The 72,089-nt window shown below is 45.0% G+C and overlaps 1 protein-coding gene across 1 annotated transcript; it reads right to left on the bottom strand.

Moving 5' to 3' along the window:
- Positions 1-31,107: 31,107 nt before the first annotated feature.
- Positions 31,108-38,634, bottom strand: LOC134398751 (interleukin-8-like). The gene is made up of 4 exons (XM_063126277.1): positions 38,409-38,634; positions 33,619-33,745; positions 33,428-33,517; positions 31,108-32,574 (listed from the first exon to the last, which is right to left on the bottom strand). Exons 1-4 carry the CDS (start codon positions 38,632-38,634, stop codon positions 32,556-32,558), a joined length of 462 nt encoding a protein of 153 aa, XP_062982347.1. The 3' UTR covers positions 31,108-32,555.
- Between the last annotated feature and the right edge of the window lie 33,455 nt (positions 38,635-72,089).

The raw sequence follows: 72,089 nt of genomic DNA, 5'->3' as shown, positions 1-72,089 counted from the left end.
TGTTTTAGTAAGTTTGGATTAGGTCATTATCTGATTAAATTTAAAGATGGTGAAAATTGACTATATCTTTATATATGCCTGGTTATCACTACAGCAAAAAACAGTATTCAGAGTCTCCATTTTAAAATGTGTATTTTTAAAGTACAGATTACTTGTTAATTAAAAAAAATACAGTTTACTTCAGTTTTCGTTTATTTTGTTTGTTTGATGAATGGAAAAAAGTCCTTTATTACTATATATTTAATCAATGTTTACCTTAAAAAAACCAACCCCTGGCTGAACCCCCTAATGAAATGTGCTGCGCACGCCTATGCCTTCTTCCTTAGATGAAGCCTATGCAACTTGTGACCCACTAAGCTTAATGAACCCCATTTGCCCTGTATGGTGGCCCATGATGAGCTTGAGAAATCTCCTGAACTTGCTGCCTGCCTAGGACTGCAAGCAGGGAGGCTGCCAAGGTCCTGATGCGGTACAATACATGGATGGTGGGGTTCCATTAGCTTGATAGATCCAAAGTTGTGAGGCCTGCCTTAGATGGTTCCCAAAAGGGTATGCCGATCTCTCTTTGTGCTGTAGGATCTTCAGAATCTGTACAACGACGCAGCTGGAGCCATCGTCGAAGCTCTCTGGAGCTACATCCCAGCAGAAGTCCTGACCAAGCTGCTGGAGACTTTCCAGGGCCAGCTGTTATCAGATCGCAGCTCCTGGAAAGTGCTCAGGACACTTGCCTCCAAAGGTAGAAGAGGGTCTCCCACCATGTCACTTTGATGTTTGCAGGAGCACAGATTTCATATTACCATAACAGCAGCAGTGAATCTCTTCATATGTGTGCAGCTCACTGAGGCCTAGGCCTAATTTACCCCAAGCAGGATATTGCACTATGGAAGTGGTATGAAAGCGGTATATAAAAGGCAGGAGCCACACCGAACAGGATATAGCACTGTGAAAGCAGTATGTGGTTTGTGTCAATGGGCCCCAACAGTTGTCAGTGCAGTTCAATACCACTATAAAGCAGGAGTGTGGCTCCTGGCTTTTATATACCGTGTTTATTTATTTATTTATTACATTTTTATACCGCCCAATAGCCAAAGCTCTCTGGGCTGTTCACAAAAATTAAAACCATAATAAAACAACCAACAGGTTAAAAGCACAAATACAAAATACAGTATAAAAAGCACAACCAGGATAAAAACCTCGCAGCAAAATTGATATAAAATTAAAATACAGAGTTAAAACAGTAAAATTTAAATTTAAGTTAAAATTAAGTGTTAAAATACTGAGAGAATAAAAAGGTCTTCAGCTGGCGACGAAAGGAGTACAGTGAAGGCGCCAGGCGGACCTCTCTGGGGAGCTCATTCCACAACTGGGGTGCCACAGCAGAGAAAGCCCTCCTCCTAGTAGCCACCTGCCTCACTTCCTTTGGCAGGGGCTCACGGACAAGGGCCCCTGTAGATGATCTTAAGGTCCGGGCTACATATGGGAGGAGGCGTTCCTTCAAATAACCTGCCCCCAAACCGTTTAGGGCTTTAAATGTCAATACCAGCACTTTGAATTGGGCCCGGACCTGGACTGGCAACCAATGAAGTTGTAAAAGGAATGGCATAATGAGATCTCGCCGGCCAGCCCCTGTTATTTATTTATTTATTATGTTTTTATACCGCCCAATAGCCAAAGCTCTCTGGGTGGTTCACAAAAATTAAAACCACAATAAAACAACCAACAGGTTAAAAGCACAATTACAAAATACAGTACAAAAAGCTACAGCTTAGCTATAGCTTCTGTTAGTAAACGGACTGCCCTGTTCTGTACCAGCTGAAGCTTCCGGACCGTTTTCAAAGGCAGCCCCACTTATAACACATTGCAGTAATCCAAACGAGAGGTTATCAGAGAATGGATAACTGTAGCTAGGCTATCTCTGTCTAGATAAGGGCGTAGTTGGTATATCAGCCTAAGCTGATAAAAGGTGCTCTTTGCCACTGAGTTCACCTGTGACAGTTCTGGATCCAAGAGCACCCCCAAACTACGGACCCGATCCTTTAGGGAGAGTGCAACCTCGTCCAGGACAGGGCAAACATCACCTCGCTAATACCACTTTCATAGTGCAATATCCTGCTTGTTTTCTAACGTCTTAGCTATAGCTTCAGTGGACACAAACAAACCTTTCACAATGTTTTTATTTTTTAAAACACACACAATAAAACAACCCTTCTACCATAGGAATTATGGGAGGAAGAAAGGCTAGATGGGTTGGGAAGGAATATAGAATACAGAATATGTGGGCAAATAGGATGCGGTAAGCAATTATTACTATTAGTAGTAGTAGTAGTAGTAGTAGTAGTAGTATTTGCGTTTTTATACCGCCCAATAGCTGAAGCTCCCTGGGGGGTTCCCCAAAACTAAAAGAATTCAAAATATAAAACAAACAGTATAAAAACATGATATAAAATACACATTAAAACGGATTAAAACATACCATACATGATTAAAACATCTTTAAAACATCCTGAAAACATTCTAAAATTTCACTGAATAGGCCTGCCACAATAGATCAGTCTTTATTGCTTTTTTAAATTCTAAAAGACTGTCAAGTTGACGAATCTCCTCCGGCAGGCCATTCCACAGTCTGGGAGCAGCAGAAGAAAAGGTCCTCTGGGTAACCGTTGTTAATCTAGTTTTTGCTAGCTGAAGGGGATTCTTCCCAGAGGACCTGAGTGTGTGGGGTGGATTGAACGGGAGAAGGCGATCCCACAGGTAGTCTGGACCCAAACCATGTAGGGCTTTAAAGGGAATAACCAACACTTTGTACTTTGCCCGGAAACTAATCGTCAGCCAGTGAAGAGATTTTAAAACTGGTGTAATGCGGTCACCCCTAGGTGTACCAGTGACCAGCCTGGCTGCCATATTTTGGACTAATTGAAGTTTCCGGACTAGGCACAGAGGTAGCCCCATGTAGAGCGCATTGCAGAAGTTGAGCAAATAGAAGGAAGAATCAGTGGGTAATGCGAAGAAGCCTTTGCCATCTTCAATTGGATCTTCCATGACCCAACTTTTAAAAGGAACTAAGCTTCTAGTTCTTATTGTTAAGTATCTTAGTTGGATAAAATGAAATCAGTGTGGGAGAAAATGACAGAAAGCTGGCAAAGAGAAGCTAATTCATGCAAATTCCTGCCACGGGTATCTAGATTAGATAGATGTAATACGCTCAATGTGGGCCTGCCTTTAGAATGTATTTGGAACGAGCAGCTGGTTCAAAAGTAGCTGCTAGATTGTACTGGGGCTGGCCATGTGGAGCATACAAATGCTGGTTTTACATGTTCTTTGGCTTCTACTTGGTTTGCAAGCCCATTCAGTTGCTCTAAACATGCTGGGTCCAAGATACTTCAAGGACTGTCTTCTCCCATAGGAACCTGCCTGCCCATTAATATCTCCCACAGCAGCCTGCTCTGTGTTTCCCTCACTGTCTGAGGGTCAAGGAGGATTTTTTTTTTACTGCTGCTAACTGCCACATGGGGGTGTTTTCATCGGAGGGCCCAGCTGGGGAGAGAAGAATTAAACCTCCCCACACACTGCAGTTCCAATCCAGTTGGCAGGGAGTGTGTTTACTCTGAAATAAATAAATAATAGAAGGGGGGAGCAGCACACTAGTTAGTTAATGTAACGTGTAGTTTAACCCTGCAGTATAGCGAGTACTAACATGGGACCCCATTTTTTCACAGCCTATCACATTGTTTTGGGTCAGTTAAAGCTCCCAGACATATTGTAAATGGGAGGTTTCATGCAGAGCTCATTTTAGTTATTTTACAAGTCAGGCATGTTAGTTATTTGATTTGCCAGGTCTGATTTAGAAAGAAAACCTCACAGCCATCTTGTCCAATAGAACAATATTCCTAACCAATGCATTTCTTCTTCTTCTTCTTCTTCTTCTTCTTCTTCTTCTTCTTCTTCTTCTTCTTCTTCTTCTTCTTCTTCTTCTTCCACAGAACTTTTAGAGGAGGATTCCTCAAAAGCAGAGGAATGGAGGAGCAAACTGAAGAGGGTAAGGAAGGATCTCCACCTCTTGCATCTGGGTTGCTTTCGGTTGGGTTTAACGTTGACATCAGAGAACAAAGCATAGAATTGGGAACTTCGTGGTTCTCTCTACATGATGGTCGATTTAATAAATTATTCTGGAAGTTATGCCCAGGATGGGGCCCATTAATGGCAGGGAAGCCATATTGATGTTACACCCAGGGCAGATAAAATGTTTGCTTGTCTTATGAGGCAAAACACATGGCAGGTGAAACTTCTGCCTTGCAAAACTATCCATCTTCATCAGTGGCAGCTCTGCTTTGATGGACTCCTGCATCTCCCCAGCACTGTTATCTGAGGGGTTCCCCCCTTTGTGCCAGCATGGCATGGCCAAGGACGGCTGATCAGAATGTGGAGCTCTGAACTAGGCTTGCTGGGTAACAAGACCTGAGATGATAGAGAAGTGTCCCTGTGTAACTCATGCCCTCCTGGAGGCCTACTCTGACTAGAACCTGTGAAGTAGACTGTGGCATAGCCAGAACCTGTCAGCCTAAGCATGGTGGTAGTCGGGAATGACTATTTCAGTGTCAGGGATACAATGGCCATCCTAAGAGCACCTTGACCTGAGATTGGAATCCAAAATAAAAGAGAGGAACAGAAGATGACAGGGCGCAATGGAAAGGCATGCTGGATCAAGCCTGTTCGGACAGTGGGAGGGTTAGACATCCATGAATGGTGAAAGGCTTGATTTCTTTTCCAACAGCTTGGCGCCAGATCCCTTCACTACCACCAGGAGAAGGAATTATCCGGAATCCTCCACCAAGTATTCAGGGAGGAGGGAAAGACCTCAAGGGATTCCGCCCTGCCAAAGGTCAGTGGAAGCTGTCTAAAGTTTATGGTGACCAAGCTCACCGTAAAGCAAGGTGGAATAGTCCAGTTTGGAGATGTCTTTCTAGATGCAGAGCCAGTATCTGCTTCTGTATTTTCTTTTTGATAATGAGGTTTGGTCCAGAGTGGCAGGGAGGTGTCTCTCTTTTTGTCTTTTTCTCTTCACAAATGAACAGGGGTACAGACTAGTGCTAATACAGCATGTTTAGACTATGACTAAGTTTAAGTGTGTGACATTGACATGACACGGAAGTCTTGCTCATTCATTCCTGCCTCCCCGTCCCTCCCCTCCCCTCCCCTCCTTCTGTTATCTCCCCTATGTCAAAATAAAGATTGTATATTGACCAAAACCTGCACTTTGTAAACTACCATGAAGATGTAATGGTGGTACAATAATAGTAATATCCAACTTTCTTTAGGGCAAGATGAAATCATGAGATAATGGAGTCTATCTACATTTGCTGTCCCAATAAATGCAATCTTTGCCACTCCTTCTTGCAGCTCTTCCTGTACCAATATTATGGGGCCATTCTCCATGCCTCAGGAGATCATGCCCTCGTGGAGGAATCTCTGAACAACCTCCTGCAGTCATTGCTGACGAAACCATCAGATAAGGAGGTGAGAGGAATACAGCTGTCAGGCTTGGAACCGTGATATTTATTTTGAGCTCTATTTAGCATAATCATGATTATTAAAGTGTTACATTGATACATGCATTGATACATAACGTTGATCCATGCATTGTATTAATATTTTACAACGTGAAACCATCCTGCACTTTTAGCTTCTTGCCTTCCATCCTGGTATGATTTGAAAAGGCCCTCAAAGTGTTGCTACAGTGACCCTCTCGGATTGTGACTGTGTTTGCAGCAAGCGGGAATTTACATCCTTTGAGATCCCTCCCCCTTCGGCATCCAGGCACCTGATAAGAGGGAACTTACTTCACTGCCAATTAAATACTCCTCCTGCTTCCCCATGTGTGCACGTTAGCAGTCCGCCCCTTAATCAGACCTGGGTATTTAATGCACTTCCCTACCTGCGCTACAAAGGAATATGTCTCTGAGCAGATCATAGGCTGAACAGAGCTTGGAAAGGAAACCAACTTCCCTCATACTTTGGAGAAGAGAATTTCTTGTTAGAATATGGGGAAGCATAGCAGGGGAGATCCACAGGCTTCTAGAGTGTTCTGTTTTCTCAGCCTTTGTGGGATGCACGATGAAATTATGAATGTGCGATGTCTCGAAGATATCGCGCATTGAACAGGGATCTGTGACCCCCATTCACAATGGAGCTATAAATGGAGCCCCGTGTCCCTTTTCATTCTGTATTTCTTGCCCTGGAGTTGGAGAGCAGAAAGGAAGCACACCCTGGCTTCCAAAATCCGCCAGGCGACTGAGGGACACTGGGAGGCTGCCTCTCCTGCTTCCCAGGAATAACACCATGCCAAGGGGGAGACCAACCTGACCCATCCTTCAGCCAGACAAGGAGCGGTTGCAGGGAATTCTCTCCTCCCTCCTTGCCAGAAAGACCACTCAGCTCCTACTGCCTGTAGCTCTGCAACTACAGTATCAACAGAGAGAATGCTCTGGTCCCATCCATTGGCCAAATAGCCACCAAATAGTATTTGAGCAAGAACCCCAGGGAGAGAACACCCGCTTGGCCCAATGTCCATTTAAATGCCACTGCTATAGCTCAGTGCTTTGTTCTGGCCTTGAAAAACAATCTCCCTCCTCTTTACATTTTCCCTTTACTCCTTGTCTCTATTGTCTCTTTACTTTGCAACCTAATGGCAAGAACTGTCTCTCTTTTCAATTGTTGTGGACCACTTTGGGAGACAATAATTTGAAAATACATCAGATAAATGTTTTTCAGACTCTCAAGGAAATAGGAATCAACTGAATAACCCCTGATTCTTCCTAGGGCATTCTTTCTGCCATCGGGCTTATTGCATCTAGCCATATCGAGTCCGTTTTCAAAGTCCTGAAGAAGTACTCTTCAGAGGAGGTCCTTTCATCAGAACCTCATCAGGTATCATGTCAGAAAGATAATGCATTTGGGAAGAACTGTGAGCCAGCACACTAAGCATGTGCGAGAAGTTATGGTCTCTCCTCACTCACTGAACTGGGGCTCTGTACATCAGGGGTGGCCAGAAGATAGATCTCCAGATGTTTTTGACTTCAGTGTTTCATGGAGATCCATGTTCTGCTCACCCACCCCCAGCATAAATCAGGAGCTTCCAGGACAAACCTGACGACTAATCATGTATCATGATGGCCTGCCTGATGCTTGTTTACGTGGTCGTAGCCAGGCAGGCAAACCAGCCAGCCTTTGGAGGGCTTTTTAGCAGGATGACTTGAAGGAGCTTCAAAGTGTGCAGGCACTGGGAAGTTCATTTGTGAATTGATGTAACATAGGGATATCCTGTTCGTGGGATTTGATCCCTGATGGCTTCTTCATACTTGCACATAATTGTCGATTAACATCACTATACAATTTGATTAGCTAGGGAAGTTCTAAGTAAAAAGTCACTTTTACCAGTTAAGGCTGAAATCCTATACTAGGGATGTATGAGAACTTCCTTCACCTGTGAAAATGTGAGGAAAGCACCCTGAATGCAAACTTGTGCATTCTTGAGCTTGCCATCACATTTGGAAGGGTGTATCCGTTTTGAAAAATGCACACTCTAACATGAGCATTTTTCAAAAAAGGACACATTTTTACACCATGGTTAATGTGGTGTGGGGGCATTTGCATTCTTGCTTGAATAAGTGTACATTTTCCCTGTTCGGAGATGTGCACACATTTACGTGAAAATAACTTCCCTGAGGCTTACTTCCGAGTAGTCATGCATATCTGCACCGTAAGCTTTTCACATCTTCACATTACAAAATTCTGACAAGTTTCTTAATAGCACTAGAGGGACTTAAAAGATATTCTCTGTCTATTCCACTTAGGATAACATCCAGAACATACTGGTGGAGTCTATTGAAAAGATTGCTTCAACAGTAAGTGTCAATTTGAAGGGATGGTTGCCTGTTTGACTCAGCTTTTACGGTACCAAACGTATTTCGATAATCCTTATATTTTAAAGTTTGGGATACCATGAATTGCCATTCAATGTAACTAGAGGGGATGGCTTCTTAAGAGGAAGCCAAGGACTGGGGAGTGATATGAACTGTACAATAAGCGGGCAGTGCTGTGAATTCGTTTTTCAAAACAGGCTCTTGGATTTGCACACCAAAAATCATTCCGACTCATTTCTGTACTAATCTGCAGGATACAAATCCATGGCTTGTTTTGTGTGTGGATTATCCAAAGGTGCACATGTATGCATTTGCTCTCCCCATCAGATAAAGCGACTGTGCACGTATTTGCCCACATGACGTGCCTTTTGAAACATGCACAATTTGGGGACAGATTTTTTTTAATTGATGGAACTTTAGCCCAGCTACCCAAGAAAGTGCAGATTTCCAGTTACAACTGCATTCTGGAATGCGTTTTGGTCTGAGGGGTGTGCCAACTGGATAGGTCTGCAGTAAAATGGAGACCCAATTAAATTCTCATCTAGCCCTAATGGCCAGTGCAGTTGAACCCACATGAGAACTAATGCTTTTTCCTTCATAACTCTTTCTCCAGGAAAGATACGGAAGCCTTTTCCAAGTTCAGCCCTTTAAGAACATGAATGAAGAACACCAGTCTTGAAGAGGGATTGATGACCTGCAATTATTTAGGCTGTCAATTCAACTGGGGCGTCTCTCTCTTTCTTTCTCTCTCTCTCTCTCTCTCTCTCTCTCTCTCTCTCTCTCTCTCTCTCTCTCCTTTGCTAGACTTACCGTTAAATCTGCAACTGAGGAGGGGAAAGCCCACGATGCAACTATCCAGACATCACGTGTGGTGAGCTCAAGAAGAGAGCAGTCACGTCTGCCATTTTTTTTGTTTTCATGCGCACAGGTATTGGTTTTTTAAAAAAATTTAATTGATTTTCCTGCTCCCCCCACCCTGCCCCCGATGGGCGCAGCACTCCTGGGGAGCGCTGCACCCCGTGCGCGGCTCCCAGCTACCTGCGAGTAACTGTGTGGGGCCGGGGTCAATCCACAGAAACGGGCCACACCTTCCGCGGTCCTGGGCTCAGCTTGGGACTGTGGAGAAATCGGGCCCACAGGCCTTTGCTAGACCAGGCTATATCCCTGGCGTATAACCGGGATCACCCCTGTGTGTCCAGATGATGCACAGGGGATCTCAGGCTCCGGCAAGGATCAACCCTGCCTGGCCTCGGGATATAGCCCTACACTTTGGGACTGCTTTTTCCACGGTGCCGGGCTGAGCCCGGGACCGCAGAAGGTGTGGCCCGTTTCCGTGGCTTGACCCTGGCTCCATGTGGTTACTCGTGCGAGGCTGGGAGCCGCGCACAGGGTGCAACACTCTCCAGGAGTGCTGCGCCTATCGGGGGCAGGGTGGGGGAGTGGGAAAATCAATTTAATTTCTAAAAATAAATTACCTGTGTGCACGAGCGTTCATGCGCATCATCCCTTTAAGAAAACAAAAAAATGGCGGATGTGACGGCTCTCTTCTTGAGCTCGTCACGCGTGTCTGGACTAGTGCAACAGCCCACGATAGTTGCATCGTGGTCAATCCCCTCCTCCGTCGCAGATTTAATGGTAGGTCTAGCAAAGGCCTCTGTCTCTCTCTCTCTCTCTCTCTCTCTCTCTCTCTCTCTCTCTCTCTCTCTGACACACGCCTGACTCCAAGCAGTAGCACAGCCTGTTTTTTGAAGTGATGACACAATGTACTGCATGTATGAAAAAAAATATTAACATATTGTACATTAAAAAATATAAAGGTTTTATTGACTTCAGCTTCATTCTGTTTCATTATTACTGTTGGATCCTGGATTGGATCTGGTTTTTCTTTTTCCACTATTTTTCCAATTACCTGGAGACCTGAAGAAAATGAGGAGTCAGCAGAACATGCAATTCCCTCAAATGTCAAGGTGTCAGCTGGACAGTTATTGAATTGAACACCACAGGAGTTAACAGAGGCCGGATCAGAGTTAGAAACGCAGCCAGAACAGAAAGAGGAGGCGGCATTTATCCCCCCTCGCTCTCAGAGAGCAAATAAAGGAGTCCCGCCAAAGCGGTTTGCCTCTGAAGCCTTTAATATAAGCTTTGAGCCGAATTCTTATGCAGATGTACAAAGATTCGGTTCTTTAGAAAGGCAGAAATGGCTAGAAGCCATGGAAAGTGAGTTGAAAAGCCTAAAAGACAATGAAGTTTTTCAAGAAACAGTTTTGCCTCCAGGGCAGAAGTCTGTAATGTGTCAATGGGTTTTTAAGCGCAAACAGTTAGAGACAGGGGAAGAAAAATTCAAAGCCCGACTTGTCGCAAGTTAATCAAGTTAAGGAGGTAGACTATACCTCAACTGTAAAAGCAGAAACTTTAAGATTATTTTTAACTATTGCAGCAAAAGAAAAGTTAAAAATTAGGCAATATGATTTCCAAACTGCATACCTGAACGCCCCAATTCAGGAAAAAATATACATGAGAAAACCTGAAGGTTTTGAGTCAGATGACAACAAAGTTTGGTTCCTGAAGAAAGCAATTTATGGCCTTAGACAGAGTGCCAGGTGTTGGAATTCTGTCCAAAACACCACTTTGGTAAGTGAGATGGGATTTGAAAGGAGCTGTGTCTGTACACAAAGGGGAGTGGTCAGAATTATAAAGCTCTCATGGTTTTTGTTGATGATGTTTTGATTGCTTGTCCTAGTGATGCAGAGGTCCAGAAAGTTGCAAATCAGCTTGGAAGCAGGTATAATTTGAAATCCTTAGGTCCAGTGAAGAATTACCTAGGAGTAGAAGTTAAACTAGCAGAAGACAGAGGTTTTTTGCTCAGTCAGAAGCAAAAAATTCTAAAGCTGCTAGAGGATTTTGGAATGCAGGATTGCAAAGGGGTCAAAAGCCCCATGGAATTGGATATCCAGAAAAACCTGCAAGGAGAAAGTTTCAGTGACCCAAGCCTGTATCACTCTGTGGTGGGTATGCTATTGTATTTGGTAAGCTGGTCAAGGCCAGATCTGTCTGCTGCGGTTGCTATCTTAAGCAGGGGGGGATCTGCACGTCACTCCCAGAGCGCTTCTATGGGACCCCAGTGCACCCCGAAAACGATAGTCTGACTTCCCTGTAAAAGAAACGAGGAAGAGCCGTCCATGCCGCCGCCGCAGAGAGCTCTCCGCCGGCGAGGAGAGCTCGGCAAAAGAGCTCTCCTCTCGGCAAAAGCTCGGTGAGGAGAGCCCGCCTTCTTTTGCCGAGCTCTCCTCGTCAGCGGAGAGCTCTCCTCCTCCTCTTCGTCTTCGGCGGCATGGACGGCTCTTCCTCGTTTCTTTTACAGGGAAGTCAGACTATCGTTTTCGGGGTGCACTGGGGTCCCATAGAAGCGCTCTGGGAGCGACGTGCGGATCCCCCCCGGTTCATTGCCAAGCCAACAGTGGCTGCTTGGCATGCAACCAAGAGAGTGTTAAGTACCTCAAAGGCACCTTAAATTACAGTTTGAAGTTATCTGCTGAGCCAGATAAAAAGCTCTTGAGTTATGTGGATTCGGATTGGGCAGGCTGTATAGAAGACCGGAAGTCAACGTCTGGAATTGTGCTAATGTTGGGAAAAGGACTAATCTCTTAGAAGTCCAGAAAGCAGGCTTTTGTCTCCAGATCTTCCTGCGAAGCAGAGTATGGGGCACTGTCAGAGTTGTGTGGAGAAATCACTTGGCTAGTGCAATTAATAAAGGATTTCAAAATCCAAATTGAAACGCCAATCACAGTGTTCTGTGACTCCCAGGCATGTATTGCGTTGGCAAACGCAGACATGTTCAAGTCAAAATCCAAACACATTGCTATTAAGTACCAAAATGTGAAAGAACACATAAGTAGTGGAACTCTGAAGTTGTGTTATTGTGAGTCACAAGAAAACTTTGCTGACATATTCACAAAACCTTTAGGAGCTACAAAACACAGGGAGATTTGGGAAACACTAGGTTTCAGGCAGGATGAAATGTAAACGTCTGTACAAGTGTTGTGTTGTAAAAACTGTGGCGTAAAAATCAAAAGAACGGGTGTTGGATCTTGAAGAAAATGAGGAGTCAGCAGAACGCGCAATTCCCTTAAATGTCAAAGTCTCAGCTGGACAGTTATTGAAGTATTGTATGGAAGCATTTTCATCAATTAATCAATTAGTGATTGCATGTTTTCATGTTTCTTATTCTTCATCTTACCCCATCTTGATGTATGCTGATGTGTATTGATCATCTGTGAGTATTTGTATATATGCTGCCATAACTAAATTATTTCAACTGTCAGTAAAGGGTTTGCTTTTAACTTACAAAGAATCCTTTGCCTCATCGAGTCTTTGCTGCGTCCTAAACTGAGAGCTGCTGCTACTTCTGCTCAACTCTGGTTCAGAGTGTGATTTCCCAACAATTACGTATATTGGTTTTGGTATTTTCTTGTTTTGGTTTGCTATGCCTATTGGTTTTATATCTTTTAGGAATTATTATTATTTTTGCTCTGAACCACCTTGACAACTAAAGAATGAATGAAGGGATGCATACATTATATTTGCCCAGGAATGAATTGAAACAGCAACTACAGTTGCTTTAATTTGCTTAACAGCCCACTTCACATGCATATGGAAGAGGGATCCTTCCCATTTAACATAAAAAATAATTTAATTATTGCGGCTGATTTTCCATTTTAATTCTGTGTTCTCCTAAACTCTTAAGTTACTTTGAAGCTGTTGCTTTTATTTCAGCTGGGCTGAATATCACACCCTTCCCTTCCACAGGACCATTTGTCCCCTGCAGAAGGGGGGAAATGCCCTTAACTTGGGAGGGCAGGAGGGAATTAAATCAAATCACTTTCTGCACTGCTTCCCATATAACTTTAGACACCATACTATTTCATTATCAAAACACGTGTTGGTTTAAGACCAGGGTTAAGGCTACCTCATGTTGCTCGAGTTTTGCTAGAGAAATCCTGGAAGGTGACCTCTTCCTGTTTGTTACTTCCCTCAGTAGCTGCAGGATGGGTTACTACCTCTGTTCTAGTCTGGACTAGAGTGTTACCTGTACCTTTAAGATACAGGTAGATAAAGACTAAACTAACACACCTGTCTGCAGAACTGGCCACCATTGAATCTGTTCAATAGAGTTGCTTGGGATTGAGGGTTGAGCTCCTTAATTAACATTTGGCTGTTAATTTTATCATGTTTCTGAAACTTTGTATTTGTTTTGCAGCCAAACTTCCTGGGGTGGGGAATTAATAAGTTTCTGGGACAGAAAGATTACTTAAGGTGTTTCAACTTTCCCTTACTCCCACCACATTGCTTGTGAATTGCAGCGAGTCCTAACAGAAAAGTCTCTGAGCCTTATCTGTTGCTATTTGCCAATAACTTTGTCTTATGTATGTTTTTTGGTTTTCACAGATTTAAAGATTCAGTTTGAAATTTGGCTTTCTGAAGAAGCCAAAACATGGCAAAACAGGACTGAAATGGGTGCATGTTATACTTTGCCTATCTTGTAGAAAACCTGTGTTCAATGCACGCTCTCATGTTCTCTCCGTTGCCCAGCTGTTAAACCTCATTGCTTTTTGCACTTTATTTACGTCTTCATTTCATACTGAGTGTCTAGCATGTTTTGTGTAGACTCGTTCAATTAACTATTTTCTGTTTAATTGCATCGTTCCTATGTTATGGTTTGTCACGCATTATAATATTGTTTGTAGAGTTGTGTGCTCTTTAGCATTTATTTTTAATTGCAAATTCAACTGGTGCCCCCCTTTTATTGGACTGATGATTGGTTCTCAAGCCAGAAACGGGTGGGGGAGGAGGACACTGGAAACTCTGTGCTCCCTCCTTGGCGTGAGGATTACCAAGCGCAACCCTGCAGGAGGAAAACTGCGGGCTTTAGGGGCAACATGGTGTCAATGTGGTGCCGTCAAAGCAGCCCTCTTTTCTAGGAAGGAACTTTATTAGTAGTCTCTCCCAGGCAAGCTTTTTCATGTTACTGGGGCGGGGTTGGAAATGACCATGTGGGAGAAGGGACGGTGTAAAAGCCGGAACGGAACGGAACAGGCCGGAACAGCCCCATTATATTAAAAAACCATACCAAAAACAGTGGCATGTGTTAGCAACACTTGAGAACAATATTTTAGGATTAAAACCATACCAATATTATATCACTATTAACCCCAAAACTCCCAAAACGACGTCCGGAACAGAATGGGATGGCCGGAACGGCCACTACCGAACGAGCGATAACAACCAAACTCACCAGTCATGCATAACTAAATGGCAGGGATGCAATAAGCCACAAAAGTTGCCCTGAAACCACGTTCAGATACCCGTTCCGGGCAAAAACGTGTATTGCGCAAAACGGGCCGTAACGGCAGCTTCCCAATGAGGTAAGTGAACCAAACTCACCAGATGCACTTGACAAGGTGGGGCAAATATAGAAAGCTCCAAAAGTTGCCCCGAAACCACATTCAGATACCCGTTCCGGGCAAAAACACATATTGCGCAAAACCGGCCGTAACGGCAGCTTCCGAATGAGGTAAGTGAACCAAACTCACCAGATGCACATGACAAGGTGGGACAAATATAGAAAGCTCCAAAAGTTGCCCCGAAACCACGTTCTGATACCCGTTCCGGGCAAAAACGCATATTGCGCAAAAACGGCTGTAACGGCAGCTTCCCAATGAGATAAGTGAACCAAACTCACCAGATGCACATGACAAGGTGGGACAAATATAGAAAGCTCCAAAAGTTGCCCCGAAACCACGTTCAGATACCCGTTCTGAGCAAAAACACATATTGCGCAAAACGGGCCGTAACGGCAGCTTCCCAATGAGGTAAGTGAACCAAACTCACCAGAGGCACATGACAAGGTGGGACAAATATAGAACGCTCCAAAAGTTGCCTCAAAACCACGTTCAGATACCCGTTCCGGGCAAAAACGTGTATTGCGCAAAATGGGCCGTAACGGCAGCTTCCCTATGAGATAAGTGAGCCAAACTCACCAGATGCACATAACTAGGTGGGGCAAATATAGAAAGCTCCAAAAGTTGCCCCGAAACCACGTTCAGATACCCGTTCCGGGCAAAAAAGCGTATTCCGCAAAATGGGCCGTAACGGCAGCTTCCCTATGAGATAAGTGAGCCAAACTCACCAGATGCACATAACTAGGTGGGGCAAATATGGAAAGCTCCAAAAGTTGCCCCGAAACCACGTTCAGATACCCGTTCCGGGCAAAAACGTGTATTGCGCAAAATGGGCCTTAACGGCAGCTTCCCAATGAGATAAGTGAGCCAAACTCACCAGATGCACATAACTAGGTGGGGCAAATATAGAAAGCTCCAAAAGTTGCCCCGAAACCACGTTCAGATACCCGTTCCGGGCAAAAACACGTATTGCGCAAAACGGGCCTTAACGGCAGCTTCCCAATGAGATAAGTGAGCCAAACTCACCAGATGCACATAACTAGGTGGGGCAAATATAGAAAGCTCCAAAAGTTGCCCCGAAACCACGTTCAGATACCCGTTCCGGGCAAAAACACGTATTGCGCAAAACGGGCCTTAACGGCAGCTTCCCAATGAGATAAGTGAGCCAAACTCACCAGATGCACATAACTAGGTGGGGCAAATATAGAAAGCTCCAAAAGTTGCCCCGAAACCACGTTCAGATACCCGTTCCGGGCAAAAACACGTATTGCGCAAAACGGGCCGTAACGGCAGCTTCCCAATGAGGTAAGTGAACCAAACTCACCAGATGCACTTGACAAGGTGGGGCAAATATAGAAAGCTCCAAAAGTTGCCCCGAAACCACGTTCAGATACCCGTTCCGGGCAAAAACACGTATTCCGCAAAATGGGCCGTAACGGCAGCTTCCCTATGAGATAAGTGAGCCAAACTCACCAGATGCACATAACTAGGTGGGGCAAATATGGAAAGCTCCAAAAGTTGCCCCGAAACCACGTTCAGATACCCGTTCCGGGCAAAAACGTGTATTGCGCAAAATGGGCCTTAATGGCAGCTTCCCAATGAGATAAGTGAGCCAAACTCACCAGATGCACATAACTAGGTGGGGCAAATATAGAAAGCTCCAAAAGTTGCCCCGAAACCACGTTCAGATACCCGTTCCGGGCAAAAACACGTATTGCGCAAAACGGGCCGTAACGGCAGCTTCCCAATGAGGTAAGTGAACCAAACTCACCAGATGCACTTGACAAGGTGGGGCAAATATAGAAAGCTCCAAAAGTTGCCCCGAAACCACGTTCAGATACCCGTTCCGGGCAAAAACACGTATTGCGCAAAATGGGCCGTAACGGCAGCTTCCCAATGAGATAAGTGAGCCAAACTCATCAGATGCACATAACTAGGTGGGGAAAATATGGAAAGCTCCAAAAGTTGCCCCGAAACCACGTTCAGATACCCGTTCCGGGCAAAAAAGCGTATTCCGCAAAATGGGCCGTAACGGCAGCTTCCCTATGAGATAAGTGAGCCAAACTCACCAGATCCACATGACAAGGTGGGACAAATATAGAAAGCACTTTTTTTGCCCGGAACGGGTATCTGAACGTGGTTTTGAGGCAACTTTTGGAGCGTTCTATATTTGTCCCACCTTGTCATGTGCATCTGGTGAGTTTGGTTCACTTACCTCATTGGGAAGCTGCCGTTACGGCCGGTTTTGCGCAATACGTGTTTTTGCCCGGAACGGGTATCTGAACGTGGTTTCGGGACAACTTTTAGAGCTTTCTATATTTGTCCCACCTTGTCATGTGCATCTGGTGAGTTTGGTTCACTTATCTCATTGGAAAGCTGCCGTTACGGCCGTTTTCGCGCAATACGCGTTTTTGCCCGGAACGGGTATCTGAACGTGGTTTCGGGGCAACTTTTGGAGCTTTCTATATTTGCCCCACCTTGTCAAGTGCATCTGGTGAGTTTGGTTCACTTACCTCATAGGGAAGCTGCCGTTACGGCCCGTTTTGCGCAATACACGTTTTTGCCCGGAACGGGTATCTGAACGTGGTTTCGGGGCAACTTTTGGAGCTTTCTATATTTGTCCCACCTAGTTATGTGCATCTGGTGAGTTTGGTTCACTTATCTCATTGGGAAGCTGCCGTTACGGCCCGTTTTGCGCAATACGTTTTTTTGCCCGGAACGGGTATCTGAACGTGGTTTCGGGGCAACTTTTGTGGCTTATTGCATCCCTGCCATTTAGTTATGCATGACTGGTGAGTTTGGTTGGTATCGCTCGTTCCCTAGTGGCCGTTCCGGCCATCCCATTCTGTTCCGGATGTCGTTTTGGGAGTTTTGGGGTTAATAGTGATATAATATTGGTATGGTTTTAGTCCTAAAATATTGTTCTCAAGTGTTGCTAACACATGCCACTGTTTTTGGTAGGGTTTTTTAATATAATGGGGCTGTTCCGGCCTGTTCCGTTCCGTTCCGGCTTTTACACCGTCCCCGTAAAACGTGAGTGTTGTTGAATCACCTTGAAACAGTGACCACAATGTAATCAAATTTAGAACTAAGTGGGAAATTGATATGGAAGTCCAAGACAACCACATTTGACTTCAAAGTAGGACACTCTCAAATATGAGGCCATTTGTAAAGAGGAAGGTGAAAGGGAAAATCAAGAGAGTAAATTTATCCAGAATATAAATGCAGGGAGACAGTAATAGCTTCTCTATACTAAGGGAAAATCCCACTGCCTTACCAGGGCTTCGTCTTTCCGGGTTCACAATGAGGACAATACATGTGCTTCCTCTCCCGCCCTCCCTTTGTTTCCCCCAGTTCTTTTGTGGGCAAGTTCCATGTGTTCCATTTATATGGACAGCAGATGGGACTGCAGGATTGCTACACTATCGCGGGATTCTTGAATTACATGGTCTTTCATTGTGAGTTTTGGCACTTTTTTATCAATTAATTTTCATCCATTTATAAAATTGTGGAATAAACCTAAAATACAATGAGAGAGGCACCAGAGATTGTGAAAAGGACAATAAATACCTAATGTAAAAAGCCTTTCAGGGATTCAAAAATGGATTTTGAGCACCATATTATTAATAACTTTAAGATCAAAGGGGGAAAAATGTTCATAATATATCTGCAGCAGGAAACTAGTAAACATGACCATCAAGTCAAAGAAAATATATGAGGACATTTCAGAGAAGCTGTATGAATTCTTTTTGTCTGCCTTTACTGCAAAGGATGTAGGACAGATACTCATGCCCAAACTGATATTTTTTAGGAAAGATGAGCAAAGGCACTCCTGGCCAAAGCAGCCATATCGCCATCCAGGAGCAAATCTGGGACCAAAAGTATCCCAAGCTGCAAACTTGGGCCGGATCTACACTAGTCTTATACCGTTGCTAGTGTCCCTTTCTAACGTGGTTCTCTGTATCGTTTCTCTGTATCACGGGACACACTAGCGTGACTTACGTTTCGCTGCAACGGAACTTCAGGGCACATTGTTCAATTGTTTCCGTTGTTCTCCCTCTTCTGTGAGAGCTGCTGGGTTTGCTCCACCCACTGCCTGCCTCATTCCTACCTGGAAGGGTAATAGTCATAAGCACACACAAACCTACTCCCAAAACATGTTAACACAAGTCCCAGGGAATTGCCTGAACACATAGAAGCCAGTCACTTTGCTGAAGCTAAGCAGGGCTGGGTCTGGTCAGAGTTTGGATGGGAGACCAAATTGAAAAGTTTTAGCAACAGCCCCATTTAAGCCCCGCTGGTCATGAGTTTTGGACTTTGGACCCTTGTTAATTTTCCTTCAGGGAGCTGCATCGATCCTTTGAGCACTCCTCAGCTCCTTTGCAAAGAGGGGGGAAATGTTAAAAAAAAAAAAGTCATAAAAAATCAACCGATGACCCAATTTGATTCAAATTTGGTATTTGAATTACTGTGCCAATTTTGGTGTCTTTATCTATAAAGCTTACGCAGATGTAAGCATTTGTTTAAAATCCTGCTCCTGCACCCACAGCAGCGGCTGGGCGAATCTTTTGCAAAAGGAGCACAATTAACGCTGGATACATGGGAGTACTTCACAATAAAAGCAGATTCTAAGGTGGAAAACTTCTGAGTCCTTTGCATGCAATTGTCAGTGACTGCACAGTATAACGCTGGGGTGATTTATCTGCTGTAGCAGATAAGATAGCAAACGGGGCGAAGGAAGGAGAACAGGAAGTGGGCGGAGCAAACCCAGCAGCTCTGAGAAAGGGAGAGGAAAATTACCGGTAGAACGAGGCACATGAATCTGTAGCCACGCTGGAACTAAGAAATAGAACCTGTAAGTACAACTCATTTGCAACGTTGGAGACCCAGGGTCACGTGACGCAGTGCGTCACAGTAACCCATTCAAAACGTTAGAATAACATCAGTGTAGATTCCCACTTGGTCCTTCCAATGGAGAGGAATCCCATCCAGAACAGGTTGTAGTCCCCATCCTGGGATGGTTTGTCTTCTGACCAACAGAACCTCTGTCTTGTCTGGATTGAATTCCTGTTTGTTCGACAACATCTAGTCCCTCATTGTACACAGACAATGGTTCAAGACTTCATTTTCATGTATTACTTCCACAGCCTCCTCAGTCGTAGTTGAAAAAGAGAGACAGAGCTGAGGGATATGATGTGACATGTAGGTACTCTATTTTGACTACTGACATCACAATCCAGAAGGAGGTTCTGTTGTGCAAGCCACATGGAAATAAATTGAATCATTTATTTAAAAAAACAAAAAAGATAAGCTCCATTTAAAAATAAAATAAAACAATCTTGCTAGGTAACTTCCTGACTGTTAGAGCAGTACGACAATGGAATCAGTTACCTAGGGAGGTTGTGGGCTCTCCCACCCTAGAGGCATTCAAGAGGCAGCTGGACAACCACCTGTCAGGGATGCTTTAGGGTGGATTTCTGCATTGACTCGATGGCCTTGTAGGCCCCTTCCAACTCTGCTATTCTATGATTCTATAGTTGGCTATGTTTCTTTTTTCATTTTATACACTTGAGCCTTAATACCGCTATAACAATACATTACTAGTTATACTTAACAACTAACAGCCCTGGATAGGGATGTACAACTTCACCTTGAATGGACGTCACGGTGCAGCCAGATGCACATCAGCAAAACATCAAGAAAGCTGGTACATGCATCCAGATCTCCCTTGCTGTACTCAGTGGCAAAGAGCACCTTTTATCAGCTTAGGCTGATATTCCAACTGTGCCCTTATCTGGACAGGGATAGCCTAGATACAGTTATCCATGCTCTGATAACCTCTCGTTTGGATTACTGCAATATGTTATACCTGGGGCTGCCTTTGAAAACGGTCCGGAAACTTCAACTGGTACAAAACAGGGCAGCACGGTTACTAACAGGGACTGGCCGACGAGACCACATCACGCCAGTCCTTTTCCAGCTTCATTGGCTGCCAGTCCAGGTCCGGGCCCGATTCAAAGTGCTGGTATTAACATTTAAAGCCCTAAATGGCTTGGGGCCAGGCTATCTGAAGGAACGCCTCCTCCCGTATGTACCTGCCTGGACCCTAAGGTCATCCTCAGGGGTCCTTCTCCACGAGCCCCTGCCAAAGGAAGTAAGGCAGGTGGCTCCCAGGAGGAGCAGAGCCTTCTCTGCTGTGGCACCCCAGCTGTGGAATGAGCTCCAGTCTATAAATAAATTTTAACTCTGTGTTTTAAATTTGTAATTTTGCATCGCTGCTGTTTTTATCTGGTTGAGCTTTTATATTGTATTTTATATTATGGTTTTATACTGTTGTTTTATACTTTGAATGTTTTTAATTTTTGTGAACTGCCCAGAGACCTCCGGCTATTGGGCGGTATAGAAATGTAATAAATAAATAAATAAATAAATAAATAAATTGCTGGCTACAGCAAATGTACTTAATCCAGATTGTGTCTTTTTACCCAGAAGATACATCATGTGGCTTGCAAAAATCCACATGATGCACAGGGGATACTGGGAACAGGGAGGGATGATCCCTCCATTCCCCTGGGATATTGCCATACCCTTTTTTCTCAGTTTTTTCCCGTGGTCTCGGGATTGTCCAGAGACCACGAGAGGTGTGGGCAGCCATCCCGCTTTCGTCCCGGCTCCTTGTGAGTAAATGCGAGGAGCTGGGAACCAGGCACAGGGCACGGAGCTCTTCAAGCGCTCCGTGGCCATTGGGGTCAGGGCTTTTTTAAAAAAAAAAAACTTGGAAAATAAGTGCAAAATTTGGTTTGGTCCTGTCTTTTTTTCCCACGTGCGCCGCATGTGAACGCAGGGGGAGGCTCTCACGATCAGCATATTGCGAAATCCTCCCCCGCCCTCCCGGTACGCCCGGGAGGTGTAAACATGCCCAGGGACACAATCCTCGCCCTCTCAGGCTTACAATCTAAAAGGCATGACACACACACAAAAAAAAAAGGAAAGGAAGAGGGGGGAAACAGAGCTCAGGCACCAGTTCTTAGTTTCAAAGGCCTTATAGGTGTTCTTTCTGGCAGTGAAGGGTGAAATAAATTCCTTGCAGTTTTTCTTCTGTGGATGATGTATGGGGCTCGATTCATCTCCCCATTGATTTGTTGTTCTTCCTGGGAGGCAGGGAGCTGCAGCCTCCCTATAGCTCATGGGTTTCTGGCCGATAGATGAGGGCCAGATTCTGCAGTCCTAGGCCAAATAGTAATTTGGAAATGCTCACATTATCTTTTAGGAGAGATTACACAGAAAACCACCAGATGGAATTTTTTGTTGACAGATCTGGTTTCAACATAAACTGCTGCTATTTGTCCATGCTGTTTCAGGGAAATACAGCGTGTCCTCCAGTAATTATCTTCTGATAAGAAGATACAAAATCCCACTGTTGCACAACCCATAAATGTCAGAATCTAGATAAAAACAAGCTGAAACAATATGCATATAACCCAGCAAGGGGGGGAGGAACATTTTGATTTTAAATGCAATATTGTTGTTTTTCCAGTTTCTATGAAATATGGATCCAGGTGTGTACCAATTTACCTGATACGTTCATCCTCCAAAGAGATCAGGGTAAATGTGTCCAACTGCATTTCCTTTCTGTGTAGCTCTTTCTACCTTATTTTCTTTCCATACTGTTCTTTTAGATAATGTTTGTTCAGGGTGCAATCCTACACACGTTTAGACAGAAAAAGGCCCTATATCTCCCAGCATTCCACAGCCAGCTGGCTGGGCAAATGTTGGGAGTTGTAGATTATTTTTTTCTGTCTAAATGTACATAAAGTTGTGTCTTTCTACACATTCTCTTTTGAAATAATGTTTGATTCCCCGGCACATTTATTTATCATTATTTTATGTTTTTACCAAAAAGGAAAGGGTAAACCAGAGCTATAACATTTTCAAGCAAAGTAAAACAGATATGAATTAAACTTTGCATTATTCAGAAGTAGGAACTAACTGATACTACTGATATAAATGGACTCGATGGCCTTATAGGCCTCTTCCAACTCTACTATTCTATGGTTCTATGAAATGATAATTTTTTGATGGTGATGTTTCCTCATAAGATGCCCCAGAGAAGATATGGCTACATTACATCTTGAACTCTTTAATTCCAGTACATAATGCATTCAATTTCTCCATGAAACAGTTTTGCTGTTTTCTTCCTTCTCTTGATCTATGTTTGTCAATTGATCCATATGTACACTGTCCTATATGCAGCTTCGCCAGTCATCAAACAAGGGAGGGTTATTTTTTTCCTATTCAGTGTCAATAGCTAATCACAGAACAATCTGCAGGTAATACATCATTTCTGTATTCCCCAGTAACACTGCATCTTTGACATAACACAAAAATATTACTATTGGATCTAAAGATAATGTAGATCCCATCATCTTTTCAATTTCATTTAAGATAGAAATCCAATATGTACTAATCTTGACACAAGTCTAAGTATAATTGAAGTGCACTGACAATGGTTGGGGCCCATGACACATACCATATACTGCTTTCATACCACTTCCAGTGTTATATCCTGCTTGGTGTAGAAGTGTCATGGGCCCCAACAGTTGTCAGTGCACTTCAGTACCACTATAAAGCAGATCCTGCAGTGCACTTTTATATATCCTGCTTTCATGCAGCCTTCATAGTGGAATATCCTGTTTGGTGTAGATGAGCCCTGAGCTGATGACAAATGAAGATACACAATCCACAGCAAACGAGAGTTCAAGTCTTTGAAAAGCCTCACAGTACTTTTCATAGCAAGTCCTTAGCCATGCAAAGTTCCAGTTAGGAGAGACCACGTGCAGAGTGTTCCCATAGGCCACAGCTAGACCTAAGGTTTATTCTGGGATCATCCAGGGTTCGCCCCTGCCTGAGCACTGGATCCCCTGTGTGTCACCTAGATGAACAGGTTTGACCCCTGGACGATCCAGGGATAAACTTTAGGTCTAGCTATGGCCATGGTCTCAGAAGATGATGGATCCAAACAGGGAGGGGTTTCGGGCATTGCAGATGAGATGTTCCTAGCAAAGGCTCCTCGCCTCTGCACCAGCTTAAAAAGGGAGATGTAGGCCTCTTTCAGTCTGCTTGACAGACAGGGGCTTTGGCCTTCCACAAATGCCCCTGTCCAACCAGGGCGGCACTGCTCAGCCCACCAGGATGACACTTCAATGTGGGCGATCCTTCTGTAAACCCCCACTCTTTCTCTGTCGGGTTCTCTCAGAGATCTTCTTCTTTCCAAGGCTGAAGCCAGCAGGCAGATGGGGAGTAGGGTAAATTCCCCAGCTCTGCTCTGAGAACACCAACAGAGATAAGCTCACACAGATTCTGACATTCCAGAGGCTGAATAGGCCCAAACGCTTCCAAACTGTTTCTAATTAAACCTTAGCTAATAACTACAAAGCTCCACAGCAGTGCCAAAACTATCCTGACAGTGACACAATAGCTACAAGCTGATAGATTTCAAATTGTCATCTGAATTCTGTCACAGTCATCCTAGCACAGTACCTAGCCTTTGTTGAAAGAGCACAATCCGAAAGGACAGGACAGATGGAGGGTACCATTCTGGAAGCTCTCCCACCTACCCAAAGCCCTGCTGGGAAGACCCAGGCTCTCTGATCTCTGGTTTAGCATTGTTAGCTAGTTGGGCCTCTCAGTCCAACTGGCTTGCTTACCAGCACAAACCCTTTCCTCCCTCCCTGTCCTCTTCCAAGGCTACAACAGCTACCTCAAGTAAGGAAGCCAATGCAGAGCTTTCCAGTATTACTAGGGTGAACCATATGAAAAGGAGGACAGGGCTCCTATATCTTTAACAGTTGTACTGAAAGGGGAATTTCAGCAGGTGTCATTTGTATATATGGGGAATCTGGGGGAATTTCCTCTTCATCACAGCAGTTAAAGCTGCAGGTGCCCTGCCCGCTTTTAAATCTGGTCACTCTAGTATAGCTCCTGCACCTTTAACTGCTGTGATGAAGAGGGAATTTCACCAGGTTCTCCATATATACAAATGATATCCACTGAAATTCCGTTTTCTATGCAACTATTAAAGATACAGGAGCCCTGTCCTCCTTTTCATATGGTCACCCTATCCAGTATGGCTAGGGCTTGGGAAAGAATTCTCACCTGGACTCCCCCTGTTCCCCCCGTTCATAGCTCTGTCTACCTTGGGCGTAGGGGGAAGGGGGAATCCCCAGCATCCTAAGATTTCTCTCTTAAAGGACACATTCCAAGAGATTTTAAAATAATTCATTGTACATATATCCCTACACCTAATCTGAGTACTCACACCCTTTCCAGAATTTCAGGTTATGGGATGTGCCTATTTGGGGATGGGGAGACTGTTCAGCATTTCTCCCCTATGCCTCAGATCTGTCTCACTTGGATGACATACGGACAGAAAATATTCAGAAAATATTTATCTATAGAGCCTGGAATTTCCAACACTGTAAAAGACATGTGACTAGGCCAAACAGCTTATGGTGATTCAGTACATCTGTCCTGCGTCTTGTGAATGCACAGTGTCAGCAGTCGTGTCAGCAGTGTCATTTGTATATATGGAGAACCTGGTGAAATTTCCTCTTTATCACAACAGTTAAAGCTGCAGGTGCCCTACCCTCTTTTAAAATGGTCACTCTAGTATAGCTCCTGCAGCTTTAACTGTGGTGATGAAGAGGGAATTTCACCAGGTTCTCCATATATACAAATGACACCTGCTGAAATTCCCTTTTCTATGCAACTGTTAAAGATACAGGAGCCCTGTCCTCCTTTTCATAGGGTCACCCTAACTTAGCAGGCTGAAGGAAATCTCAAAGTTTGCAGAAATACAAAGAACTTTGAGCAGGGAAGCCCTAAGGTAGGGTGACCATATGGAAAGGAGGACAGGACTCCTGTACCTTTAACAGTAGTATTGAAAAGGGGATTCCAGCAGGTGTCATTTGTATGCATGCAGCACCTGATGAAATTCCCTCTTCATCACAACAGTTAAAGCTGCAGGAGCCCTGCCCTCTTTTGTATCTCGTCAGTACTTGGGCTGGCCTAGGCATGCGATGGGTCCACAAAGCTGACAGTACTCTCCACAGCATCCTTATTTTAATTTTTTTTAAAAACATTTTATAGTCGTGGTGTGGAAGCTGGACACATACATGGTTACAGATGTTTTTGCTTTAAAAATATATAATCATTTTCTTTTCTATAACAAAATGGTGTTTATTCCCAAGTAAATGTGTTTTACATTTTATTCCTGTAGTCATGATAGTACTATTATTTAAGTGAGTTTAAAATGCAAAAGTATTTCCTTTTTTTTAAATCATGGCTGGCAAACATATCAGGAGTGTAGCAGGAGTTGTAAAGCATGGGATGGTGAGGGAGAAATGTAAGTTTTGTGCTTTGCAACTGAAGTAATGCATGTGTCCCTGCCCCCGGAAAACCATTATGTCCAGGGCAAAAAATTACCTAGCTGCACCACTGATAACGTCAAAGGTTTTGTTTTGTTAGGGTGACCCTATGAAAAGGAGGACAGGGCTCCTGTATCTTTAACAGTTGCATAGAAAAGGGAATTTCAGCAGGTGTCATTTGTATATACGGGGAACCTGGTGAAATTCCCTCTTCATCACAATAGTTAAAGTGCAGGAGCTATACTAGAGTGACCAGATTTAAAAGAGGGCAGGGCACCTGCAGCTTTAACTGATGTGATGAAGAGGGAATTTCATCAGGTTCTCCATATATACAAATGGGCACCTGCTGAAATTTCCTTTTCAATACAACTGTTAAAGATACAGGAGCCCTGCCCTCCTTTTCATAGGGTCACCCTAGTTTTGTGCTTCCTTATTTCAAACGGAATGTAGTTGAAGACACAGCAGTTTCATCAAAATCTACTCTGAAATGAGCCAATGTCAAGGGTAGGTGTGGTCAGGTGTCCTGGATTTTAGAAAATAGCTGATTTTGCTTTATTGAACTTATTTATTTATTATTTATTTTATTTATTTATTTGCATTTATATCCTGCCTTTTTCTTCCAAGGAACCCAAGGCGGCGTACATAATCCTCCTCCTCTCCATTTTACCCTCACAACAACCTTGTGAGGTGGGTTGGGCTGAGAGTGTGTGACTGGCCAAAGTCAGACAGTGGGTTTCCATGGCTGAGTGGGGACTAGAACCCGGATCTCCCGACTCCCAGTCCAACACTTTAGCCACTACACCACACTGGCTGAGAGGACCATTGAAAAAAGACTTACAACAATATAAGATCTCTAATTTGAAATGCAAACACTAAATATTAATATTGAATAATTAAGAATTAGAAAATGCATATCAATAAGAAGTATTGTATTAAAGAGAAGACAACAAAGAAAAGAAAATACAAATACATAAGCAGGTTTACAATGAATTCTGAGTAACTGCATAAAAACTGGAATAAAAATAATGGTCAAGATCACATGGATAGTATCCAAAGAGAAAATGTTGATTTGGATAGAGTGCCCAAATGACAGGAAAAATCCAGATTCACTAGAAATTTTGCTAACAAAGCCAAAACAGGGGAAATTTGTGAAATTTGAAGGAAAATTCAGATTTTTTCAATCTTTTCCACCCAAAGGGCCTATGAAGTTGTTATGGCAACGCTCAATTTTTCCTATATCTATGGCTGCAAACTACAGTGGCTTACAGTGGCCATTAATCTTAACTTCATAGGCCTGGGGAAAGTCCTTATGATGAGGACTTTCTGTAAGGCCAAGGGGTGAGTGTGTGGGTTCTGGGGGTGGGGAAGGAGGAGGAAGAGGAGTCTGATGCCCGATGCATTTTGATACCGGGATGGCCTAGCTATGCTTAGCAAAAAGAGGAAGGGAATCCAAGGAGCATGGAAAATGGTAGGAAACAGACCTGGGCCGAGGGAGGGGGGCAGCGGAGTATATTTGTTCAAAAGTAATTCGTACCCAGGGCCGGTGCCAGACTATTCAGCGCCCTAGGCTGTGAGCGGCTTCCAGCTGGGCGTGCCCTTCCAAAGCCGCTGCCCCGCCCCCCAATCCCAGCGTCCTGGGACGCTGGGGTTGGGGGGTGGGGCAGCGGCTTCAGAATGGCGTGCCAAGAAGCCACTTCCGGGAGTGCCGTTCTGGAGCTGCTGCCCCGCCCCCCAACCCCAGCGTCCTGGCTTTGCTGGCTTCGAAGCCGGGACGCTGGGGTTGGGGGGCGGGGCGGGAGCTTCAGAATGGCGCACCCGGAAGCGCTCTAGGAGAGCAGCTTCCGGGCGCGCCGTTCAGCGCTTTCCTTTGGTTGGCGCTCTAGGCCGCTGCCTTAGCTGCCTCTATGGCAGCACCGGCCCTGGTCCCACCTATGTTCAAGTGAGGCTTACTCCCAGGAAAGTGTAACTGGATTGCAGCCCAACTGTCCTATTGAAATGTTACCCTCTGCCAACTCATCCTTTTTCATTTTTAGCCTCACATGTCAGGAATCTTCTGCCTGGAATGGGAGTCATTAATATTCTTTTGCAAATGGAAACTGAGGGTGAGTGGTGATAAGAATAAGTGGCAGCAATCTTATGTACGCATAGTTGGAACCCTTGGAGTAAATCCCATTGAACTCTGTGGGACTTAATTCTGAGTAAATATGCATGGCCCGGGCTGCACAACCTCACTCCAGGGTCTTTGAAGTGGGGGTGTGGAGCTTTACAACTGCCTTGCCACAGTATCTCACTGGCAAGTCTCCCATTAAGGTATTTCCATTGGAGTTCTACTGATGAAAAGTCTGACCAGCAAAATATTTCAACCTTTGCCAATATGAGCAAAATTTCTTAAAACCTTTACTGGGTCATCATACTTGGGATGAGGAATTTTGAGTCATGAAGGACATTCGTTCCCAACATAGATAGTTGTTTTTAGCCATCCTCTGTGGTATGTGGTTTGGCTTACTTGCTTGAGTTATTTGCGCCTAGTTTCTCCATATTGCAAAGGAACAAGTGGGTCTCTAGCTGGTGCTAGAAGATAGTAATTCATTTTTTAATAATGCATTTTGACCCATAGACCTTCCTCTCCAATTTGCTTTGATATAATTGGCATGACATACATTGTGTAACAATTGCTGATAATTGCTCATACTTCTTGAAAAATCTTTTTAAAAATTAACAGGGTTGCTATTGTTATCGTCATCGTCATCATCATCATCATCTCTCTTTTCTTGCTTGTGGTGGTTTTTCTAGATGAACATGATGGGTTTGCTAATTCATGCTGTCTTTTAATGAATCAGAAATTTTCTGACTATTGAACATGTTTTAAGTATGACTGCTTTCAGGATATTGGTGTGGATGTATTTTGGAAGGCCTAGTTTCTCAAGGCTTTCTGATAATAATAATAATAATAATAATAATAATAATAATAATAATAATAATTAATAATTATGATGTGATGCTGGTGACTGATGTGACTAAAGGAATAATTGTAATAAGGTGGGAGATGTAATGAGCTGCAAAAGTTCTTCCAAAACTGTTCTGGGCCATAGTCCATATTGTGCAACGTGGGCCAGAACGGCAGCTTCCAAGTGAGGTAAGTCATCCCAACGCATCAGACACACAGTACTAGCTTATAATAATCTCCAAAACCATATTCTAATACCTGTTCTGGGCCATAGTCCATATTCAACAAATTGCCCAGAATGGCAACTTCCAAGTGAACCAGATCAGCTGGCCTTTCTTTGAATTGCTATTGGATATGGTCTTGTTTACATGGCTAATGAACCAGGGATATAACAGCACATTTTTTGGGTTAGTTTCTCATTGATAAACCAGAAGTTGAAACAAGCTAAGAGGTACTAGTGAGAAGTGACTGCAACAAGCCTTTAGTCCATTTTGTTCCATGGCTAATGTTTGCAGGGTAATAGCATTTTATACTCTTTCTGAATGCTAGGTTGCTCATTTGTTGTACTAGACTTTTCTGCTCCGGTCAACTGCTTCATTTGTTCAGTGGTAGCAGTATGCTGAATGTGTGAGTATGGATATGAGAAAGGTGAAGGGGAAAGAGTGTTAAATGTTAGGAAAGATGAGACTATGGTCATGCAGTGAAGGATTTGCAGTAAGAAAAGATATTTGAGAGAAGGGGAGACTGTATCACATAGAATATAGCAAAAGCTTCAAAGTACAGCAAAAGCTACAAAAGTAGGAGTGAGTGAAGTTAATTTCAGATACATTGAATGTCTCACTTGTTCTTTATTTCAGTGATTTTAACATTAAGATGTCATGTAGAACAGGTTTGTCTTAATTATGTGCTGTGAAATCAGGCATGTGACCAAGGCCACGGATGGGCACACCCCTTGGGGCTGGACATGTTGCCCTCCTTTTTGGTTTCCAAAATATGGTCACGCTATGTAAGGTATGCACATCAAAAAGTCTGATATACAGGTGGCTAGAAAAAAATTAGGGTGCGATCCTATTGGGCTAGTCGTAACTCGGAGCTAAGGATTATCCAGTGCAGGGGAGATGAAGGATGGCGGCGATCTTCGTCTCTGTCTTTCCAGTGCCCTGCATTTCTGGCTAGATAGCTGAAATCAGCTGTGTAGGAAGGGTGCTTTGGAGCAGGGTGGGGGAGAGGCCAGGGTGCACATAGGAAGCTGTGCAGAGCAGTTACATCCCCTCCACCCTCCATTTGCGATCACAGAGGAATAGCCGGCACCACCAGAACTGCACCAGCTATGAGGGGGTGGGGAGTGCAGCTTCTGAGAACAAGCTCAGAGCACTGGTTTCCAGAAACTGAAAAATCCTATGGCCATCTAGATAGGGTCTAGTGGCGATAGGACTGATCTCTTACAAACTGAGGAGGACTGCAACCCGCAAAACAATCTTAGGTGTATACTTTGTTTAGAAGTGTTTTTATCTGCTTTAGCGAGAAAACAGGCAGCTTAAAGCTACAAAGGTAATGAACTATAGACAGATGGCTCAAACAAAGTAGAACTGTAACAAGGGCACCTGCTGATGGCCCACATCCTAGTAGGGGCCCACTGACAAGAGTCCTCTGGAATTCCTCTTCCTCTTCACTACTGCAACCTTCTTTTTTACCTGTCTCTCACTTGGCCCAGAAAACAGTGATGGCAGGGAGAAGCAATAGATGCCACTTTCTACTTGTTCCCTGGGGGATTGTCTTGACGAGGGATTTGCCCTGGGGTGGATCCAGAGTGGCAGCAGGTCATGACGCAGCCACCATCCCAAAGCCATCCAGGGGCACTTACCCTGACTTTTTTTTCTCTTGGAGCTACTTTGGAGGCATGTCTGGGCAGATGGCGAACCCTGATTGGTTGCCATCTGCCCAGACAGGCGGGAGGGGGTGGGCCAGTGGGCTGAATGGCCACTGGCCCACCCCCACGCTTTAAGGTGTCTTCTGAACATAGCCTGGCTTTCTGGCTTAACCAGCATGGTTAAAGCCATGGTTTAAGGTGTCTTCTGAATGGGGCATTGTTTTATATAGGCTGCAGTTTCTGTTTAAAATTCATTTTAACTTGTCTTTGATATAATCAAACACTACCTTGAGGGTCCACTTGGGCCCAAAGGCAGCATATTAATTGAACAATAAAAGCATGTTCATATTCAGCATTTTTAGTTAGTCACCAGAAATCAACCCCTGCCCTCCCAAAGACAGCCATAGTTCAGTGTACTAAGGTTAGAAAAATATTTTATTTTTGTTTATGCTGTGCAACACTCCACTGTTAAACAGATGAGATTTTTTTGTAATCCAAAAGCATCAGCAAAACTGCTTGTTCTGTAAAAACAACATGATAGTATGCCATACAACGAAGATAAAAATATATACCTGAGTAGATTTAGAGCATTGCTCTTCTTAAGGTTTGACTATATATAGCAGTTAAGTAAACTTTCCAATTTAATACATCCATCAAGCAGTCTATGTTCATTCTATAAACTTGCGCCAGGTTTTCAACAATGACATCAGTGAATTCTAAATGGCAGTGCTCTTGTGCAGCTCCCATTCATTTGAATGAGACTTGCACAGGAGAACTCTCCCAAATGCAGCAGATATCTGAATTGCAGCCTCACCACTGGACACTTCTGCTCAGGCAATACACAGAAGTATGAGTATAGCCTTCTACCTATTCCTAGTCAATGGGGCCTTTTACCTACTGCATTCCAGCCTCTAGTTGCTCACTTCATGGGCCTTTCCTGGCCCTAACCGTTGACTCAATCCTTTTATCTACTTGGATCTTGACAAGAGGCTTTCTTGGGCATAATCGATCAAGAAGTTCTCCTGCACAAGCCCCAGCGAAGAGAACAGGACCCACCCAACCTCTTCTATTTGTTTCAGTTAGGACTGCACAGGAGAACTTCTTGTTGAATTGCATTTATTTACTAAGCATTTAGTAAATAAATCCTTGGCGTTTATTTACTAAGGACGCAATTCCCCTTTAAAAGGAAGCCTCTGAACTTGGGAGGCTTCAAAATATTCAACGCAGGGCAATAGGAGTGACAGAAATATTTTTTGCCTCTCAATCCTTTTCTTTCTTTTTCCTTTAGATGTATTTCTGAGCCCGTCTAGAGGAGGCGCACTGCTGAGGATCGGGCTGGAGGAGCGATAGGATTTCTTATAACTTGGCCTCTCCCCTCCCCTCCCCTGGGAATGCCCTCCCCCTTTCTAATCTCTCCAAGGCCCTCCAAGGCTGCTTTTGCAACCTCTTTCCACAACTCCTGTGAGTAGACGGGGGGAAAGTCAGATTTTGGAGTCTCCCTCCTGAAATCGTAGCAGTGTCTAAGTCTTCAGAGGTGGGCATAAGGACTCTGAAAAATACTATGGTCCCTGGAACGCTCTCCTCAAGTAAATACTCTCCTCAAGTATTTATATCTTACTCTTCCACTGTAAAAATAATGCTCAGAACGGTTCACAATATATTAACAATAACACACACACACGGCATCCCATTGTACATCTATGAGGAATATAAATGCAACAACAATAATAATAATTAATTTCACAGAGCACATAACAGTGGCATTTAGCATACTGAATTGATCATATACAGAGGTAGTGAACTTCAGTAATAAATATGAGTGAAAAGGAGCAGGTCATTAATTGAAGAGTTGTTTTTAAGATCCTCAAAAGCAGAATTCACTTCTAGAACATAGTTTCTTCTGCTACAGCTCCACACCCATTTCCAAAGCTTCCTTCACAGCCTTCTGGTGTTTCTGGAAAGGGCAGATGAGAACACATATACAAAGGAAAGCATGAGAAACTGCAATGCATGAAGCTGCAAATGGTTATTTATTGTCTTATCTACATCTGAGTTTCTCTCCCATGCGTTTCATGCTCCCAACCATAGGTGTACTCCATGAGCTGCATGTTGTCTACCCCTAATTAAAAGGACTAATGCATTAATTGTGAATTGATCTCTTGGGATCCATAGAAGCTTTTTTGCTATTAATTCCTGCCAACTAACATTGTATTTATTGACTTACATCTATTGATATTGGGGCTCTTGACACAAGCAAAATAAGGCATGCTTGTGACTCATGGATGCTATGGGTCCTTTTGATGGTGACATCAACCTCCTGTACATCTCCTGTGCTTTCCCCCAGTAATCCTGTTCTAAAAAAACCCAGGTTATCTCAATTCCTCTGAAATATCATGGGGTTTCCTACCATGTGCAACCAAAGTTACACTACAAAGCACCCACTAGAGGAGAGGAAGTTTTCAATTATAGACCACATGGTCGCCCCTCTCTGCCCATGTAATACAGCCCATTACAACTGCACAAGAGAAGCAGGAAGCAAAGCCCGGGTAAGACAACGTGATTTCCATTAATCTAAAGAAGCCCATTAATAAAATAATTAAGTGTTATTAATGGGCATATATCACCCATAGTGCAATAGAATAAGACCATACACATTATTTGCAATAGAAAACAAAGCTACAATGCTATATCTGCTTAAAACTTATTTACGTTAGTAAGATTTAACTGTGCACAGAACTACAGCCCATGTGATATTAGAAACTGCTCTTCTTATGCAGCACCTCTCAAAACAGTTTTTAAAGAAGTACCTGCTTTTCAGAAGCTCGTTTTTAAGAAACATGTTGAGCCATTTTGTTGTGGGATCCAAGCAGACCACGCTCTTATTTTTCAAGGTGCCTCTGTATAAGAGCAGGAAGAGCAAAGAAAGTAGCTGGATGAGTGCAGCTTTCACATAACTCATGGTGGCAAGAAAGGAGCCGGACAGGTTCAAGACACTTACATAACTTCAGAAACAGCACAGTGAGGTCCCTCATAGATGAATTTTACCGATGCAACGAGCTTTTGTGGGATTTTCACAAACTTCTTTTTGATGCACTGGCAGCGCAGCTCCCCAGTCAAGGGGACACCTGTGCAGGAGAAAATAGGGACTTGCAGTGCAATCCTATGGATATTTATTCAGAAGTAAGCCTCACTGTGTTAAATAAGGCATACTCCCAAGTAAACATGCATGGGTCAACCACAATGAATATTTAATCCCACCCACCCCTCTCCCAAGACATAAATGCTTTTTATTTCATTATAAAAAACACAAAACATTGCCTCATAGCTTAAGAGGGTGAATTATTTCACAACACAATGCATACTTCTATGAAATCAGTCGCAGTGCAGCACTGTCATGGTTTCCAACTGCTTGTCTCCCTTGGGATGTCTGATGTTCCAATACATGACAACCTTCTCCCAATGTTTAACCACTACTTAGGCCTTCTCCGGTCTCTTGAGTGTCGTTAATTTAAAAATAATTACAAACCAAACATTGTGACAACACTCCCCTCTTGCAGGGATTCTTCAGCTCTTCACTGTTGCCTTATTGGCATCTAAGCTCCATGTGGCTAACCAAACATTTCTTTTCGTTCCTAATTGACCTTCCAAAAGAATTTTGTAAAAATGTTTGGAGTGTCAGAAAGACACTCATTGCATGAATCATTTCTTTTGATTTGATGCAGAAATTCTTAATCATTTTACTTCCCCACCAAATATGAAGACATTCTTCATTAATAACAATACATGACACAATAAGCCATGATAGGTTAATTAAGCCAAAATGGCTTAAGTAACTGATCATGTGTTATTGTGTTGTCCAAACCCAGTCAGTGCCTAAATTGGTGGGGCTTGAAGCTGTAGGATACATTTCCCCAACAGCTGATTGATTGACTGCATTTATAACCCACCTTTTTTCCTCCAAGGAACTCAAGGCGGCATACACAATCCTCCTCCATTTCTATCCTCACAACAATAACCCTGTGGGGTAGGTTGGGCTGAGAATCTGTGACTGGTCCAAAGTCACCCCGTGAGCTTCCATGGCTGAGTGGGGTTTAGAACCTGGATCTCCCAACTCCCAGTCCAACTCTAGCCACTACACCACACTGGCTAATAAGTTTGGTGACATCTTACTCTCAACAAAACTAAGAGTGTACCAGTTTGAGTATTTTTAAGCCTATATTTAGCCTTTTCTCAAAGGCTACAGTTCCACTCCTACGGTTGAAGCTAACCCAGGTCTCTCTGCCCAGGAACATATTTCTATACCAGGACTCATCTCTAAACCAAACAAAAATGCATTGCTAAGCATGTACAAAGTGAATTTCTTACATTCTCATATTACCTCTTATATGAGAATTTAAATAATCTTATAATGATTTAAGAGAGAATCATTATAAAATAGTTCATCAACAGTATTTAACACCAGCAGGGTTCTATGGGTTCTGTAAACTATGAATAGACATTTGTTGCAGGGGTTCTCCATTAAATGCAGGTTTTTATCAGATCTGGTGAAATTGGCTGTGATATTTTGGAAAAAGGTTGATTATATGGCTGAATGGGGTTTTGACTACACAATACTTTTAGCCCTCTTAAAATGCTATTAGGTTACAGTAAAGACCAGACATTATTAATGGGTCTGGAATCTTTAAACTGTGGCAAAAATTACTGTAGCTACTTCATGGAGAGAAAAAATTAGGCACCTCCATTGAAATTATGGTTATTTAAAATATGGAATATTGCAAACTTGATAAAGATTACTGAATAAAATGTTACCTTGAAAGATGGGAACAAAAAGCTAAGATTTTTTAAATATTAATTTGGTATCATTTATACGAATTATGAAAGGTAAATGTGGATATCAATACGTAATGAGCTTGGGTCTGTTTTTTGGCTCATGGTTTTTAAAGTCGTTACGGTGGTTTTAAATGTATGTGTATATTGCATGATTTTGTGGTTTTTAATTTTTGTATATTGTTTTTAAGTGTTTTTATCTTATGTGAACTGCCCAGAGAGCTTTGGTTATGGGGTGGTATACAAATGCAATAAATAAATAAATAAATAAAGTATAAATCAATACAAATTATTTGAGATGGACTAATTTAGTTAAAATAAGGATACTTTTAAAAACAGTATGTGGGTTTGTGATTAAGAATACAGATAGGATTCCTAAGAAGATATGATTTTATTATTCACTTTAACATGTTACATATATGTTTAATGTTTAATATTAAATATTGTATTATATTGGTGTAGGCTCAAATTGTATATTAAATCTCTTTTCTTTAAAAGTAATTTTTTTTCACTGCTGCACAACCTCAGCCAGTCTATACAGAGTTGAAAGTAGAAGGTAGAATTTTCTTGTTTCCATTAAGGCATGAAATTAGGTATTAATTTAATTGAAATTTTAGGCATTAGCTTCTGCCCTACTCCCTGCACTCAGCACACAAATAGCAGTACATAATGTATTTGTTTTATTTAGTATCCAGGAGCGTGCTACGTTCTGTAGATGTTCTGCAAAAAGCACCAGAAAGATAAATGCACAACTATAGAAACTGAGCACCACACAGAAGGGCTCCATCAAGCTCAACACACACGTATGTTTTTGTTGATGTAATTGCTCCTGAGGAGCGTGCTGAGGGAGTGGCCACTTCTACACCTACTCAGGTAATTTTATTCCTGGCAGTTACCAGGTTTACCATCGGATAACATGAACCTCAGAGTGGAGTTCAAAATTAAATGTGCTAAATATTATAATCACCCTCCAGCCAAAGTTAGGCAGTTATAAAGTTCAGCTGCTATTGATCTTAAGTAGCAGGTGAAGACCTTTTTATTCTCCCAGCATTTTAACAGTCTATAAATATATTTTAACTTGGTGTTTTAAATTTGCATTGCTGCTCTTTTTATCTGGTTGAGCTTTTATATTGTATTTTATATTATGGTTTTATACTGTTGTTTTATACTTTGAATGGTTTTAATTTTTGTGAACCACCCAGAGACCTCCGGCTATTGGGCAGTATAGAAATGTAATAAATAAATAAATAAATAAATAAATAATACTTATTATAGCCTGGTGGCTCCGATTACAGTGGGGCTGTGAATTCATCCTAGGTTTCGATCAGTGCCAGTCAGAATGCTAAAGGAGCTATCCAGGGTGCTGAATCCTTTCTCCAAAATAGCCACCACCTACAGCTAGATCAAGCCCCATATTAAGATCTTAGGTGCTTAATTCTTAGTAATTTTGGAGATTCCCACCTATCCGTGATTTTGCCCAGCTTTGATCACAAGGAATGAAAACTGAAAGCTGTTCGGAATCTCCCCATCATTTATTTATTTATTTATTGCATTTCTATACCGTACCAATAGCCGAAGCTCTCTGGGCGGTTTACAAAATTAAGACAATTCAAGTATAAAACAACAGTATAAAACCATAATATAAAATACAATATAAAAGCACAACCAAGATTAAAAACAGCAGCAATGCAAAAATACAAATTTAAAATACAAATTTAAAACAGCAAGTTCAAATTAATTTATAGACTGTTAAAATACTGGGAGAATAAAAAGGTCCTCACCTGCTACTTAAGATCAATAGCAGCTGAACTTTATAACTGCCTAACTTTGGCTGGAGGGTGATTATAATATTTAGCTCATTTCATTTTGCAAAGATTACTGCAGACGCTGACTGCAGCCAGGAAATCAGAAGACACTTACTTCTTGGGAGGAGAGCAATGACAAATCTTGATAAAATAGTTAAGAGCAGAGACACCACACTGACAACAAAGGTCCGCATAGTTAAAGCAATGGTATTCCCCGTAGTAACCTATGGCTGCGAGAGCTGGACCATAAGGAAAGCTGAGCGAAGGAAGATAGATGCTTTTGAACTGTGGCGTTGGAGGAAAATTCTGAGACTGCAAGAAGATCAAACCAGTCCATACTCCAGGAAATAAAGCCAGACTGCTCACTTGAGGGAATGGTATTAAAGGCAAGACTGAAGTACTTTGGCCACATAATGAGAAGACAGGATACCCTGGAGAAGAGGCTGATGCTAGGGAAAGTGGAAGGCAAAAGGAAGAGGGGCTGACCAAGGGCAAGATGGATGGATGATATTCTGGAGGGGACAGACTTGACCTTGGGGGAGCTAGGGGTGGCGACAGCCGACAGAAAGCTCTGGTGTGGGCTGGTCCATGAAGTCACGAAGAGTCGGAAGCGACTGAACGAATAAACAACGTTTTTTTTTAACGGTTTTTAATGCTTTATGTGTGTATGTTCTATGTTTTAGAATTTTAAATTTTGTATACTTGTTTTTATCTCAATTTCTGTAAACTGCCCAGAGAGCCCTGGCTATGGGAGCGGTATATAAGCGCAATAAATAAATAAATACCGGGAGAATAAAAAGGTCTTCACCTGGCGTCTAAGAGAATATAATGTAGGTGCCAAGTGAACCTCCTTAGAGAGCACATTCCACAGCCGGGGGTGTCACAGCAGAGAAGGCCCTGCTCCCGTTCAAGTGAGTCCATGTGCGCGGGGAGGGGGGGGCACAAGAATCCTGCCGCCCCGAGCCTCCCTGCATACAAAGCATGTGTGAACGGCCTCGGCACCCCTCCTTAGCAGCCCCGCATACAAACCCACCCACCCCCGACGGACGGGAGCAGGGGAGGCTGCTTTCCTCCGCCGCCTCCTGCGGAGCGGAGCGGGGCGAGGGCGCAGCCGCCCCTCCTTCCAGCCCTCCGCCGCCCACCTCGGGGCGCTTACCTTGACTGAGCAAAGCGCTGCCGGCGAGCAGCAGGGCGAGCAGGGCGACCACGCGGCGCGGGCTCATGTTGCGAGCGTCGGCCCGGGCGCGCTCTGAGCGCCTCGCTGCCTCCGAGAGCGTTTTATCCGGCCCAAGGGCGTGGGCGGCGCGGCGGGCCAAGCCACCCCGCGGAAGAGCCGCGGCGCGCGGGGAGGTGGCGGAAGCCCAGGAAAGGACGCCGCCCATGCCCTTGGCCGACACCCTGGGGCGGGGTCCCTGCGCAAGGAGGCGGCGGGCAACTCGCGAGGCCTTTTCGGCCGCGACGCTGCTGCTGCTGCTGCAGCTGCTGCCCCCCCCCCCTCCTCCGCCGCCTCTTTGCCCCGCGCCTAGCATCCGTCCATGATGCCAGCCGGTAAGTCCGCGGCTGCTTTGGCAGCTAGATGGCGCCTTGCGATCAGTGGAGGCTGGTGACTCCGTTTTCGATGGGGGCTATGAATCCGTTCTGGGTTTCAGCCGCACAAGTATTGCCTTCCTTTCTCAGACAGAATTGCCAATTGCTGCTACTAGGAATATAAAAACGTTTGAATGAGAGGTGACAGGATACAAAGGAGTTACAAATGGTTTGAGTTCAGATTTATATAAGTGAATACTGACTCTGGAAATTGGTACAAAGGATCCACTTAGGATGGTCTGGGAAACTGATCTAGGAATCCAAATTGAGGGAAAAGATTAGAATGCTTTGTGGGTTAGATGTCCATTTAATACAGTATCATGTAGAAACAGGGAACTAATGTTAAAATTGATATATAGATTGTGTCTGACACCAAGAAAAATATCAATGATGAGCCCAGGGACAGCCCCAGAATGTTGGAGGGGTTGCTGAGGAGTCGGGACATATATACATATGTGGTGGTCATTCCCAAAGGTGAATATTTTCTGGAATAAAGTATTCCAGGAGATTAGTTCAATAACTGGAAAATGGGTTCACCCATCCTCTCACCTAACACTGTTAAACTTATATAAAGGATTGGATATTAAGCCACCTACTACTGATGCCAAGATGGCTGATTGCCATGCACTGGGAGGATGGCAAAGGGCTTCATTTTGATAATTGGTATCAAAGGGTTTGGAAGATTGCTCTTTTAGAAAAAATGACAGGAAAAAATGCGGAAAGTGCAAGGACAATTAAGCAAAGATAAATTTGAGAGGGTATGGAGGAAGTTTATTGACGGTGAACAAAGAAGAGGGGAGAACACCCCCATTGATATATACAAACATTTGGAGTGGATAGGAGGATGGTAATACTAGAAAATTAACTTCCAATCCAGGCAGAAACTTGTAATTTGTATCTGAATTGATATAGAATTTCATATAAATGATGTAACACTTGATTTATATAACTAGAACTACCATAAATAAAACACTTTTAAAAAACCCAACAACAACAAAAAGCAAAGTTCTCACCAACAAAGGAACACATGGGGGAGATTGTCCATTCATTGTTCTTCCCGGGGACTCTGGAACGCTGGTCTCCCCTCCTCATCTTAATATTTGTACATTGTCCTTGCCTTTGATGAATTGGAATGAATTTGGAATTCTTGCAACATCCACGACCATCTCTGCAACACAGTGAATCTTCTTCTCTACATGTAAGGTCTCAGTTTGTTCAGTGCCCAAACAATTGCCAAACATTATTTTTGGATAGATGAATAATTTCTCTCTCTGCTGGTCAGCTTTCTGCTCAAAAAGGCAATAGGATGTTTAGTCCCATTCCTCTCTTGTAGTATCACAGCTCCAACTCCAGTCTCAGACATGTCAGCTGCCACAAAGAAGAGCTGGTTGAAGTCAGGAGCAATTAAAATTGGACTTTTGCATAAAGCCTCCTTTAGCCCTTCAAATGCCTTCTGACACTTATTACTCCGTTTGATGGTATTAGGCTCTTTCTTTTTGGTCAGTTCATGTAGTGGGGATGCCAAATTACACCATTTTTTTTTGTTTAGAAATCTTCTACAATAGCTAATTATTCCTAAGAATGCTCAGACTTGTTTTTCAGTTCTTGGAATAGGCCAGTTATTTATAGCCCCCACTTTGTCTCATAGGGGAGCTATTTTTCCACTTCCTACTGTACGACCTTATTATGTAACTTCTGGTAGTCCAAACTGGCATTTGTTTGCATTAATAGTTAAGTCTGCATTTTCAATTGCTTTCAATACTTTAGTAAGATGCTCTGTTCTGGCACAGTTACTAAAAATAGCAATGTTGTTGATGTAAGCAATGACAAAATCAAACATTCTTGCTATCACTGAATTTACAAGTCTTGATAAAGAAGAATTTCTCAATCTAAAAGGTAGAACAGTAAATTTGTAAAGTCCATCTCAGGTGATGAAAGCGGTCTTGCATCACAATGATTCCTCTAACTCCATTTGCAAAAACCGTTTGGGTAAGTCTATGGTTGAAATGATGGTAGATATTGTCCACTCTTGGCATAGGGAATGCATCTGGCACAGTAATTTTATTTATGGGTCTGTAGTCCACACAGAAACATATAATCTCATCCTTTTTCAGCACTAGCACCACTGTGGATGACCATGGGCTGAATGATTCTTGGATGACTTTCAGCTCCAGGATCTCCTGCACTTTCTTCCTTACGGTCTACAGCATTTTGCCATTCACTCTATATGAAGTGTGAATGGTTCCCAGTATCATAGTATCCATTTGTTCAAATCTTAGAAATATAAAGGCTTTCCACTATTCCATTTTCATGGGATACTGGCAAATCTTTCTCATTTTGTACTAGCTAACCATTTCGCTGTTCCTGAAGATGTAAGAGCAGTTATATTGGTTCGCATTCCTACATCAAACACGCTTTGAGCTCATCTACACCAAGCAGGATATAACACTATGAAAGTGGTATGAAACGGTATATGGTATGTGTCAGTGGGCCCAACAGTTGTCAGTGCGTTTCTATACCGCTATAAAGCAGTAGTGTGGCTCTTGCCTTTTATATACTGCTTTCAAAGTGGAATATCTTGCATGGTGTAGATGAGCCCTTTGTTTAAAAATAATGCTGTTAGTATTCAGCTTTGGATTAAGTGCTTGGTCAGAAAAACTAAAAGTTGGAAGAAGTTTAAAAAGTTTTTGCAGCCAAACATTTACTTGCACAATTGACCTCTGTTCCTCTGATCTTAGGAAGTCTCTCTTCTGTTAAGTTAGTTATTCTGCACCAATAATTTACTATCCTTACATATATCAATCCAGAGATCTTTTCCATGCCCAATTCAGCTCTAGTTAAATATGCTGGGGTAGATGTAGAAATTCCCAAAATCAGACACAAAAAAGATTTTGAACACTTTCAATTTTTGTAAGGTCTGCAAAGCCCCAATTTTCTGCACCAAAAGTTAGCATAGATATCACTTTTGCTTTATAGATTTTAAAATTCCTGGATACCTGTAATTTAACAATCTATTTAAAGTTTGTAAACAGGCAACTGTTTTCAGTTCATTTTTTATTTATTATTTTATTTGTGATGCCCAGGATCCTCATGCTGAGAAGTTAAGACCAAGGTAACAGTAGTGTTTTACCTGCTCTAACGCCTTAGAATTAATAGACCATCTATGAGATTTTCTCTTTTTGCCAAATACTTCCACTTCTGAATTATTATTATTATTATTATTATTATTATTATTATTAATGAGTAGTTTGTTTTCTTTACAATATATGCTAAGCTGTTTGAGGAGTCTTCTTAAGCCCACTTGAGTTGAAAGTAAAATCATAACATTCTTGGTGAGCCCCTGCCAAAGGAAGTGAGGCAGGTGGCTACTAGGAGGAGGGCCTTCTCCGCTGTGGCACCCCAGCTGTGGAATGTGCTCCCCAGAGAGGTCTGCCTGGCGCCTACACTGTGTTCTTTTCATCACCAGCTGAAGACCTTTTTATTTTCTCAGTATTTTAACAACTACATTTAAACTTTGCTGTTTTAATTCTGTATTTTAATCCTATATCAATTTCTGTTGTGTGGTTTTATCCTGGTTGTGCTTTTTATATTGTATTTTGTATTTGGGTTTTTAGATTGTTGGATTTTTATTATGTTCTTCATGGTTTTAATTTTTGTGAACCGCCCAGAGAGCTTCGGCTATTGGGCGGTATAAAAATGTAATAAATAAATAAATAAATAAATAAATCATCTGCATACAATAATATATTTATTGCTCTATTTGAAATTTTGGGCATTTGATAACTCTGATTATGTACAAATGCTACCACATCATTAATATAAAAATTAAAGAGAAATGGTGCTAGAATACAACTTTGAAGGATATCTTTACGTGAATGGAATATGATCAGTGAGGGCAAAATTTGAGCCTATTCTCACCTTCGGATAAGTTTCTGAATGAAGTGATTTTATTAATAATAGCCTCAAGTCTATATTTGTATTTGCCAACTTTTCCCAGAGGCAGCATCTATTATGGAAACAAAAGCTATGCTTAGGTCTACAAATGCTGTGAAAAGCCGTTCACCCTTGGCAGAATACTTAGTGATAAGTTGGTGTAAAATAAAAGAATTGTCCAGAGTATATTGTCCTTTCCAGAAATCACACTGCTCTTCTGTGAAAATGGCATTGGGGCCTTAGCTAGACCTAAGGTTTATCCCGGGATCGTCCCGGGGTCATCCCTGTTCATGTAAATGACACACAGGGGATCCCCAGAGCAGGCAGGGACGACCCCAGGACGATCCCAGGATAAACCTTAGGTCTAGCTAAGGCCTTTCTTCCACCCAGTCCTCTAGTTTTTGCAAGAGGTATTTCGCATAATTTTTTTCTTACCGACTGTGGAATGCCTTCCCCTTGGAGGCCAAACTGGAGCCAATGTTGACTTTTATTCTAGCGCCAAGTAAAAACATGGCTTTTTAACAAAGCCTTTAATGGTTAAATTCACCAAGCTTGCACATTGTTTTACTTGTTTTTATTGCTTTTAAATTCTATACTGGTTTTAGCTTGATTTAATGGTTTAATTTGTCTTTAGCTTTATATATATATAATTTTATCTGTACACCGCCCTGAGATCCTAGTGATATAGGGTGAGATACAAGTGTTTTAATAAATTAATAATAATAAATAATAATAATTCATTTTTATCTAAATATCCAATATTTTGGCACTGCAAGAAATGTGAACAAGTTAGTAGTTCCAGGATGTAACACATGGGTTAACTCCGCATGGAAACAAAATGAGAAGGGACCAACTATAGGCAGTCTAGCCATTTTGGCTAAGGAAGATCTGGGATGGGAGGGTAGTGTTGTGCAAAGCGCCTGTCTCCAGAACATTCCTAGGATCTGAGCACATTACTAATAATTCTCTTCCTAGAACTTTAACAGATATCCTGCCCCAGGATTCCATGCAAAAACACCCAACGTCAAACCTCACTCCACTCCCAACCACTGGGGATGCCAGGATAGGTAATCCCACAAGGGTCAGCAACGGGAGGGGGCATCCGTGCCACAAAGTATAACTGCTGCAGCTGCCTCCCATCGCTCTCCCCACTCTCTTTGCCATATGTGAAAACTGTGTCTTGCCTAAACACACTTGTCCCACAAAAGCAGGGCCTGCTATCTCCCATATAGGTGAGCTCTCCGTTGGCAAAGAGAATGTGTTTTGAATTTTTGGATCACCGCTTTTGAATATAAAATACTGTTGTCTAGATTCATCTTTATCCTTAGGCAAAACGCGCAAGATCCTTGGTTGATTGGAAACAGAGCTTGAGAGATACCACGCAGTTTGTATGTTAACAAACCTGGAGATAATTTTACAATAAACGCCAAATTGGGAAGTTTTGCATAGTCAGGGCCGGGCAAACACATAGGCGAATAAGGCAGCAGCCTAGGGCGTGCAGATCTCAGAGGGGCACAGCATGGCCTGCCTGGTCTGCAGCCCCCAGGACTCGCAACCCGTTGCCTGCTTCCAGCGCCGTTGCGGGCTCTTCCCGGCCGGCACGAACGCTTAGCGGCTGAGTGCAGCGGCAGGGGTTGATGGCGGCGGCCACCACCTTCAGCCATGGGACGCCTGGAATTGACGCAGCCCTGCCAAGCAGAGAAATGCTTGTGATCCCAGCAAAACTCTCCCTCTCTCTCCCTGGACTTCCTGTTGTTGGAGCGAGCGAGGTGAAAGGCGAGAGCAAATCCACGCCCCCCCCCCTTGAAAGAGTGGGGCAAGAATGTCAGCTTTAAAGGCGAGAGCAAATCCACGCCTCCCCCTGAAAGAGTGGGGCAAGAATGTCAGCTTTAAAGGCGAGAGCAAATCCACGCCCCCCCCCCTGAAAGAGTGGGGCAAGAATGTCAGCTTTAAAGGCGAGAGCAAATCCACGCCCCCCCTGAAAGAGTGGGGCAAGAATGTCAGCTTTAAAGGCGAGAGCAAATCCACGCCCCCCTTGAAAGAGTGGGGCAAGAATGTCGGCTTTAAAGGTGAGAGCAAATCCACGCCCCCCCTTGAAAGAGTGGGGCAAGAATGTCGGCTTTAAAGGTGAGAGCAAATCCACGCCCCCCCTTGAAAGAGTGGGGCAAGAATGTCGGCTTTAAAGGCGAGAGCAAATCCACACACCCCTTGAAAGAGTGGGACAAGAATGTCAGCTTTAAAGGCGAGAGCAAATCCACGCCCCCCCTTGAAAGAGTGGGGCAAGAATGTCGGCTTTAAAGGCGAGAGCAAATCCACACACCCCTTGAAAGAGTGGGGCAAGAATGTCAGCTTTAAAGGCGAGAGCAAATCCACGCCCCCCCTTGAAAGAGTGGGGCAAGAATGTCGGCTTTAAAGGCGAGAGCAAATCCACGCCCCCCCCCCTGAAAGAGTGGGGCAAGAATGTCGGCTTTAAAGGCGAGAGCAAATCCACGCCCCCCCCCTTGAAAGAGTGGGGCAAGAATGTCAGCTTTAAAGGCGAGAGCAAATCCACGCCCCCCCCCTGAAAGAGTGGGGCAAGAATGTCAGCTTTAAAGGCGAGAGCAAATCCACGCCCCCCCTGAAAGAGTGGGGCAAGAATGTCAGCTTTAAAGGCGAGAGCAAATCCACGCCCCCCTTGAAAGAGTGGGGCAAGAATGTCAGCTTTAAAGGTGAGAGCAAATCCACGCCCCCCCTTGAAAGAGTGGGGCAAGAATGTCGGCTTTAAAGGCGAGAGCAAATCCACGCCCCCCCTTGAAAGAGTGGGGCAAGAATGTCAGCTTTAAAGGCGAGAGCAAATCCACGCCCCCCCTGAAAGAGTGGGGCAAGAATGTCAGCTTTAAAGGCGAGAGCAAATCCACGCCCCCCTTGAAAGAGTGGGGCAAGAATGTCAGCTTTAAAGGTGAGAGCAAATCCACGCCCCCCCTTGAAAGAGTGGGGCAAGAATGTCGGCTTTAAAGGCGAGAGCAAATCCACGCCCCCCCCCCTTGAAAGAGTAGGGCAAGAATGTCAGCTTTAAAGGCGAGAGCAAATCCACGCCCCCCCCGCTGAAAGAGTGGGGCAAGAATGTCAGCTTTAAAGGCGAGAGCAAATCCACGCCCCCCCTGAAAGAGTGGGGCAAGAATGTCAGCTTTAAAGGCGAGAGCAAATCCACGCCCCCCTTGAAAGAGTGGGGCAAGAATGTCAGCTTTAAAGGTGAGAGCAAATCCACGCCCCCCCTTGAAAGAGTGGGGCAAGAATGTCGGCTTTAAAGGCGAGAGCAAATCCACGCCCCCCCCCCTTGAAAGAGTGGGGCAAGAATGTCGGCTTTAAAGGCGAGAGCAAATCCACGCCCCCCCCCTGAAAGAGTGGGGCAAGAATGTCAGCTTTAAAGGCGAGAGCAAATCCACGCCCCCCCTGAAAGAGTGGGGCAAGAATGTCAGCTTTAAAGGCGAGAGCAAATCCACACACCCCTTGAAAGAGTGGGGCAAGAATGTCAGCTTTAAAGGCGAGAGCAAATCCACGCCCCCCCTTGAAAGAGTGGGGCAAGAATGTCGGCTTTAAAGGCGAGAGCAAATCCACACACCCCCTGAAAGAGTGGGGCAAGAATGTCAGCTTTAAAGGCGAGAGCAAATCCACGCCCCCCCTTGAAAGAGTGGGGCAAGAATGTCAGCTTTAAAGGCGAGAGCAAATCCACGCCCCCCCCCCCTTGAAAGAGTGGGGCAAGAATGTCGGCTTTAAAGGCGAGAGCAAATCCACGCCCCCCCCCTTGAAAGAGTGGGGCAAGAATGTCAGCTTTAAAGGCGAGAGCAAATCCACGCCCCCCCCCTGAAAGAGTGGGGCAAGAATGTCAGCTTTAAAGGCGAGAGCAAATCCACGCCCCCCCTGAAAGAGTGGGGCAAGAATGTCAGCTTTAAAGGCGAGAGCAAATCCACGCCCCCCTTGAAAGAGTGGGGCAAGAATGTCGGCTTTAAAGGCGAGAGCAAATCCACGCCCCCCCCCTTGAAAGAGTGGGGCAAGAATGTCAGCTTTAAAGGCGAGAGCAAATCCACGCCCCCCCCCTGAAAGAGTGGGGCAAGAATGTCAGCTTTAAAGGCGAGAGCAAATCCACGCCCCCCCCCTGAAAGAGTGGGGCAAGAATGTCAGCTTTAAAGGCGAGAGCAAATCCACGCCCCCCCCCCTTGAAAGAGTGGGGCAAGAATGTCAGCTTTAAAGGCGAGAGCAAATCCACGCCCCCCCCCCTGAAAGAGTGGGGCAAGAATGTCAGCTTTAAAGGCGAGAGCAAATCCACGCCCCCCCTGAAAGAGTGGGGCAAGAATGTCAGCTTTAAAGGCGAGAGCAAATCCACGCCCCCCCTTGAAAGAGTGGGGCAAGAATGTCAGCTTTAAAGGTGAGAGCAAATCCACGCCCCCCCTTGAAAGAGTGGGGCAAGAATGTCGGCTTTAAAGGCGAGAGCAAATCCACACACCCCTTGAAAGAGTGGGGCAAGAATGTCAGCTTTAAAGGCGAGAGCAAATCCACGCCCCCCTTGAAAGAGTGGGGCAAGAATGTCAGCTTTAAAGGCGAGAGCAAATCCACGCCCCCCCTTGAAAGAGTGGGGCAAGAATGTCGGCTTTAAAGGCGAGAGCAAATCCACGCCCCCCTTGAAAGAGTGGGGCAAGAATGTCAGCTTTAAAGGCGAGAGCAAATCCACGCCCCCCTTGAAAGAGTGGGGCAAGAATGTCAGCTTTAAAGGCGAGAGCAAATCCACGCCCCCCCTGAAAGAGTGGGGCAAGAATGTCAGCTTTAAAGGCGAGAGCAAATCCACGCTCCCCTTGAAAGAGTGGGACAAGAATGTCAGCTTTAAAGGCGAGAGCAAATCCACGCCCCCCCTTGAAAGAGTGGGGCAAGAATGTCAGCTTTAAAGGCGAGAGCAAATCCACACACCCCTTGAAAGAGTGGGGCAAGAATGTCAGCTTTAAAGGCGAGAGCAAATCCACACACCCCTTGAAAGAGTGGGGCAAGAATGTCAGCTTTAAAGGCGAGAGCAAATCCACGCCCCCCCTTGAAAGAGTGGGGCAAGAATGTCGGCTTTAAAGGCGAGAGCAAATCCACACACCCCTTGAAAGAGTGGGGCAAGAATGTCAGCTTTAAAGGCGAGAGCAAATCCACGCCCCCCCTTGAAAGAGTGGGGCAAGAATGTCAGCTTTAAAGGCGAGAGCAAATCCACGCCCCCCCCCTTGAAAGAGTGGGGCAAGAATGTCAGCTTTAAAGGCGAGAGCAAATCCACACACCCCTTGAAAGAGTGGGGCAAGAATGTCAGCTTTAAAGGCGAGAGCAAATCCACGCCCCCCCTGAAAGAGTGGGGCAAGAATGTCAGCTTTAAAGGCGAGAGCAAATCCACACACCCCTTGAAAGAGTGGGGCAAGAATGTCGGCTTTAAAGGCGAGAGCAAATCCACGCCCCCCCCTTGAAAGAGTGGGGCAAGAATGTCGGCTTTAAAGGCGAGAGCAAATCCACACACCCCTTGAAAGAGTGGGGCAAGAATGTCAGCTTTAAAGGCGAGAGCAAATCCACGCCCCCCCTTGAAAGAGTGGGGCAAGAATGTTAGCTTTAAAGGCGAGAGCAAATCCACGCCCCCCCCTTGAAAGAGTGGGGCAAGAATGTCAGCTTTAAAGGCGAGAGCAAATCCACGCCCCCCTTGAAAGAGTGGGGCAAGAATGTCAGCTTTAAAGGCGAGAGCAAATCCACACACCCCTTGAAAGAGTGGGGCAAGAATGTCAGCTTTAAAGGCGAGAGCTAATCCACGCCCCCCCTGAAAGAGTGGGGCAAGAATGTCAGCTTTAAAGGCGAGAGCAAATCCACGCCCCCCCTGAAAGAGTGGGGCAAGAATGTCATCTTTAAAGGCGAGAGCAAATCCACGCCCCCCCTTGAAAGAGTGGGGCAAGAATGTCGGCTTTAAAGGCGAGAGCAAATCCACGCCCCCCCTGAAAGAGTGGGGCAAGAATGTCAGCTTTAAAGGCGAGAGCAAATCCACGCCCCCCCCCTTGAAAGAGTGGGGCAAGAATGTCAGCTTTAAAGGCGAGAGCAAATCCAATAACCCCTTGAAAGAGTGGGGCAAGAATGTCAGCTTTAAAGGCGAGAGCAAATCCACGCCCCCCCTGAAAGAGTGGGGCAAGAATGTCAGCTTTAAAGGCGAGAGCAAATCCACACACCCCTTGAAAGAGTGGGGCAAGAATGTCAGCTTTAAAGGCGAGAGCAAATCCACGCCCCCCCCTTGAAAGAGTGGGGCAAGAATGTCGGCTTTAAAGGCGAGAGCAAATCCACACACCCCTTGAAAGAGTGGGGCAAGAATGTCAGCTTTAAAGGCGAGAGCAAATCCACGCCCCCCCTGAAAGAGTGGGGCAAGAATGTCAGCTTTAAAGGCGAGAGCAAATCCACGCCCCCCTTGAAAGAGTGGGGCAAGAATGTCAGCTTTAAAGGCGAGAGCAAATCCACGCCCCCCCTTGAAAGAGTGGGGCAAGAATGTCGGCTTTAAAGGCGAGAGCAAATCCACGCCCCCCTTGAAAGAGTGGGGCAAGAATGTCAGCTTTAAAGGCGAGAGCAAATCCACGCCCCCCCTTGAAAGAGTGGGGCAAGAATGTCAGCTTTAAAGGCGAGAGCAAATCCACGCCCCCCCCCCTTGAAAGAGTGGGGCAAGAATGTCAGCTTTAAAGGCGAGAGCAAATCCACGCCCCCCCCCTTGAAAGAGTGGGGCAAGAATGTCAGCTTTAAAGGCGAGAGCAAATCCACGCCCCCCTTGAAAGAGTGGGGCAAGAATGTCAGCTTTAAAGGCGAGAGCAAATCCACACACCCCTTGAAAGAGTGGGGCAAGAATGTCAGCTTTAAAGGCGAGAGCAAATCCACGCCCCCCCTGAAAGAGTGGGGCAAGAATGTCAGCTTTAAAGGCGAGAGCAAATCCACGCCCCCCTTGAAAGAGTGGGGCAAGAATGTCAGCTTTAAAGGCGAGAGCAAATCCACGCCCCCCCTTGAAAGAGTGGGGCAAGAATGTCGGCTTTAAAGGCGAGAGCAAATCCACGCCCCCCTTGAAAGAGTGGGGCAAGAATGTCAGCTTTAAAGGCGAGAGCAAATCCACGCCCCCCCTGAAAGAGTGGGGCAAGAATGTCAGCTTTAAAGGCGAGAGCAAATCCACGCCCCCCTTGAAAGAGTGGGGCAAGAATGTCAGCTTTAAAGGCGAGAGCAAATCCACGCCCCCCTTGAAAGAGTGGGGCAAGAATGTCAGCTTTAAAGGCGAGAGCAAATCCACGCCCCCCTTGAAAGAGTGGGGCAAGAATGTCGGCTTTAAAGGCGAGAGCAAATCCACGCCCCCCTTGAAAGAGTGGGGCAAGAATGTCAGCTTTAAAGGTGAGAGCAAATCCACGCCCCCCCTTGAAAGAGTGGGGCAAGAATGTCAGCTTTAAAGGCGAGAGCAAATCCACGCCCCCCCCCTTGAAAGAGTGGGGCAAGAATGTCAGCTTTAAAGGTGAGAGCAAATCCACGCCCCCCCCCCTGAAAGAGTGGGGCAAGAATGTCAGCTTTAAAGGCGAGAGCAAATCCACGCCCCCCTTGAAAGAGTGGGGCAAGAATGTCGGCTTTAAAGGCGAGAGCAAATCCACACACCCCTTGAAAGAGTGGGGCAAGAATGTCAGCTTTAAAGGCGAGAGCAAATCCACGCCCCCCCTTGAAAGAGTGGGGCAAGAATGTCAGCTTTAAAGGCGAGAGCAAATCCACGCCCCCCCCCTTGAAAGAGTGGGGCAAGAATGTCAGCTTTAAAGGCGAGAGCAAATCCACGCCCCCCTTGAAAGAGTGGGGCAAGAATGTCAGCTTTAAAGGCGAGAGCAAATCCACGCCCCCCTTGAAAGAGTGGGGCAAGAATGTCAGCTTTAAAGGTGAGAGCAAATCCACGCCCCCCCTTGAAAGAGTGGGGCAAGAATGTCGGCTTTAAAGGCGAGAGCAAATCCACGCCCCCCTTGAAAGAGTGGGGCAAGAATGTCAGCTTTAAAGGTGAGAGCAAATCCACGCCCCCCCTTGAAAGAGTGGGGCAAGAATGTCGGCTTTAAAGGCGAGAGCAAATCCACGCCCCCCTTGAAAGAGTGGGGCAAGAATGTCAGCTTTAAAGGTGAGAGCAAATCCACGCCCCCCCTTGAAAGAGTGGGGCAAGAATGTCGGCTTTAAAGGCGAGAGCAAATCCACGCCCCCCTTGAAAGAGTGGGGCAAGAATGTCAGCTTTAAAGGTGAGAGCAAATCCACGCCCCCCCTTGAAAGAGTGAGGCAAGAATGTCGGCTTTAAAGGCGAGAGCAAATCCATGCCCCCCCCCTTGAAAGAGTGGGGCAAGAATGTCAGCTTTAAAGGTGAGAGCAAATCCACGCCCCCCCCTTGAAAGAGTGGGGCAAGAATGTCAGCTTTAAAGGCGAGAGCAAATCCACGCCCCCCCCCTGAAAGAGTGGGGCAAGAATGTCAGCTTTAAAGGCGAGAGCAAATCCACGCCCCCCTTGAAAGAGTGGGGCAAGAATGTCAGCTTTAAAGGCGAGAGCAAATCCACGCCCCCCCCTGAAAGAGTGGGGCAAGAATGTCAGCTTTAAAGGCGAGAGCAAATCCACGCCCCCCCCCTTGAAAGAGTGGGGCAAGAATGTGGGCTTTAAAGGCGAGAGCAAATCCACGCCCCCCCCTTGAAAGAGTGGGGCAAGAATGTGGGCTTTAAAGGCGAGAGCAAATCCACGCCCCCCCCCTTTGAAAGAGCGGGGCAAGAATGTCGGCGTTAAAGGCGAGAACAAATCCACGCCGCCGCCCCCCCTTTGAAAGAGCGGGGCAAGAATGTCGGCGTTAAAGGCGAGAGCAAATCCACGCTGCCCCCCCTTTGAAAGAGCGGGGTAAGTCGGCTTTAATCAATATCTCTTATCATGTGGGACACGGGGGGGGGGGGGAGGAGAGAGGAGATATCGCAGCCTTCCCGAAACTGCCCACTTCAGATGTGTTGCACTACAAATCCCACACTCCTAAGCCAATTGCCCATGCTGGCTGAGGAGTATGGGAGTTGTAGTCTAACACATCTGGAGGGCACCAGACTGGGCAAGAGCTGCTGCACAGGTTGCTCTAGTACTGAGCAGCCTTAAGACATGAGATTGCTATCGTGAAAGAGATTTGAATTCTTACAGCTTCCTGATTTGAATCTAGCACATTTCCTGGAGAGCTGCATATATTTTTTCCATGTTAATAATTCTGAAACAAAAGGGAACGGGGTAACTGGAGTCTAAGAAAAATACCTGAGAGTGTGTGGGGGTGGGGAAGGGAAGTGTGGAGATTGCTTTGAGGCATTAGTAATGAGTGAGTGGGTGTTTGTCATACATATTTCCTTCATTTAAAAATAAATAATCCTGTTCTAGTTAGACTACGGGCGATCATACAATGTCTACTCAGAAGTAAGCGTCAGTGAGTTCCATGGCGCTTACTCCAAGGTGAAGAGGGCTTTAAGAGCTATGAATCAAAAGGCTTGGCACACCTAGTCCACCTTTTTCCCTTAAGAGAGAAAAATGTCAGGAGAGGTGGAAAAACACAGGAGTATTACAAGTGGAAGACGCCGTCCTCTGGACCCCCTGTAAAATCTTGTACTGTGTGTGATCATGGGGCACGCATGGACGTCCATGTGCAGGCATGGAAGAGGCCAAGCGGCACTTCTGCACCCCATTTGCACCCCTCTGGGCATCTTCAGTCTCCGTTCGAGGTGGTGGGTTCCCCCATTGGATTTGCGAAAGATAATCAAACATTGATTATTATTTATTACTTATTCTTGCAATTTAAAATAAATTTAGCAGTTTCAACGCTGATCAAATTTGCAGATGACACCAAATTGGGTAGGATAGCTGGAAGACAGAAACAAACTTCAAAGTGATCTTGATAGGCTGGAGTGCTGGGCTGAAAACAACAGGATGAAATTTAATAGGGATAAATGCCAAGTTCTACATTTAGGAAATAGAAACCAAAGGCACAGTTACAAGATGGGGGATACTTGGCTCAGCAATACTACAAACGAGAAGGATCTTGGAATTGTTGTAGATTGCAAGCTGAATAAGAGCCAACAGTGCGATATGGCTGCAAGAAAGGCAAATGCTATTTTGGGCTGCATTAATAGAAGTATAGCTTCCAAATCACGTGAGGTACTGGTTCCTCTCTATTCGGCCCTGGTTAGGCCTCATCTAGAGTATTGCGTCCAGTTCTGGGCTCCACAATTCAAGAAGGACGCAGACAAGCTGGAGCGTGTTCAGAGGAGGGCAACCAGGATGGTCAGGGGTCTGGGAACAAAGCCCTATGAAGAGAGACTGAAAGAACTGGGCATGTTTAGCCTGGAGAAGAGAAGATTGAGGGGAGACATGATAGCACTCTTCAAATACTTGAAAGGTTGTCACACAGAGGAGGGCCAGGATCTCTTCTCGATCCTCCCAGAGTGACCATATGACCAATCCGGGAGGGGGAGGGGAAATCCGGATTTTTTTTCAAAGAGCAGCTCTAATGGGAATTAACAAAAATGCTTATAACTCCGTCATTTTTTAAGATAAAGACATGAAACTTGGCACAATGGTAGCTCTTAGGAAGGGCTTTAGTCATACCAAATATGAATCAGATCCGTTCATCCATTGATTTTTTAGGAATTTTTTAATAATTGAGGTTTTAAAATTATTATTTTTTAAATTGTCATTTTTAAAGATAAAGAGATGAAACTTTGCACAATGAAAGGATTTAGGTAGAGCTTTAGTCACACCAAATTTGAAACAGATCCGCTCATCCATTGATTTTTTAGGAATTTTTTAAAAATTGGGGTTTTAAAATTATTATTTTTTAAATCGTCATTTTTAAAGTTAAAGAGATGAAACTTTGTACCATGATAGGATTTAGGTAGAGCTTTAGCCACACCAAATTTGAAACAGATCCGTTTATCCATTGATTTTTTAGGATTTTTTTAAAAATTGAGGTTTTAAAAATATTATTTTTAAAATTGTCATTTTTAAAGCTAAAGAGATGAAACTTTGTACCATGATAGGATTTAGGTAGAGCTTTAGTCACACCAAATTTGAAACAGATCCATTCATCCATTGATTTTTTAGGAATTTTTTTAAAAATTAGGTTTTAAAATTATTATTTTTTAAACTTTCATTTTTAAAGATAAAGAGCTGAAAGTTGGCACCATGATAGCTTTTAGGTAGAGCTTTAGCCATACCAAATTTGAAACAGATCTGGGGCCAGTAGCAAACCCTGTTAACAACAACAGCAGCTTGCAATGAGTGAAGATACAGTCAGAAAAGATATTTTAGGGAAGGGGAGAATGTAACACACAGAGTATAGCAAAAGCTTCAAAGTACAGCAAAACCTACAAAAGTAGGAGTGAGTGAAGTTAATTTCAGATACATTGAATCTCTCACTTGTTCTTTATTTCAGTGATTTTAACATTAAGATGTTATGTAGAACAGATTTGTCTTAAATGTGTGCTGTAAAATCAGACATGTGACCAAGGCTATGTTCGGGTGGGCACGCCCCCTTGGTACTGGACCATGTTGTCCTCCTTTTTGGTTTCCAAAATATGGTCACCCTAAGGACACAGAATAATGGACTCAAGTTAAAGGAAGCCAGATTCCAGCTGGACATCAGAAAAAACTTCCTGACTGTTAGAGCAGTACGACAATGGAATCCGTTACCTAGGGAGGTTGTGGGCTCTCCTACACTAGAGGCCTTCAAGAGGAAGCTGGACAAGCATCTGTCGGGGATGCTTTAGGGTGGATTCCTGCATTGAGCAGGGGGTTGGACTCGATGGCCTTGTAGGCCCCTTCCAACTTTGCTATTCTATGATTCTATGATTCTAAGTTTTGAGCTTTTTATTTTTTCTACAACACATCTGTTCTTAAAAATTGAAGCTGACAATTTTTGGAGGGGTGTGTGCAAGTAGCTCGCCTTGCCTAGTGCGCAAAATAGTCTGGCACCTAATAGACAAAATAATCTGTGCATAGTAATTGATGGGGATATGCCCTCAGAGAATGAAGTCCCATATTTGGTGGTATAAAATCCTTTCCTTCATCTGGTCAACAGCTAAATTTAGCATTCCCCAAGTTGTTCACCATCTAGTCTGATGAAGAGTTCAAATGTAAAAGGTTACACACTACTTTGTGACATTTTGGTTGGCCTAATGAAGCTATTGCCCCTAATACAGATTTTGGAATTTTCCTTATGACTTACTTGGCTATCTTTGGCCACAGCTAGGCCTAAGGTTTATCCTGGGATCATCCAGGGTTCGCCCCTGCCTGAGCACTGGATCCCCTGTGTGTCACCTAGGGCCTTGCTAGACCTACCTTTGAATCCGGCCTTCAGGCGCAGCGAGCCCGTGCTACAATTAGCACGGGCCATCGCGCCTATTCAGACGTCAGACATGACGGGGAAAGGAAAGCCCGTCGCAGCCTCCATTTTTAAAAAGAAGTTAAAGGGGCCATGTGCGCAGGAGCGCACCAATGAAAAGGTAGATCTTTTTTTTAAGGGTTCCCCGCTCCCCCCTGCCCCCAATTTCCCCAATGTCTGATGCCCCCCGCTTGCCCCCCGCTCACCCGCTTGCTTGCCCTTTCGCTCCCCCACTCGCCCACTCACTCGCTCCCCCACTTGCCCACTCTCTCGCCCCCCCCGCTCGCTCGCCCCCCCCCGCTTGCTTGCCCCCCCCCGCTCGCCCGCTCACTCCCCCGCTCACCCACTGGACCGCCCGCTCGCTCACCCATCCACTTGCTCGCCCCCTGCTCGCCCGTCCACTCGCTCACCCCCTCGCTCGCCTGTCCGCTCGCTCGCTCGCCCGCTAGCTTGCCCGCTCACCTGCTTGCCCCCTCGCTTGTCCTCCACCACCACCCCGGCCGCGATCTCCCCACCCCGGCTCAAGTGGATCTGGTTATCCCGGGTCAAGGGAGGGTTTAGCCCGGCCTGACCCCGGGATCCCCTGTGCATCATCTGCACACACAGCAGGGAGCCCGGGCCTCGCACCGGGCTAAACCCTCCTCTAGGAAGGCGTCTAGATGAACAGGTCTGACCCCTGGATGATCCAGGGATAAACCTTAGGTCTAGCTATGGCCTTTTTATTTTAGATCTCAAAGGATGGTGCTATGATTTTTTTTCATGATGCAGAGATACCTACACCCAGGGCCAAGGCAGGAGTATGTAACTGTCATGGGAAATATTCCTGAGAATGCTAGTTTGGCAAGAACTTCGCTAGCTATCTCTGGGCTCTTTCATGCAGCTGTGATTATCAGGAATCTGTGGGAAGATGAAATGGCTGTTAAGCCTGTAGTGTAAATATGCCTGTCTAATAACCTAGGGCGTTACTAGATGAGGCTGTAGCACGCGTTACCTTCCGCAGTCATGTCGAGGCTTCCAGATGACGTTCACGAGGATCCATCGTTATCCTGCGGTGAAGCCTCTTTCTCCCGACTTTAAAAAAGTGAGTTCTAGTGCGCCTTTTCCTGCCGCCCCGCGCTAATTCGGAGTAGGTGTGGGAGGATGTGAGGTCACTGCAGTCCGCACTGGTCAGGAAAAGGCGTGCTAAGGGGAGTGGCCAGTGGCTTCGGTCAAGTCGCCTCCGCCATTTGCGCCTAGTCCGCCAGCTGGGGCAGCGCAGCTGAGCGGCTTTTTTTTTATTATTCCCACAGTGGCAGTTTGCGCAGGAACGGAGGACCGGAAAAGTGGCTGGTGTGCTGCTGGGGGTGAGTGGGGGATGGGTGGGGGATGTGCATCTGTTTTTTCTATTTCAACCTCTGCGTGGGTCACTTTTCGGAAAGGCGGGCATCCCACAGTCATGGGAAGTTGGTGACTCCTCGGGTGGGCAGCCACAGCGGCCACATAATGGCGGTGCTGTAAGCTGCGCCGAAGATGTAAAGGCTAGTGGGGACTGAGGGGGTCGCTCCAGGCATGAAGGGCTGTGTGCCTGTTGGTGTGGGTACACGGCTGGAAGAGGGCACAGCTGTTTCTGGGCTGCTGCCATGCCTACGCCCAGATGTGGGTTGGCTCCGTGGGATGGGGGGGAGGGCACAGAGGCGGTCATCGCCACCGACACTTCAGAGGCATGATGGGAGATGTAGGCACAGAGTGCCCATGCAGACGACTGACCTCGGGTCATATTACACCTGCCACGACCCCCATCAGGAAGTGACCGCATCAATGTTCACCCTCAACACCGGCACTCACTGGTGCCTGAGGGGGCTGGTAGGCAGCAGCAGCACCACCAGCAGCAGCAGCACTTCAGCTGGCACTACCACTGCCGCCGCCGGTGCCGCGGCGGCATCGCTGACGGCTGCGCAAGCGATCTACACTGTTTGTGGTCTTTCGGACTTGCGCAAACTGAGCGGCGAGCGAAAACCCCCCCCCCCCCGCAGAAATCAGGCCGGTGTGGCTGCGCAGCCGTGCTCGAGGCGGCAGCAGCACAACCGGCGCAAACTTCCGCCACAAATCGAAGGCAGGTGTGGATCATGAGGCGTCACGGCTGAACGGGGAAATCTGCTTTCACCGCTCCTCAACGACGGAACACCCGGTAGGTCTAGCAAAGCCCCTATTTAGCATGTGTTTTTTTTGTTAACATGACACCCCCCAAAAAATAATGCAGGGCTGACATGGATATTCCCAGCTGATAACCTGCTAGTGGGGCAAAAGCCCCTGTATGCAGAAAAGCCACACTCAAATGTGTTAAATGAATAAAGCTCATTTCTGTCCCTCTTTTAAAAGAGAAATTATAACCTGCTTATGTGTTTCGGTATTAAATTCAGAACTACCCTGAATCTGAATAATGGACTAGTCTAATTCAGTATCAGCAGTGCAGTGCCCTGGCCAGCCTAATAACTGGACTGCTTGCACAAAACTACATGAAATGCCATTCCATGCAACTAGAAAGGTACAATATAGAAATCGACTTCTAGTGCTCATGGAACACTGTTGGAGCCACTGGCAAACTAAGGGCTCATCTACACCATGCAGGATATTGCACTATGAAAGTGGTATATAAAAGGCAAGAGCCACACCAAACAGGATAAAGCGGTATGAAAGTGGTATAAGGTACGTGTCAATGGGCCCCAACCGTTGTCAGTGCACTTCAATACCACTATAAAGCCGTAGTGTGGCTCCTGCCTTTTATATACCGCTTTCATACTGCTTTCATAGTGCAACATCCTGCATGGTGTAGATGAGGCCAATGTGAGCTGCTTGGATGGGTCAGCAATTCCATTGCATCATGTTCATGCCAATGTGAGCCAGGCAAAGCAACCCTGTTCCTGCTGCCCGCCCCCAATACATAGAACAGGGTCTGACTGCTTTTCCCACTGCACATGATTTTTCTACTCATGGTACTAGCACCATACAGTACACTCTTGTATGTGAGCATCTTCAGATTAATCCATATCTGCTGTTTAATGAATTGTCACAAAGACCCATCTAATATTCTTGCCAGATGTGGCATCTTTTAAAGAATAGTATCTCAGCATGTGAAAAGAAACCTGGTTTTTAATTACATCAGTTGGATATAGTCCAGAAGATGTAGATGTTGACCATAAACTAATTCTATCCAAAACATACTCTTCTTTTGTGGCCAGAAAACCTTTTTAAAAATCTAGAGCTTTCTTCCTCAGGAATGCTGTTTTCCTGATGCAATCCAGGTGTCACATTTATTTACATCTTTCCGTGATTTACATACATGCCATTATGATGTAACTTAAATGTTTTAACTTAAGTTCCAAAAGGTTGACAATGAACTAATGCCACTAATGCAGGTATCATTTCTGTTTTAACATTACAGCAAATTTCACAACAATGAACGCTGAGCAATGCGTTGTTAGTGACAGTATTCTTGGAGATGATGAAAGTTGTGTGGCTCTGTGGGGAAAAGGCTCGATGCATCATTGAAGTAACGAGGAAATAGGTGACAATTTGCGGGAGAGACTTGTGGAAGTTCCTCAAGGTGGACTAAGGCCAAAGCTAGACCAGGCCTATTATATCCCGGGATTGTCCTGGGATCATCCCTGTGCATCCAAATGACACACAGGGGATCCCGGGAGGAGGCAGGGACGACCCCCTCCATTTGCCTGGGATAATCCTTAGGTCTAGCTAAGGCCTGAGAGTCCTTAAAAGATCTCATAGGCCACAGCTAGACCTAAGGTTTCTCCTGGGATCATCCAGGGTTCGCCCCTGCCTGAGCACTGGATCCCCTGTGTGTCACCTAGATGAACAGGTTTGACCCCTGGATGATCCAGGGATAAACCTTAGGTCTAGCTATGGCCATAGTGCCTATACCAAGAAAAACAACATACAAAGCTATTTAGGGAAAAAGAAAGAGGCCAAGCAATTAGTCAGAAAGTAGCTTTCGCATGGGACCCTTCAATCTGTTTCTGTATTTCCTTTAACTTCTCAATAATGCCGCTCTGATCTGCATCATGTACATTCAAATGTTAACTTCTTTCGCGCACTTAGCAATATCTCCACTCCCATTTCTTTGCAATGGTCAGTTATCAGGGAACCCATATGCTGTTTACAGGAACAAGAAGAGCCTATTCTCATGAGATAAAGTGAGTTCAATCACCTCTTTTCAGAGGGGAAAGGAAGTATCATTCAAATTAAAAATGAAATGGAACAAAGCTGCTGAATAATATGAGAAGAAAAGGGTAGAGAAGTAAAACCAAGTTCAATCCACATGTCCTTTATTTTTGTAAATTCCAATGTTGCAAGGAAAGAAAAATAACAACTCACTAACCAGACACTGTGGCTTTGCAAAGTCAGCAATATGCATTTCTCTTTTCTAGAAAGCTAGAGAGAGATTAACGTGTATGCTGTTAACCACAAATGAAATAGCATTATATATTCTTTTAATATTGGCTTTTGTTTTCACTATGAGCTGTGGGCCAGAAAGTCCCCCAAACCAGCCTTTCACAAGGTTAGTGGAAGGCGGACGTCAGGCTTCACGAACCACAGTTCTCTTAGAGATAATAATAGCGTAACTAGCTATAGCTGTTGTAAAGATTACCAAAATCATCTCTGCATTTCACACATTTTAAATAGGCTAACAAAATGCTAAGCATTGTTTGCATTAATAATTTCAATTTATCTCAGTTAAAATCACACCAAACTAGAAATTAAGATTTTCAAAATCTCAGCTTGAATACTAGCTTAGTTCTTCCTAATTTAGGATTGCTTTCACTACTGAAATGTATTTCCCACTGGCTTGGTCAGATTAACATTTATTTATTTATTTATTTATTTATTACATTTATATCCTGCCTTTGCTCCAAGGAGCCCAAGGTTGTATATGTCATGGGCTGAGCCCATGGTCCCTTTAAGAGAACATCTTTTGCTTCATCCCAGGGAGAGGGAGAGGGGCTTCTTTGTGTCTGAAAAGGGAGTAGCAAGTGAAATGCCAAGGCCACGCGGGGCGAGAAGCGGCGAGAAGCACCCGGCATCTGATAACGCCTCCCTGGACTGGAGAGTAATAAGTTGCAGCTGTGCAACGTCTGGGAGCATTCCCCCTCCCTTCAGGAGAGGTGTGGGTTGCTATGGGGTTTCTATTGGTCAGGGTGGGTCTGGTGACAAGGGGGTTCCAGAAAGGGGTAAAAAGCCTAGGCACCCAGGGGTCCACTCTCTTTCCTGTGGGTGTCAGGAGTCCAGTGTGTGCATGGTGAGTTAGAGCATCCAGGACAGGCCAGCTGGATGGTGGAAGCTCCACGCAGCTGCTGAGGGGAAGAATTCTAATTCGAGTGGCGTAAAGTCAAGTCGGAGTGAGCAACAAAGGGGATGAGTTGCAGAGTTAAATGTTTGCTATGTTTTAGTCGATTAGGTAGATTAGGCTGAGAATTGGTGGCTGGCTCAAAGTCACCAAGTGAGCTTCCATGGCTGAGTGGGGACTAGAACCGGGATCTCTTGATTTCTAGTCCAACACTCTAGCCACTGCACCACAAAAGAGAGAAGCACTCTCTTTTTAGAGTACTTCTCTGCTATTTTTTCAGAAAAATCTCTTTACAATGGACAAAGTCATCTTCTTCTGATCTTCTAATGTAACATGAACAAATAATGTGTGAGTGTTTATTCTTCCTTAAGAAGGAGTAGATATTCCTATTCCATCTTTATTTTTTAATTTTAAGACAATAACACACGTTAGAGAATTCTAACAATTTCCTAAACAGAAGTGGACATCATCTATGTCAAGTCCCAATACATATTGCTGCACAGAACAAACCTAAGCCAGTGTTAAATAATTGTATCTCCCATGGTTCTGCCAAGGAATTCTGGGAGTTCCTGATGCTTTTTTGTGGGCCCGGGGGGGGGGGAAGGGGGATATAAATTCTGTTTCCAAAGCCAGTGCAGATGTTGCTAAAAAGAGGGTGGGGGAAAGCAGAGCATCATCTAGTGCTATGATGTTCAAAATGCAAACTCATGGAGATCACCTATGGTGTGACATCATCTGGAGGTCACCAGGTGTGAGATTTGTTATCTGTACCCCTGTCTCCCTGTTTTGCATGTTACTTGAATAGCAGGAAATTGCTGTTGTTAGTCAACTGCATTTCAAAATTACCTGAGAGTGGAACTGGCTCTTACATTACTATCGTTGCCAGTCTGTGGGTGCAGAAGGGGGAATTTGACTAGGGGGGGATCTACACTACTGCTTTAAAGCGCTTTAAAGCGCTTTATAACAGTTTTTGACAACTGTTGGGGCCCAGGACACACTGCAGATACAGTTTTCAAAACGTTTTCAAAGTGCTTTAAAGCGCTTTAAAAGCAATAGTGTAGATCCCCCCCTAAGGGCGTTGTGTGTTTTTCTTTTTGTTTTAACACAGTGGCCACATGCAGACATCATGATAGTCAACAGTGGGTTAATCATCAATTCAGCAATTGACTATCTAGTGGGCATTCCCCACACGATAAGGTAACTATCAATGGCGGGGTGGATTAGGATCAGCATCGAGTTGGTTATTTATTTATTTTTATTTATTTATTTATTTATTGCATTTCTATACCGCCCAATAGCTGAAGCTCTCTGGGCAGCTCACAAAAATTAAAACCATAATAAAACAACCAACAAGTTAAAAACACAAATACAAAATGCAGTATAAAATGCACAACCAGGATAAAACCACGCAGCAGAAACTGATATAAGATTAAAATACAGAATTAGAACAGTAAAATTTAAATTTAAGTTAAATTAAGTGTTAAAATTCTGAGAGAATAAAAAGGTCTTCAGTATTAATCCTCACTGTGTTGACTTCCTCATTCCCAGCCCTCTCTCCCCTTCTCAGTCCTCCTAGAATCCCATCAGCAATTGCCACCAAAAATCTATCCCGGCGGCCCTCGCACTGCTGAAACGTCACCACCCTTCCCCAACTGGTCCATTTTTGGCCATGGGTGTGTGCCTGTCTCCCTTTGCTCTCTACCTGGATGTGCCCTTTAGAATGGGGGAGGGGGTTCCGTTCCATTTTCAGGCAGCTGCCATCATCCCTGCCTGTTAGGTTGTGGGGTTTTTGCTCTGCCACCACTGCCTCCCCATCCAGGCAGCCTGGCTGCCAAGTTTGGGCATGGCCCCGCCAATTTAAACAGACGTACAATCCGCTGTTTCGGGCAGCCATGATCTCTCCCACTGTCCCTCCTCCCCAACTCAGCTGCAAAGCCCATTGCTTTGGTGCTCCTGGCACCCACATGGCCGAACGTGCAGCGCAGCTTCACTCGGCTCACTGGGACCCTCCCCACCCCTCCACTTCTAACCCACCCACCCCGACAGACCAAAAGGAAGGAATGGAGCTATTTGAAATACTTCTTAATTAATCACTTCTACAAAAGCCTCACTGAAATGTTCCTCGGAAAATAGGTCTGTGCCTGGAACTGTGTGTCAAAGGCTATGAAGATCTGAGCGGGCCCATGAGCTTCCTCCTGCAGAATTCGGTGCTGGCATCTCCATGGGTTGGGAAAGAAAATAGAGCCAGAATGCTGCCCTCCAGACACACTGTAAACCTGCGACATTGTTGCCCCTGGGGTCCACCAACGTGGCCTTGAGTTGTTGCTAAAGCAATGGCACAAGATAGCAGCCATGCAGTGCAACGTGGGGGGCACCCTCTACTACAGAAAATGGGTAGAGCAGAAGGGAAAGGTGTGGTGGTGGAGTGGAGTCGGGTGGCACTAGTCCTCTTCGCTCCTAGGTCTCCGCTGCCATGTGCCCGTTCCTCACCTTTATTTTATTGATTGATTGATTGATTGATTGCATAAATAAATAAATAAACCGCTCTCTGGGCGGTTCACAAAAATCAAAAACATTCAAAGTATAAAACAACACCTTCTCCAGCCCTCCTCCCTGACATGGAGTGGCAACGCGTATGAAAGCCTGGGCTTCCCTCTCTGCTCCACTTGCAGGCATGACGTCTGCAGCCCCTGGCATCTCAAAGCCCACGGGTGGTACCGGTGGGTGCTGGGGGCCAAATCCACAGCCCAGAGAATCAGTCAGATAGGCTGTGGTGTCATATAGCCAGAGCCAGGCATATAGGCATGCATGCAGTGGCCCCTTGGAATGCCGCAGCTAAAGCCCTGAGCATTTCTGTTTGCTGGTCCACGGCAACAGTGCGTTCCCGAAGGGCTCATTCAAGAACACGATCAGAGGCAGCAGTCATTATACTCACAGCCTCTCCATGCTTGCACAGGTCTGCTCACATAGACCCTCCAGACTACCTGGGCACAGCCGTCCATGCTCTGAATGGCCATGCGCATTGACTGTTAGTATGTGCCCTTTGGCCCATCCACTCTCCTCCTCCGCAATGCACTTGAATAGCTCATGAAAACATTTCCTGGTGACCTCTGTGGCTGTGACCAAGTCCTTGGCCGCCTGCAGTGTGTCAGCCTTGTGCTTGTTGCGCCATCAGGCCGACTTCTGGGTGTTAGTCAGTGGGTGGTCATCCTGAGGAGGGGCTGGTTGCTCCTTGCTGGTTGGTGCTGGCAATGGCTCCTCTTCGAGGGGCGCTTGGTTGCCCATTTCTCAGCCTGCACTTCTGCACTTTCCTCCAGTTCCTCAGCCATGGCCAATGCCTCTGGGCTTGCGTCTCCTTCATCAATCATGTCTCCCCCTGCCCCTGTGAACCCAAGGAAGGTTTCATCACTGGGCTGCGTGAAGATGCAGTGGAGCTCAGCCTGGGACTGTGACAGCTCAGGTAGCATCACCTGAGACTTTCTGATGCCAATGAACTCTATTTGGTCCCCCAGACATGATCTTCTTCAGAGTTTGGATATTTTTCAGCTCTGTGACTGCTTTTATATCTCCCAGTTGTTTGATTCTTTTTGTGTCTGGTTTCTTGTTCTTGTCTTTGTTTTGTGATCAGCTGCAACTGGTGGTGGCTGGGACAGCTCTGGCTACTGCTGTTGTCCTCCACCTATTTTATTTTTCTGGCTTCATACTATTTCTCTCCTCATTTCTTCTCTCTATTCTTATCTCCTCCTATCCATATCTCATGGCTCGTTCTCATTTCGTTTCTCCGAATTTAGTTCCTATTTGGTGTCTCCCCTCTTCTCAGCTGCCTTTTTCTTGTTCCTTATGGAACTGTCTGTCTATTGCTTCTAAGGCTGTTGTCATTCATGATTTATTTATCTCTAGCTCTCTTCACCTCCTCGCTCTTCCTGAAACCTGACTTCCTGCCCGTGATACCGCCATTTCTGCTGCCCTCTCTCTTGGAGGACTCTCTTTTTCTCACACTAGTAGGTCTTTTATTATCTAGCTTGCGCCAGTTCCAGCCTCTTTCTATTCCACCTTCACATTGTTTTCCTTCTTTTGAGGTACATGGGGTGCAGCGTTTCGTTCCACTGCAGCTGTGGATTGCAGTTGTGTATTGCCCCCCAGGCCTCTGATTTTGATTCATGGCTGACCTTTTTCCTCCCTGATAATTGTCCTACCCTTATCTTGGGTGATTTTAATATTCATGTGGATGACCCTCAAGACTCTACAGTTTCAATGGAATCAATGGATTCCTGCATTGAGCAGGGGGTTGGACTCGATGGCCTTGTAGGCCCCTTCCAACTCTGCTATTCTATGATTCTATGATTCTCACTAGCCTCCTCTTTTGATCTTAAGCTCTGGTCTGATTCACCCACACATTCCCTCGGACACTGTCTGGATTTTGTCCTCTCTAGGAATTGCTCTATCTTGGACCTTTCTGCTGCTGAATTTCCTTTGTCAGATCATCATCTAGTTTCCTTCACAATTACTCATAATCCTCCTTTCTCACATCCTGTTTCTCACTCTTGTCGTGATTTGCAATCTATTAATTATGAGGCTTTCCCCTCAATCTTTAGCTTACTCTCTTCCTTCTGTCATTTCTGCAATCTCCTTGGACTCTGCTGTCTCTCTCTTTAATTCTTCTTTATCCTCAACTCTTGACAATTTTGCTCCATCTATGACACAGATGGTACATCCTTCTCAACCCCAACCGTGGCTCACCTCTTTCATCCGCTACCTTCGTTCTTGTTCCCGGGTGGCTGAACACCTTTGGCGTAGGACCAGGGACTGGGCGGATTTTGCCCATTACAAATTTGTTCTTTCTTCTTTCTGTTCTGCTATTTCCTTGGCTAAACAGCAGTATTACTAATCCAGTCCAATGCGACGCATCCTCAGCAGCTCTTTGCGTCTTTCAATTCTCTTCTGAAGCCTAGTTCACCATTTCTCCCCCTTCTTTGTCTGCTAACGACTTTGCCTCTTTCTTCAATAACAAAATTCAAACAATTTGCTGTGATCTCGCCATCTCTGCCCCTCTTCCAGTTCCTGTTCCTCGATTGTCAGTTCCTCCTGCAACTTTTTCTGCATTCTCTTCGGTCTCAGCTGATGAACAGTCTAAAATACTGCACTCTTCGAAGACTTCCACTTCTTCTCTTGATCCAATCCCTTCTCATGTCTTTATTAATATTATTCCCATTATCCTCCCTTCCTTGCTTCATATTATTAATATCTCTTTGTCTTCTGGTTCATTTCCTTCTGCCTTTAAACTTGCTACTGGTTCTCCTATTCTTAAAAAGCCTTCTCTTGATGTACTTTCTCTTTCTAACTACCATCCTGTCTCCTTGTTAACCTGGAATGGGTGGTTTACTCTCATTACCTTGATTTTCTTTCTAGTAACTCTGCTCTGGATCCTTTTCAATCTGGCTTCCATCCATTGCATTCCACTGTGACAGCCCTTACAAAGATTACCAATGATCTTCTTATTGCCAAGTCTAAAGGCCTTTATTCTGTTCTTATTCTCCTGGATCTTCCTGCAGCCTTTGACACGGTTGATCATGATCTTCTTTTGGATTCCCTTCGTGACCTTGGATTTTGTGACTCTGCCTATAACTGGTTTGCTTCTTATCTAGCGGGTCGTTCATTGAACGTGTTGGCTAATGGCTGCTTGTCTTCTTCCTTCCCCCTTTCAGTAGGGGTTCCGCAAGGCTCGGTGCTTGGTCCGTTGTTGTTTTCTTTATACATGTTGCCCTTGGGTAATCTTATTCAATCTCATGGCCTCCAATATCATCTGTATGCTGATGATACACAATTATATCTTTCGCTCTCCTGATGTTCAGGATCATATCTCGGCATGTCTTTCAAATATCTCAGCTTGGATGCTTCATCGTGGTTTGAAACTTAATATGGCAAAGACTGAATTGCTTGTTTTTTCTCCCAAACCTTCTCCCTATCTCTCATTCTCTCTTACTGTCAATAATGTTACTTACTCCAATTGAGGAAGCTCATAGTCTTGGTTTTATATTTGACTCCTCACTCTCCTTTACTCCTCATATTGAGGCAGTAGCTGAATCCTGCCATTTTTTCTTATATAACTAGCTGTACCCGGCGTAACATATGCCGTTGTAGCATATCTTAAAGTTTATTAATTAAATATCATCACATTTTATTTATTTATCCATTCACAGCAGGCAAGCGGCCTCCCACCCGACCACCAAGGGCCCTGGGTGTGACTCGCTCATGCTCCGGACCGTGGTGCGGCCCCCTTCGTGGGGGGAGAGCAAATAGGCAGAAAGGGGTGGAAAGCCTACAGCCAGAAGGGCTGGAGGGGCACACGGGCTGCTTGGAGGCCGCCGATACAGCACTGTCTGGCAGACCTGGGGGGCAGGGAGGTCAGAGGGAGGGGGAGCTGGTGCCCCCTCTCCCCGGGGTTCCTGTCAGCCTCGGGCTGCCCGCCCAGCTCACATGAGATTAGGCCGGGGCCTGGGCTCGCAACAGGCAAGTGACCTCCCACCTGGCCACCAAAGGCCCTGGCCGTGCCTTGCTCATGCTCTGGACTGTAGCACTGCCCCTTTCGTGGGGGGGGGGAGCAAAGAGGCAGAAACGGGGTAGGATTACCTTGGAAAGCCCGGAGGAGTCGAGCGAGGGGCTTAGCAACCTGTATCAGCTGACATTACATGTTGTTACAGTTGCTTAGCAACCTGTATCAGCTGAAGCCATTCTAGAATTCCTGAAGGCAAAGTGGGCATGGCAAAACGGTAACATACCTAAGTCTTTTTTATATATATATTGCCAGGATCAGGTCATTTTTGACTGTCTCTTCTGCCAAGGCACTTATTCATGCATTGGTTATTTCTCGGCTAGACTATTATAACCTTCTTCTCACTGGCCTTCCCTCTTCTCACATCAGTTCGTTGGGTTCTGTTCACCACTCTGCTGCTAATATTATCTTCTTGGCTCGCCGCTCTGACCATGTTACTCCACTTCTGAAATCTCTTCATTGGCTTCCAATTCTCCTCAGAATCCAGTAAAAGCTTCTCCTGTTGACTTTCAAAGCTTGTCACAGTCTAGCTCCTTCCTAACTTTCTTCTCTCATCTCACATTATTGCCCTGCTCGTGTGCTTCGCTCATCAAACACCATGTTTCTTACCTGCCCAAGGGTCTCGACTTCTCTTGCTCGGCTTCGCCCATTTTCCATCGCTGCCCCTTATGCCTGGAATTCTCTTCCAGAGCATTTGCGGAACACGAGTTCAATTACTGTTTTTAAAGCTCAGTTGAAAACGTTTCCTTTTTCTACAGCTTTTAGAACTTCACTCTGTTCTTACTTTTACACTGTTAATTTTATTGTCCCCTGTGCCTGTTTGGTGTATTCTTTTCCCTCTCGTATTGTTTTATTATGATTTTATTAGAATTAAGCCTATGTGGCAGGCTTTATATAGCACCATTTACATTGATGGTGCTATACAAATAAATAAATAAATAATAGTCTGGTGTCCCAGAGTGTGCAATGGACTCCAGGATGCACTGGTCTAGGTCAAGAAGTGTGTGCCCTGATCGTTGTTGCTCTTCTTCCTCACTGAGATGGTGCCTCGCCACTGGGCGCACCAGTTGTGGGGTGGAAGGGGCCATCTTGGGGCTTGCTTCCAGTTCTGCATGCATCTCGGGGGAGGGGAATCTCTCCATACTGCCTCACAGATTGCTGATTGCAGGCTGTGCCAATAGCTGATGCCCCGGGCCATGGGGCAGACTCCTTGATGACCAGGGCTGGTGCCATAGAGGCCACTCAGGTGGCCGCCTAGAGCGCCAAGGTAAGGGGGTGCTGAACGCCGCACCCGGAAGCCGCTCTCCCACAGCGGCTCTGAGAGGGCAGCTTCCGGGCACGCCGTTCCGAAGCCGCCCACCCGCCCCACCACCCTGGCTTCGCTTCGGGGGATCTCATAGAATCATAGAATAGCAGAGTTGGAAGGGGCCTACAAGGCCATCAAGTCCAACCCCCTGCTCAATGCAGGAATCCACCCTAAAGCATCCCTGACAGGTGGTTGTCCAGCTGCCTCTTGAAGGCCTCTAGTGTGGGAGAGCCCACAACCTCACCAGGCAACTGATTCCATTGTCGTACTGCTCTAACAGTCAGGAAGTTTTTCCTGATGTCCAGCTGGAATCTGGCTTCCTTTAACTTGAGCCCATTATTCCACGTCATCTCCAATGACGCAGACTTCTGAACTTGTGAAGAAGTGTTTCATTTCACGCTGAGAGAGGGGAGGGGCTATACCACAGGAAGGGACAACCGATAACATCCTGCCAGGCTCCACCCACCCTTGCAAATGGCATATAGTGTTATGCATAAAAAGAAATAGAAACCAGAAATGATCATGGAGTTCACCAAAAATCAATCTGTGGTCCATTGTGACTGCAGCCAGTGTCCTGCTGCCCACCACTTCCGCCAAATACTCAAAATCCTGGCCGCCACTCTTGCATTTCTGACGACCTCTTCGGATCCTGCATTTCAACACAGCAGTCTCTCAGCCTTTTACTCACTGTGAGGAAGGGAGGAGTAGGAAACATGCAAACCTAAGACCTATTGCAGATATCATCATTAGCGGAGTCATACTGGGGTAGCAGAGGGGAAGGGGGATAGAAGTAGGGCCTGAACTTGTTGACTTTTCCAGAGAAGCATATAACCAAGATCAGACTCAAAGAGTACTTATCAATGGAACCTTCTCAAATTGGGGAGAGACAACGAGTGGGGTGCCGCAGGGCTCAGTCCAGGGCCCAGTTCTCTTCAACATTTTTATTAATGATTTGGACGAGGAGGTGCAGAGAACGCTGATCAAATTTGCAGATGACACAAAATTGGGTGGGATAGCTAATACCCTGGAAGACAGAAACAAACTTCAAAGTGATCTTGATAGGCTGGAGTGCTGGGCTGAAATCTACAGAATGAAATTTAATAGGGATAAATGCCAAGTTCTACATTTAGGGAACAGAAACCAAATGCACAGTTACAAGATGGGGGATACTTGGCTCAGCAATACTGCAAACGAGAAGGATGTTGGAATTGTTGTAGATCACAAGCTGAATATGAGCCAACAGTGCGATATGGCTGCAAGAAAGGCAAATGCTATTTTGGGCTGCATTAATAGAAGTATAGCTTCCAAATCACGTGAGGTACTGGTTCCTCTCTATTTGGCCCTGGTTAGGCCTCATCTAGAGTATTGCGCTCAGTTCTGGGCTCCACAATTCAAGAAGTATGCAGACAAGCTGGAGCGTGTTCAGAGGAGGGCAACCAGGATGATCAGGGGTCTGGAAACAAAGCCCTATGAAGAGACTGAAAGAACTGGGCATGTTTAGCCTGGAGAAGAGAAGATTGAGAGGAGACATGATAGCACTCTTCAAATACTTAAAAGGTTGTCACACAGAAGAGGGCCAGGATCTCTTCTCGATCCTCCCAGAGTGCAGGACACGGAACAATGGGCTCAAGTTAAAGGAAGCCACATTCTGGCTGGACATCAGAAAAAACTTCCTGACTGTTAGAGCAGTACGACAATGGAATCAGTGACCTAGGGAGGTTGTGGGCTCTCCCACACTAGAGGCCTTCAAGAGGCAGCTGGACAACCATCTGTCAGGGATGCTTTAGGGTGGATTCCTGCATTGAGCAGGGGGTTGGACTCGATGGCCTTGTAGGCCTCTTCCCACTCTCCTATGCTATGATTCTATGAAAAACCGGCTGTATAAAGACCCCATTTAAGGCCCCAAAAGAAGAAGCGGTAAATTGCAGGAGAAAACACCCATCTGAAGATGCCCCCAAAGTGCTGCCCCTGGAATGCACGCCAATAGTAATCAAGGTGATATTATTAGTTTACTATCACATGAGCTTTCGTAGCTACCATTCTACCACATGCATGAGATAGAAGTGCATGTCAGATAAGAAAGAAGTTCAGGAAAACTTATTTTGAGAACATACCTATGTGGATCTATTTGCAGACTTTATTATTATTTTTGACAGTGTATCATACTGAAGGCTCTGAAAAGCAAATAGGAATTCTGCATAATATGTGTGTGCCGTGCTAGTGTTACAGAGTAAGGCAAGGCCTGCAAAATCATTATTTGGATCAATCCAGTCTATGTGGCCACAATTCTGTGGGAAAATATGATTGAAGAATATTCAAAGCTTGATGGGTCTTTTCACCATAAAGACACAAATATGCAAATTTACTCATGAGTAATCTGATTGCAGCTCCATCTGGGCTGTGAGAGAGTATCTTTCATATGATTTACAAATATCTATATGCATGCAACTTCCACCTGCAATATGCAACTGGTAGCTGAAACCCATCACCAAAATCCGCTCCTGCTTCCTTCTCTGAACTCCAGATTCAGGCAAAACTGGATATTTAATTCCTGAACTTTGGGGATCTTGTTTCAATAGCAGAGTGGTGCATGTTGTAATGGTTTTGTCTGTTTGGTTTGCTTTGCAAAACCTCTCTTTAAAAAACATTAATCAGAGGTTAGTTTATTACTTTAAAATATCTCTAAGCACCGGCTACAAACAAGATGGCATGCATTCAACGTGACTATGGCCATAGCTAGACCTCAGGTTTATCCCTGGATCGTCCAGGGGTCAAACCTGTTCATCTAGGTGACACACAGGGGATCCAGTGCTCAGGCAGGGGCAAACCCTGGATGATCCCAGGAGAAACCTTAGGTCTAGCTGTGGCCTATGTAATCCACAATGTGCAGGGTTGGGAATCTTGTGAGTTTTTCCACTCCTGATGCAAAATTAGCAAGCTATAACGCTGGGCTGTCTCCACAAAATGTGCTAAAAAGGCATTTAGTGCTTTGAGCCATATAACATCAGCAGCCCACAAAAAAATTCACAAAATACTCATGCTTGGAAAGCAGTTGTGATGGTTACCTGGCCATTACCTGCAGTGTTCACTCCACTGGAGATGGGAGGAACAGTGCACCTCAGCTATTTCCTGATCAGAGGGTGGGGTGCCTCTCCAAATAGCTTCATCCCACGTACCTGTTTCCCTCAAATTATCCCCTACAGCGCTAAGCTGTCAGTGTTGTTGTTGTTGTTGTTGCTAAATCACATCCCCAACGGCAGCACTCCTAAGATCCTTTGCATACCAGGAAATGGGTTTAAGGGAGGAAATGTAAAAAATCAACAGATGACCTAATCTGATTCAAATTTGATATGCTTAAAGCTCTCCTTAATATCTATTACTGTGCCAATTTTGATGTCTTTAGCTTTAAAACTTACACAGATATAAGCATTTGTTTAAATTTTCTTTAAACATATCAAATCCTGCTCCTGCGCCCCCATTGGTCGCTTAGGAAAGGAAAGGAACCTCTTGTGCAAGCACTGAGTTGTTACTGACTCTTGGAGGGATGCCAGTTTTCGCTGATGTTTTCTTGGCAGGCCTTATAGCGGGGTGGTTTGCCGTTGCCTTCCCCGGTCGTTATTACCTTTCCCCAAGGAAATAACGGTACTCATTTTACCGACCTCGGGAGGATGGAAGGCTGAGTCGACCCGAGCCGGCTGCCTGAAACCA

Source organism: Elgaria multicarinata, chromosome 1, assembly GCF_023053635.1.
Source record: "Elgaria multicarinata webbii isolate HBS135686 ecotype San Diego chromosome 1, rElgMul1.1.pri, whole genome shotgun sequence".
NCBI classification, from domain to species: domain Eukaryota; kingdom Metazoa; phylum Chordata; class Lepidosauria; order Squamata; family Anguidae; genus Elgaria; species Elgaria multicarinata.
Note: the sequence above shows the minus strand (reverse complement) of the source record. Positions and strands in the feature narration are given on the sequence as shown.

Coding starts and splice junctions, on each gene's coding strand:
- LOC134398751 (XM_063126277.1), bottom strand. CDS start 38,634: ATGGGCGGCGTCCTTTCCTGGGCTTCCGCCACCTCCCCGCGCGCCGCG. Junction 33,746..38,408: donor CAGCGCTTTGCTCAGTCAAG/GTAAGCGCCCCG, acceptor TCTCCTGCACAG/GTGTCCCCTTGACTGGGGAG. Junction 33,518..33,618: donor TGTGCTGTTTCTGAAGTTAT/GTAAGTGTCTTG, acceptor GCTCTTATACAG/AGGCACCTTGAAAAATAAGA.